At 35.5% G+C, this 72,089-nt stretch overlaps 2 protein-coding genes across 5 annotated transcripts; both read right to left on the bottom strand.

Moving 5' to 3' along the window:
• Positions 1-19,054: 19,054 nt before the first annotated feature.
• LOC131151452 (uncharacterized) lies at positions 19,055-22,578 on the bottom strand. Its single transcript, XM_058102698.1, has 2 exons — positions 22,010-22,578; positions 19,055-19,304 (listed from the first exon to the last, which is right to left on the bottom strand). Exons 1-2 carry the CDS (start codon positions 22,576-22,578, stop codon positions 19,055-19,057), a joined length of 819 nt encoding a protein of 272 aa, XP_057958681.1.
• Positions 22,579-42,563: 19,985 nt separating this feature from the next.
• LOC131150817 (sister chromatid cohesion protein PDS5 homolog C-like) lies at positions 42,564-71,746 on the bottom strand. 4 transcript variants are annotated; one of them, XM_058101815.1, is made up of 14 exons: positions 71,272-71,746; positions 62,344-62,547; positions 62,059-62,240; positions 59,966-60,092; positions 59,694-59,891; positions 58,525-58,572; positions 57,444-58,346; positions 57,223-57,312; positions 53,808-53,881; positions 49,703-49,754; positions 49,467-49,553; positions 49,347-49,390; positions 43,647-43,718; positions 42,564-43,567 (listed from the first exon to the last, which is right to left on the bottom strand). In XM_058101815.1, exons 1-14 carry the CDS (start codon positions 71,374-71,376, stop codon positions 43,066-43,068), a joined length of 2,688 nt encoding a protein of 895 aa, XP_057957798.1. In that variant the 5' UTR covers positions 71,377-71,746; the 3' UTR covers positions 42,564-43,065. The 4 variants fall into 4 exon arrangements, with proteins under 4 accessions (XP_057957798.1, XP_057957799.1, XP_057957796.1 ...); XM_058101816.1 differs by having other exon boundaries at positions 49,347-49,384; positions 71,272-71,684; XM_058101813.1 differs by having other exon boundaries at positions 57,444-58,361; positions 71,272-71,633.
• Between the last annotated feature and the right edge of the window lie 343 nt (positions 71,747-72,089).

Raw genomic sequence — 72,089 nt, 5'->3', positions numbered from 1 at the left:
GATGGGAAATAAATGCTTCATGGTGAATGACGAAGAGGTAAATTCCTACTACTCCTCAACAGAATCTTACAATAAGTGTTGTGATGAGTCTTGCGATAGCATGCCCTCCTATAAGGAATTACAAGCTGAGTTGTTTTCTTTACATAAAAGATTCATAAAAATTTTCAAAAGAAACATAACATTGAGAGAACAAAATAAAGAATTAATAAAACAACTTGAATCCTCCAAAACCATTGAAAAAGAAAAAGATTCTTGTATTAAAAAATTAGAAGAGGAAATAAAAGAAATAACTCAAGAGAAAGGAAAAACTCAAGTAGATGATTTAAATAAAAAGGATTTAGAGATAATTGAACTTAAGAAATCAATAGAGGATAAAGAGAAAACAATTTATAACTTCACCAAAGGAAAAGATAATTTTGAAAAAATGATTGGACAACAAAGATTATATGGAAATAGAAAAGGGATAGGTTATAATGGAAAAACAAATAAAAGGAGTAAAAAATTATACATGGGATATTTTGTCAAAGAAGCCAAGCACTATGCTAGTACTTCTTCAAACAAAAAACATGAACACACCACTTGCTACATGTGTAAGACTAAAGGTCATGTGATGTTCAATTGCCCACTAAAAAGAAAATATGTTAAAGTTCAAGGATAATGGAAAGTAAATAATGGAACTAAAAGCAATTCAAAGAAAGTTAAGAGAATTTGGGTTCCAAAGACTGACACTGTGAATCCCTCATTGTAGGTGTGCTTTAGGACAACACCATCAACGGATAAATAGTACTTGGACAGCAGGTGTTCAAGGCATATGACTGGTGATAGGACCAAGTTCACCACATTAAAACAAAAGAATGGGGGATATGTCACCTTCAGCAACAATGCCAAAGGTAAAATTGTTGGCGTTGGAAAAATAGGTAAAGAATCTTCTCTTACTATTGATAATGTGCTATTGGTAGAAGGATTAAAACACAAACTTTTAAGCATTAGCCAATTAAGTGACAAAGGATTTGAAATAACTTTTAAGAAAGAAAAATGTGTTATTCAAAACCCTAAGAATAATAAAACCTTGTTTATAGCCCATAGGATAAATAATGTATATTGTATAAACCTTGAGAACTTAGTAAATCAAAATGTAACTTGTTTAGCTGCAATGAAGGAAATGAGTTGGCTTTGGCATAGGAAACTAGGAAATGCTAGTATGGATATATTATCCAAACTATCCAAGAAAAATCTTGCAAAAAAATTACCAAAAATAAAATTTTGTGATGCATACCAAAAAGAAAAACAAGTCAAAACAAGTTTCAAAAATAAAAAGTATATATCAACTGGTAGACCCCTAGAACTCTTGCACCTAGACTTATTTGGTCCAACTAGAACCTTAAGCTTAGGAGGCAAACAATATGCTTTTGTAATTGTAGATGACTATTTAAGATTTACTTGGGTATTATTCTTAGCAAATAAAGACGAAGCTTGTGACATGCTAATCATCTTATGCAAGAAATTACAAAATGAAAAAGGCTATAATGTAACTAATTTTAGAAGTGATCAAGGTAGGGAGTTTAAAAACAAAGATGTTGATAAATTCTGTATTGAACTTGGAATAAACCATCATATTTCAGCACCTAGGACTCCACAACAAAATGGAGTTGTAGAAAGAAAAAATAGAACTCTCCAAGAAATGGCAAAAACCACCATGATAAACGAAAATAATCTACCTAAATACTTTTGGGCAGAAGTTGTGAATACAGCTTGTTATATTATAAATAGTGTAACGTCCCTCTATTTCTTAACATAAAATATCACATAATAAATAAAATGGTCAACCCGAACCCATGGGTAGCCAGGACACCTGTCAAACACAGCGGAAAACCTAGCAGCAGTAAACATAAAATCTCAAACATCCAATCATAAAACATAATACCAGAGCTTTCTATAACATCAAAATATTGTTATGATATACAACCTCCAAAAGTCAAAATAACACTAGGATTAAATAACAAAAACTTCCGATCCTAGTTCAATGCTTACCCTTCTAGTAGGGAAGCTCCAATCACTCAATGGCAGCTCTAGCCCGCCGGTCTCACTGGATTTCCTGAAAATCAGTTAATGTTCGGGGGTGAGACACTTCTCAGTAAGGGAAAATAAACTAAATACAGCTGTGTGGCAACATGAATATTTAATGCATTTATACGTATATAGTACATTTCATAATTCTATAAACATCATCATATCGTACTGAGTAAACATATATTTTCACATCTGTTAATTAATCATAACATACATAAAATCATATGTTATAACTGTAGTACTGAAAACAAACCTAGGATGAATAGCTAGCTGGTGTCATGTATTACCTCCCATGACGGGTTGTGCAGCCCGAAGGCGGGACCCGACAATGGCTGACCGACCACTGCCGAATCAAATATGTCTGTAAGTACGATGAGCCCGCCACACCCTGGTCCAGACTGCCAAGTGGACGTCCACACTCTACTGAAAGCCACATCGACTATCCATCTCCCATCCCCTCGTGGGATGGTTAGCACTAATCTGATGTAGATATCTGATCTACACATATAGCTACGGTACCGAGCCCCTGAACTGAACTGAACTAACATCCTGGTGGTGATAACATATAATACATGATCATACATATAACATCATTACGGCCTCGTGCCGAAAATATAGTAATTATGGCCTCGTACAGAAAACATAAATACGTGGCCTCGTGCCAATAACATAAATACGGCCTCGTGCCGATAACATAAATACATGGCCTCGCGCCAATAACATAAATACATGGCCTCGCACCAATAACATAAATACGACCTCGTGCCGATAACATAAATATATGGCCTCGCGCCAAAATTGTTTCAGGTATATATATTCTGAAAATACATCATTTATCACATAATCGTCAAAACCATCACAACATAACTCATATTTTCATAATACCTGAAATCATGCTTTGTTCATAAAATCTTTCACATCATCATAGCAGTATTTTCCCAATCGTACATTTCATTCGTAATACATAATATAACATATACTTTTCTAAAAATAAATTTACTCATAATCAATAATAATTTGTATGGAAAATTACTGCTTTAATTTATTCCCTTACCTGCCTACTGAGAAATTCGTTAGGAACTAAAATTTCACGCCCTTGGCGCCCGAAATTTAACTCTTGGAATTTACATTTTTCCCCAGATTAATTAATATATTTCTCTAAAATAATACTCATCTAGCCTTCCTTAAGCTCCATATATTTCAAATTAACATTTAAACTATTATTTAACATCCCCACTTAATTTTCCAAATTTTGCCTACGGGTCCCAAAATTACACCCGCGGCGCTCACCCGGACCCTAAATTTCAGAAATCCTACTTCAGTTCCAAATGCTTAATATTTTAACATTTCTAAATTAATGCTAATTAATTAAAAATAAGTCCCTTAATAATCGCCGCACCCCAAATTTGGGGTTTTGGCCCGACACCCCCATGAGAATTTCGTCCCACTAGACTTGTAGAGAATCATCCCTAGATTCTCATGGTGGTGTCTGTTCATCAATTGGGCTTATATTTTGCAAGAAATTAAAGAAAAATGAGAAAATGGCTTACCCTAGGGAATACGCTTATGCCGCTCCTACCACCGATCCGCTCTGATAGAAATGACGGTGATGGCGAATGGAGTCCAGTGGTATCTTCGGATTTTCGATCGGGCGAAAATCCGTCACGAAATCGAGGAGAGAGGGAGAGAGAACGTGAGGAGAGAGAAAGTGAGTTCAGTGCTGTACAAGAAAGTGAAAGAAAAGAAAAGAAAAGAAAAGAAGATAAAGAAGAAGAAGAAAGGTGGGGGGGGGGGCGTGAAATCAAATTTCAGAATCCACTAACATATATATATATATATATAATAATAATAATAATAATAATAATAATAATAATAATAATAATAATAATAAATTTAATTAATATTAATAATAATATATTTTATAAATAGAATAAAAATAAATTTTAATTAATTAATTTTTTTTTTCTTTTTAAATTCGTTTAATTAATTAATTAATTAATATTTTTTTAATTAATTTTTTTTAAAATTTTTATTATTTTTTTATTATTTTTTATTATTATTATTTTTTTTTTTTTTTGGAATCATTCTATTAATCTTTTATATCTCTTTTTGGGGTTTTTACAAATAGGGTATCTATAAGATCAAGTATAGACAAAACACCGTATGAACTATGGAAAGGTAGAAAACCCAACATTTCCTACTTTCATGTATTTGGGTGCAAATGCTTTATTCTTAATACTAAAGATGATTTACGTAAGTTTGATGTAAAATCTGATGAAGGTATCTGCAACGACCTACTTAATAAACTGGGGTTTTATATATATATATATATATACTATGATAATCTACATGCTCTGATACCATACTGGAGGTAAACCCAATCATTAACCTAAGCAGCGAGAAGCAGAAATCACATAGACATAACCATATGTATATATATATATATATATACAATACCATAGTACTAACATGTTTCCCAAAATATACACATATATTTGTTCCCCAAAATACCCTCAACTATGCTGGGATAAACAAAAATCCTCCACAATACTCACTTCACTGACAGGACACTACTAAAGTCCCTCTATCTGCGAGCCTATTCTGCTCACCTACCTGGATCACCTGAAAAATGATTCAATACTAGGATGAGTCAACTCTCAGTAAGACGAAATATGCTATAACTAGTGTGTGGCAAGTGAGTTACAATATTATGAAAATATGTTTTCTTATAATCATGTATAACTGGATACGTAAGTACAGTATAAGTAATAAAATTCACCACCCTTTCCATGTTGCTTAACATAACAGTATTGTGGGTTACTATTCAAAATACTTCTAGTGTACATAAGTATGTTCTCTGTTTCTGTAAATCTGTACATACGTAATAGTAACTAAAAATGTTCCCTGTGGATAATTGTGTGTCATGATTTAACCCCTCATGACAAGGTTGTGCGCCCCGTAGGCGGGATCTACACTAGCTGGCCGACCAAGGTAAATCACTATACTCCATCGGTCTGATCTGCCCACCTCAACCCATATCTGATGGGGAGCCTGTCCACGTCAAAGGCCTAAGTGATCGACCTACTACCACATATTATCTAAATAGGTGGTTGCACTCATAACATAACATAATATCTGTAGCAACGGTACCGTGCTCTGTAACTGCATAGTCCAACAGGGTCTGATACTATATAATATATCTCTATATGCAACTATCTGATTAACCATGATTCCGAAATAATCGTAATAACCATGATGCTGCATAAACTGTAACCGTAATTCATACGTTATAATACTGAGAACTATATAATCATAACACTGATAACTACATAATCATAATACTGAAATTCGTATAATCATTGTACTGAAATTCGTATAATCATGGTACTAGAATTCGTATAATCATGGTACTGAAATTCATAAAATCATGATATTAAAATTCATAAAACATATCTCCATACTATATTCATATTCTCAAGTCACACCATACTTTAATACATAATTTTCATAATTTAATAAACTGTATAATATTTTAAAAATACCTAACATAGCATATTTCTCTTACCTGACTACTGGAAAACCCCTATGGTTTATTAGTCTAACACTCGCAGGGCCTCCTACATAACACCCTGAAAACAACATTTTTCATAACAAAATATTAGTATTTCTTCGCCTACATCATTTCCTATAATTGTCAGAAGACCAAAAATAGACTAAAAGGCCTTACCCTGAATTTGGGATGAAATCCAACTTTGTTTCATCAACGATCTGCTCCGGCAGACTTGCAGAGAACTTCACCAGGAGCATCGTGGTGGCTTCGAATCGTCGATCCGGTGACTGGTGGGGCCGAAATCAAAGAGAGAAGGGAGAGAGTCCATAAAAGAGAGAGAGAGAGAGAGAGAGAGAGAGAGAGAGAGAGAGAGAGAGAGAGAGAGAGAGAGAAAAAGAGAGAGATAGAGAGAGAGAGAGAGCGAGAGAGAGAGGCGCTGAAATGTGATAAAAATCCGATTTTTTACTACTTATAGGGCCAAATTCGTCGACGAGACACGTCACCTCATCGACGAGTCCTTCAATAAATTCTTCGACGAACCTTACCCTTTATCGACGAAATTCAAAGCAGCCCAAACCTTCACTCGATATTTTCTCATCGACAAAATGGGATCTCGTCGACGAGATTATGAAGACCTTCGTTGACGAAATCCTGTATTCATCGACAAAGCCTAATAGTTTCCTAAAATTTTATTTCTCCAAAATGCAATGTTGTCAACGAAGTCTACAACCTCCTTCTGTTTCTATTTCCATTTCTCTCCCTCATTATTATTTAAAATACTATTATTCTTCGGGTCACTACAGTATCTTCTTAGGTTATTCTACAAATAGTAAAGCTTATAAGGTTTATAATAAAAGGACTCTTACTATTATTGAATCAATACACATTACGTTTGATGAATCAAATAATTATGACAATAAAGTTAAGATTGATGAAAAAAAAGATATCTCACAAAAATAAGAAGATCTTGAAATAAAAGAAAAAAACAATAATGAAGCTTCAAATGAAAATATCATAGAAAATCTAGAACTACCTAAAGAATGGAGATATGCTAAAAGTCACCTAAAAGATCAAATTCTTGGTGAACCATCAAAAGAAATAACCACTAGAGCCTCATTAAAAAATATTTGTAACCATTATGCTTTTTTTTCTCAAGATGAACCCAAGAATATTGAAGAAGCCTTAAAAGATGATTCTTAGATTATAGCAATGCAGGAAGAACTAAATCAATTTGAAAGAAGTCAAGTATAGGAACTTATACCTAAACCCAAAGATAAATCAATCATAGGAACCAAATGGGTGTTTAGAAATAAAAAGGATGAAAATGGGTTAGTCGTAAGAAATAAAGCTAGGCTAGTAATACAAGGCTATAATCAAGAAGAATGTATCAATTGCGAAGAAACCTTTGCTCCTGTAGCAAGAATGGAAGCTATAAGGATGCTTTTTGCCTATGCAGCACATAAGCATTTTAAATTATACCAAATGGATGTAAAAGTGCATTCTTAAATGGATATATAAATGAAGAAATTTATGTTAAACAACCTCCAGGATTTGAAGACTTTAAAAATCCAAATCATGTATTCAAGTTAAAAAAAGCTTTATATGGTTTGAAACAAGCTCCTAGAGCTTGGTATGAAAGGCTAAGCAAGTTTTTTACTTAAAAATATTTTTTTAAGAGGAAAAATAGATAGCACTCTATTCATAAAAACCAAAAATAACGATATGCTTATAGTACAAATTTATGATGATGATATCATATTTGGAGCAACTCATGAAGATTTATGTAACGAATTTGCTACAACTATGCAAAGAGAATTTGAAATGAGCATGATGGGAGAGTTAAATTACTTCCTAGGGTTACAAATTAAACAAGCTAAAAATGGAACATTCATAAATCAAACTAAATATATAAAAGATGATAATTATGGTGCAACCCCAAGAGGGGGGGTGAATTGGGTATTTAAAAATTTGTTGCCTAGGTCTACTAATTTTAACAACAATGTAATATAGCCTAGGGTTAGTCTATGCAATCGTCAAACACACATACACGTGCAGTAAATGTAAATTGCAGAAATGTAAAGAACACGCACGATATATTGTCGAGGTTAGGCCAACTGTGCCTACGTCCCCGCCTTGGCCACACCGGCATAAGGATTACCATATATAATGCTCTCTTAAATGGGTGGAGTGGCACCTATACAACCAGGTCAATTCAAAGGGGCTGACCTCAACCGACACGCCTTAACAGGATGGCGCACCTAGCTTTCCTAACCGGGTCTTAACCAATCTAGGACTATTCCACAGGGCTAGTCTCCCTCTTCAGGTCCGTGCCTAGAATACAATCAATGTGTACAAAAATTTTTGTACACAAAAATGAGCTTCAACACAAGAAGATATGTGCACCAATATAGTTCAGTCAATAATGTAAGCACGAATGATATGTAGATATGCTCGGTGCTCTAATGTGTGTTAACCACTCAATCAAGTATGATAATCAATCACGATCTAGAGTGTGTATCTAAACAAGATTTGAACCACAATATTTGAATGTCACAATATCATATCAGGGTTTCAAATATGCTAAGCAAGACAAATCAAACAAACTCAATAGGATATTTCAATGTATAAAGCACAATGGAATTGTTTGAAAGACTGGCTTTTTATACACACAAAATCTAGGTTTAGGTAACTTGCAACAATAATGCAAGAACCAAAACCCTTAAAGTCTTTCCACACTAGATTTATCAAATGAAATTGGTGGAAGAACTTTAGGTTATACTCTCAAGTAAAATCAATCAATCAATATACCAAGAGAGAATATTAACTAGAGAAATTTAAGCACAATAGCCTTATAGAAATACTCACAATGCTTAGAGAAAGAGAATGAGGAGTATGTGAGTGTTTTCAAGAAGTATTTGGCTAATATAGAGTTTTTAGGGTTTTGAGAATTGAGAGAATTTTTGCCCTAATCAAGTTTGCTAATCCTTGCTAATTAAGACAAATGAACTGGTATATATAGGCAAGGAGGATTTTTTTACCATTGGGGACATAATGGACATAGTTAGAATTGTTTCAAAAGCCATTAAGAAAATTAACCTAATTTACCCCATTTAAAAAATCAATAAAAATTGTTTTAACCCACAAGGTTCGGTCGCCCGGCCAGAGGTTCGGGTGCCCGAACAGACAAAGTCAAAAAATAAACTCTAATATGTTCGGGTTCCCTAATTGAGGACCAGTTGGCTGAACCAAAGTCAGTAGCCAAATTTTCGAGGTTCGGGTGCCCGAAGATGAGTTCAGCCCAAGCCCATTTTGAACGTAAAAGATCGGTTGCCCGAGTAGCTGAAAAAGGTGCTCTGACCTGTATTCGGGTGCCCGAGGAAGATATGTTCAAAATGAGTTCGGGTGCCCGAACACAGATTCAACAAGTTGACCAGTTCGGTCGCCCAAGCCGTTTTACACGGCCTAGGTTCGGTCGCCCGAACCCTTTCAACCTTTTCAATTTAAGTCCATATTTAGCCACTTTTAATTCTCCTGATATGAAGATGATAATGGGGACTTATTAGTGCATTTTTTTAGAGGCCTAAGGACTTTCTATCCTACCAGAAAAAATCTGGCGTCGGTCGACCCCCTAAGGTCTGTGTAGGTACCTAAAGTCCAACTATGGTCGTTTTGAGCATACCTACCTACCATGCATGATGCAAATTATTACAAGTCATACACGCGCATAGTTCATAATAAAATTACATCCCAGAATGAAGAAGTAAACAAATAAATACAAAATATAGCACATAGATCTTCATTCAGCATGAACACCGCACGCCATCATGATATGTCTTTCAGTCCTAAAGCGCGCACAAGGTGACCCTGCATGCAATTCTCAGTACAACCATCAGTACCTAGAGTATTTGTCATAATCAAAACTGGGCGTGACCAATGAGATCAACAAAATACATGCAAAAAAAGTTTGATATGGAAGAAAGCATACCCATAGGAACTCCCATGAGCACCTCAACGAGTCTTGACAAGGATGAAAAAGGAAAACAAGTAGATACCAAACATTATCGAGGAATGATAGGAAGCTCACTATATCTGACAGCAAGTAGACTAGATATCATGTTTAGTGTATGTATGTGTGCTAAGTTTCAATCGGCTCCTAAGGAATCACATCAAATCGCAATTAAGTGAATACTTAGATATTTTCTAGGCACATTTGATCTAGGTTTATGGTATCCAAAGGGAACTAATTTCGAACTGATAAGTTATTCAGATGTGGATTATGCAGGATGCAAAATAGATAGAATGAGCACTAGTGGGACTTGTCACTTTCTAGGACACTCACTAGTTTCTTGGTTTTCAAAGAAACAAAATTCCGTAGCATTATCTACAGCTGAAGCAGAATACATAGTAGTTGGGAGTTGTTGTGCTCAAACGTTATATATGAAACAACAATTAAGGGACTTCAAAATTCAATATCAAACAATTCCTATAAAATGTGACAATACAAGTGCTATAAATATTTCAAAAAATCTAGTATCACACTCAAGAACCAAACATATTGATATACATCATCACTTCTTAGGAGATAATGTAGATAAGAAAGAAATAGTTCTTGAATTTGTTAACACATACTATCAATTAGCTGATATATTTACAAAACCACTAGCAGAAGATCAATTTGTATTTATCCGATGGGAATTGGGAATGTTACATATACGAGAAGTAAACTAAGAGAGAAAAGAATTTTCCTACAGGGCGGACGACTGCCAGAGATCAGGCAGGCGCCTGAAAGGCTACTATCTATTTGGAAAGATAGTTGACAGCCAACTGTCACCTTGATGAAAGACGACTATCTCACAATGGTTTATGCTTACTTAACAAAGAAAAAAAATTCTTTTTAAAGCCCCAGACGCCTATCCACTCGTCTACCCTTCACTAAACCAGCCTCTCTTCATCTCTCCTCTAAAAATTCAATTCTCCAAACCTCTTCCCAACTTTACTTCATCAAACCCTAAATCCTTCACTCCTAGGGTTCCTCAAATTTCTGCTACATCAATATGCCAAGAACCAAAATAGTCGGGAAAAAGGAAAAAGCATCTTCTTCTTCAAGGCCTGTTAGCAACAACAAAATTGAAAAATGGTTAGTCTCATCTCACGCAAAAACCTTGTACCAAAATCACATCTCCACTATCGATCCAATATTTGGTAAGGTACTCAATGTTTCTTTCTTTGAAGAAAATTTCCCTGAGATCCTTGAGTTATTCAAAAATATAAGATGGGATAAGTTTATTCTTCACCAAGTTAAAGGATATTACCCTGATCAGATCAAACTTTTTACTCAAACTTGGTAAAGAAAAATGTTGGTTTTGCCACCGAAGTATTTGGCCAAAAGATTACACTTACTCCACACTCACTAAGGAAAATACTTCACATAAAGCATAGTGATTTTGAGTGCAATCCCATTGAAAAACAATGGACAATGGAGCAGGGTTTTTCCCCACAAGAATTTCTGCCTCTTGTGATGAACGATCAACCCATCTATTTTGGAAATCCTCCGCAATACAAGTAGCTAAATTTGCAAGCACAAATTCTTCACAAAATCGTTGCTTATAATATAATTCCTGGAGCAAGATCCTTTGATCATATTTCCTTTTTTGATTGCTTCATCATGTGGTGCATACTAAAAGGAACGAAATTGGATTTAGCTTGCCTCATACTCAAATGGATGATCATGAAGCTAGAATCTCCTAGAATTGGACTTCCATATGGTGGCATTCTTTCTTTAGTTTTTGCTCACTTTCAAGTCCTCAATCCATCTTCCAAAATAGTGAAGCGAACCCATTATAACATATTCTCCTCCACTACTCCAAAAAGGATGGGTTACAAGAAGTACACCAAGGGATGGATGTTTATGGGAAATAGGCCTTCACGACCAGCACCAAAAGAACCTAATCCAATTCCTAAAGAAGTTGATATGCTTGCATGGTTTCTTCCATTCTATCAACATTATTCCAGCTTCAGTTCTGACATGAGGGCTGGCTTTACCTCTCTTCAAGATAAGATCTAAATATTGATGATAAGTACTCTTTATTGGATCAACGTCTTAAAAAAATAGAACAATGTGTCACTAGTTCAGCACAACATGATTCTGATTCTAATAAAGATAATGCTGGCTCACAATCATATCAAGGTTCATAGGATCACAGCAATCTAAAAGGAAAGCAATTTCTGCAGAGAGTGATACAGCTTCGGATGCTTGACTAAAGACTTTTTATGATGCTTGAACATTTTTTTTTTTTTTTGTATGCTACATATGCTCAGTTTATGGATGTATTATGCCTTTTTGTTGATGTCAAAAGGGGGAGTATGTGTGTGCGCAAAGTTTATGTTTCAAGTTTGTTGAACTATGTTTATATGTATTTTTATGCTTCTATGTTAAATATGAAATTGAGTTTTAATGTAATAATATTTTCTGAAATTATGCTTATTGAAAGAGGGAGTATTTTCAAATCTATGCTTATTGACAGGGGAAGTATTATTTTTGTATCTTTGCTCCTTCTTTTTCATCATAAAAAATGGGGAGATTGTTGGCCTAACTAGGCTTTTAAATCTTGATTTTGATGATAACAAAGTAAGGTTATCTAATTTGTTTCCAAGTGATACTATTTCAAACAAAGATGATTTCAATGAAAAAAAAAAGGAAAATTCTGAAAGCTCAAACTTCAAATGCCATATCTTGAAAGCTCACAAAGATCAAGGAACATGGAAAGCCTTACATAAATGCAAGTGATCCATAATGAAAGCTCAAGATGTTTTGAAAGATCAAAAATCAGCGACAAAAAGAACTCAAAGCAAAGAAGAGTCAAATTTGTTTTTAGAATAAGCTTTGTAAGTACTTCAAGTTGATTCAAGTATGAATTTTCATTTTAAAGCTCATTAGGCAAAGACATACTTAGAGACCTTAAGTTTTAAAGTCTTGGAACATATTTTTCAAAGAAAAACAAATTGAGATTCTAAGTCTAAATTAACAAAGAAGAGAGAAATCAAAAATATCTTGAAATGAGGAACAGATTAAAGGATTTTAATCAAATAGACAGAAGCATGACAGACGACTATCAAGTACTTGACAAACGACTGGCAGTGCAAAATGAGACGACTGCGACCCTTCTAGTTATTTATAAAAAACTTGGTTGTTTAGTGACAAGCGACTGCCACCCTGATGACAGGCAACTACCACCTTACTGTTTGTGAAATATATACTTGAAATGCATGGACAGACGACTGCCTGAAAACACAAAGTCATCTGGCTCACGGCGGATTTTAAAATACCCAACAGATATATTTTCGAAATTTTAATTACTTAAGGCCCAAATTAATATAAAACTTGGACCCTACTCTAAGTAAACTTGGGGAATAAGTTGGATATCTTTCTACATCTATAAATACCCTCAAGTTACATTGATTTGTACACCAAAAATTCAATTCAGCAATCAAATTCTGTCTCAAGCATTTTGAATTTCTAAAAGCTCTTTGTTGCTCACAACTTCCACGAAGTTACTAAAGTCTTGCTTGTTGACTCTATGAGTCCAATCCGGTTTTTGATAATGACAAATCACTTGATATTTGATCTGTGCATTGAGTTTGTGAACAGGACTTACACTGAGCATGCACAGAAAGATAACGAGTCATGGATGCCATAAAGTAAAGATTATATATTTTAGAAAGCACCATGGAACTCAAAGAGTATGAGAATCAAGATGCAAGCGGCAAAGATCAAGAATGTTTTGGGAATGGGTATTTAGAACTCATGTACTTACATTTTCGTATGATTTATCTTGAGGCTCAATACAACTTAGAATGATTTTAGGATTCATGCATTTCATGTAGATCATTAGAGTACATACATGGGCTTAAAAATGTTTTTAAAATCATGGAAAACTTGTTTTATAAAAGACCCAAGAAAAGAATCAAAGTAGAATTTTAAACTGGAAATGAATATGTGTGAAAAAGGGGACTTCGGTAGCCTGAAGTTATCCTCAGGCGCCTGAAGAATTTCTGTGGTAGCCTAAAGATTAAGTTCGGTAGCCTGAAGAATTAAAGGGGAAAGATAGAACCTGGCAGAGGTACCTCGGTCGCCTAACCTTGGAACCTCAGGCGCTTGAAATTGCCACTTCAGGATCCTGAAGTCGAGTTCGGTTGCCTGAACTCGCGGGAAAGCCTAAAAATCAGTTCTTTATTAAAATGACACGTGAGGTATCTTATTGATCCAATGGCTAAGATCAATTCTAAGTGTAATATACTATATATTATGAATATCTAAACCCTAGAACATAAGTTAGACACACAAGAAAGAGGAGAACACACCTTGTTGCAAGATTGTTGATTATCTACTCTTAGTGTTATTCGATTGCATATACATCAATCTCAAATCTTCAAACTTGGGCAAATCAAATCAGTTTTTCAAAGGGAACTTGTTTATTCTACTGTACTTCAATCTAGTATTGAGGTTTGATCTTTTAAGTTATTAGTCTTGTGAACTTTACATCTCATTCATTGCTTGTTCTTGACTAGTATTGAAAAGTATTGATCTTGAGTGTGCCTATTCGTACAAAAATTAATTTTCTAAGAGATCATTACTTAAGAAAGTTTATCTAACTTGTTAGATTAAATTTTGATTCAAGAGAATATAAATATACATATATTTTCTCAAAGAGCTTATTATTGAAAAACCTAGTTTTGATTAAAAAGGTGATCTTGAAAGTACCCATACATATACAAAGCTATTTTAAACAAGATCATTATTTGATTTATGGTGTGTGATTATTGAAAGGTTTGATTCAAGTGTGTGGTTTCTAAAAGGATCTATCTTTAGATACATTAGAGCTTGATTTAATATCCTTGGTACGTAGAACTATAATTTTAATTGAGGGATATTTTCTGCAAATTAATATACTCAGTTTTGTGATTGAATACATGAAATAAAACTTTGTGATTTTGATTGAGTGTATATTCAAGACAAAGTTTTTTCTAACTAGTTCGCTTCAATTATATAAGTGTGCATTTTTGCAAAGTGAACCAAGAACCCTAGCTTATTCCAAAACAGTTTGAATTTATCTTTACTTGAAAGTTTTGGTTAAAAAGGGATTTGTGTGTTGAAGCATATCATACATACAATGATTTTATCGTTTTCATTCATTCACGAGCTTCAAGTTATATCATATATCAATGTTTTAGGAATTGTACTCACCAGCTTTTGTTAGAAGCATTGTTTTTTAGTGTATTTTTCAGATTCTATTGTATACACAGTTCAGTAAGTGAACCGGTGTGAGAGGAGAGAATTGTATCTCTTGTAAGCAGCGGAGTAGGAGAAAGTTGTGCCTCTTGTAAGCATCGGATTGTAAGGGAAGCTCCGTCCCACTTTAAGGAGTAGGGTTTTAGTGAATCCTTGAGTGGTTGCTCAAGGTGAGGACGGGGCCAAGTAGGCTGAACCTCGTAAAACTGTGTTTGCCTTCTCTCTTCCCTTCACTATTTATTTTCAGCATCGCATTTAATTTCCTGCTTGCTTGTGTATGTTGAATAACTTAATACGCACTTAATTGAGTAAAAAGGAATTCATTGATAAAATAACTTTAATTCAAACATAAGTTCCTATCATTAATTAGTTAAACTTAGAAATAGGGATTGATTGGTAAATAGGTTTCAAAGAATTTTTAAAATACGCAATTCACCCCCCCCCCCCTCTCTTGGGATTAAACCTTAATCAACATTGCTGATTTCTCACTGAGATTGTGCTTCAAATACTAAATTCTTTCATCTATTGAAACAATTATAAGGTGAAAATTTTCTAGAGCTTCAATCTAAATTTCGTATTGTGCATTTTATTAAAGTATATAGTTTTTTATCTGTACTAATCAGCTCTTTGAGGACAAAATTCTTGTACATCTTGTTTTAAATCTTTGTAGATGATTAATAGACGGTTTAAGTGTTGAATCGTTGGACCAAACAAGGGAATATTGTTTGGAGAAGACGAGCTCTAGCCTTAACCAAGGAGTGTTGTAATCGGTCTTGTTCTGTCTGGTAAAGGAACGGTGATAGTGAATCCTTTGGTAGTTTTGCGAAGGGTGAGGACGTAGGCTGTGTTGAAGCCAAAACTCATAAAACCTTGTGTTCTTATCTCTCTTCCCTACTCTTTACTTTTCAGCAAAGATTATAAATTGCGTGGATGTTTTATCAAACTCTAAATTCTAAGTGTTTTCTTGTTAAATAGACCAGATGGTAATTTGTTTTGGTTTGATCAGCATTGATTGCGGAAACCAAAAGGGACTACGTTGGTTGATCATCCTTAACTTATTAAACTAAAAATTTATTTAAAAGCTGAACATTGGGAAGAAGTGTGTTTGTAAATTTTGACACAGGACTTATACACATTTAGCAAGCTTTACATATTGATACAGGGCTATTGTTACAAGAATTAAGTGGTTGATTATTTTGTTTTTGTTGTGATTACTCTGAATCAATTTTGTGATTGAGTTTGAGCATTAATTATTGATATAACACAAAAGTATTAAAAAGGGGGAATAAAATTTTTAAATCCCAATTCACCCCCCCCCTTCTTGGGAAAGTTATTCCAATTTCATTAGTTAGTTATAGTATTTAGTTAATTATTGAATTCAAAACTCCATAATTGCATTTTTATTTAATCATTTTATAAATTTTTATGATTGAAAACACGAGAGGATTGTCTAGATGAGGGATGCATACGTTCCTAAGGGTAGTCAGCCACCCCACAGATGATGTGATATGTGATCAGGTGCTTGGGCATCAACCAGGGGGTTACATGAATGGTCTTGGGAGTGGATACATAGCCCCAACAACATCATCTAGTCATAATGCGACTTATCATGATGAAATGGAGCAAACGCATCAAGATGTCGAGGCTCGGGCGTCCTCTATGGCTGAAAAGCTAGAGATGCTTTGTAACACCCCCAAAATATATTCCATAATAACTATAAAAATGACATCATCATACACTACCTCTGATACCATACATGCAACATACACGAACCCAGTGGGGTCTAGGGTAATACCATCCCATAATTTAATTAAACAACCAAACTCTTCTAATATCATACATACCAGGGTAATAACCCTCCACCTTTATATCAATATTTCCCAAAACATAGTACAACTCAGAGTGTCCAAAAACCTTTTGATATAAACAAATTAGTGTTCTACAAGCACTCACTCTTAACTAGTTTGTCTAGATCTCGCCTGGACCTCCTACACTCGATTTCCTATAGGCCTTGAAAAATTGATATATTTATTGGGGTGAGACACTTCTCAGTAAGACGGATTAGGTTATTAACAGTGTGTAGCTAACATGAGTTTTATTGTAGCAAATATATCAATCAAATTATATTTAAATGCAAAGCATTGTAAACCGTACTCACACCTATATATATTTACAAAATACATATATTTTCCTTTTAGATCACAACCCATCCCAGCATTAGCCCCATTATATAAATCTACAATTATGTAAATAAGAACTTCCCTGATTGGACTATCATAATCACATCATGTTATAACCCCATATGATCGGTTTGTGCGGTCCGAAGATAGGACTTAACTCTGGCTAGCCTACCACCAGACTAAGTCAAACATAACGCGTATATAGTCTACTTTGCCTACAGCAGCTTGGTACGGACTCTAGGGGTGGTCCATAACTCTTTGCAGGCCAAATCGACATCCACTACCAACACTCTCAACATAGTGTGGTTGCACTCACATATATATATATATATATATATATATATATATATATATATATATATATATATATATCTCGTCTATAGCTACAGTACTGAGCATCCACTGTCTATCAAGGTTCTTAAAACATACATTACAATTTACATAATACAATAGATAATATGTTCATATTTCTCAACACATATTTCATATTCATATTCTCAACACATATATCATGAGCATTCCACCCCATCGTTTCAACGATAATTTTTCAATAACCATGTGATCAGTATATCACCGTCGACTCACAATTTCTACATTATTCGCAACATTTCCAAGATCAAAGCTCATTATAACCAGATCTTAGTATAAAACCCACATTTCGTATATTATACCATCATTCAATATAAAAAATCCCAATTTTTCCATGCAATACCATATCAATTAATCCACAGGTCAATTATGCATTTAAATAATCATACTCATGCCACACTATTTGAATATTAAATTGTAATATAATAAACTGCCCCGAAAAAATATATTTTGTTGAAAATAAGAGTATGATCTTCCATAAAATTTAGTTCAACTCAAAATACATATTTTACTAGTAAAATGAAGATGATCACCCCACTCAGTTTAGTTTTTCCCAAATCCAGGTATAATAACCAAAACAACATTTTCATCCACCTGATTAAATCTGAAAATCATATATAACATTCTCGTACCATATACTACAATTTAATCAGTTCTCATTTCAAAAAAAAAAAAATAACTGGCATAATCTAATCCCCTTGCCTGTTCCTGAAAATCTGCCTACCACGTTCCATGGAACAAAACCTAGCTTTTTCTTAAACTCGCCGAGGAAAGAGAAACCAACAAGTCGAGAGGAAGGAGAGAGGATTAGAGAGCATGAGGGAGACCCGGGAGAGCTTTAGAGAGAGAGAACTCCAAAACCCTAGGGGAGAGAGAGAGAGAGAGAGAGAGAGAGAGAGAGAGAAATTATTTTTCTAAAAAAATAAGCTTACACCTATTTATAGGTAAGCTAGCCCAGAGGAAACCGTTGACGGTTTTTGGCCACTTACCAAACCAAAATCTTCCTCAAAACCTCTCGGTAGTTGAAACCATCAACGATTTTCCTGAGATTGTTAAAATCGTCGATGGTTTGGTCTCCAACCAAACCTTTTAACTAAAATTGTCGACAATTTTCCTGAGTCCTACAAAATCGTCGATAGTTTCATGCTGTACCAAACCATTTACTTTCTTTTCTTTTTATTTCTATTTTATTTTATATTTATTTTCTTGATTCGAGTTCCTACATCCTCCCCTCATAACAATTTTGTCCTCAAAATTTGTTAACTCATACTTATTATATCTTTTGGAATTACCGAATTGATCATCTGACTCTAGGAAGAGCCGGCGGCCACCCACTTAGCAACCCAGTCCCAAATTTATTAATAACCCTCACTTATGGTAGAAGAATATTGTGGTTTCATAATACATTTATGGGAGATTACAAATAGTTAAACAAACTTCTCCCAAAACCACTCAAAACACACAGCCTGAAACCTATTAATTTACAATTCTGGAACCTAACTGGACAACTTGCACCAAAAAAAAAAATATATTCCCAATCAAATTCTTACCTGATCAGCTTCACCTACCTTCCTAGCATTGGGTATCATTGAATAGCTACAGATACCTCTGACGTATGTCCTCCTCTAATTCCCATGAAACTTCCTCTACTGCGTGGTTACGCCAGAGCACTTTCACTAACGAAATCTTTTTAGTACGAAGTTCTTGTTCCTTCCAATCTAATGTCTGAACTGGAACTTCATCATAAGATAAGGTATCTCTAACTTCCAAGATATCATAGCTTATCACATGCAAAGAATCTGGAACGTACTTTCTCAACATTGACACGTGAAAGACGTTGTGAATCCTAGACAATGTCGGGGGTAATGCTATCCTGTAAGCAACCAAACCAATCTTCTCATGTATCTCAAATGGTCCAATATACCTAGGGCTTAGCTTACCTTTCTTTACAAACCTCATTACTCCTTTCATCGAAGCAATCCTCAAAAATAATTATCCCCTACTTCAAACGCTAGCTCTCGTCGGCGTGTATTAGTATAACTCTTCTACCGACTCTGAGTTGTTTTAATTCTATCCCGAATAAGCTTGATTTTCTTCAAAGTCTACTAAATAATTTTCAGCCCCAAAATCAACTGTTCGCCAACCTCGTCCCAATACAATGGTGATCTGCACCTCCGACCATATAGTGCTTCATATGATGTCATCTCAATACCAGCCTGATAGTTGTTATTGTAGGCGAACTCCACCAGTGGCAAGAATTGAATCCATCTACCTCCAAAATCCAGGACACACGCCCACAGCATATCTTCTAATATTTGAATCGTTTTGTCTAATTACCCATCAGTCTGCGAGTGAAATGTTGTACTGAAAGTCAATTAGAATCCCAAGGCTTTCTGTAAGTTTTTTTAAATTTGGGAGGTGACTGTGGATCTCAATCTGAAACAATGGACACAGGCACGTCGTGAAGTCGAACTATCTCATGCACATAAAGTTCAGCCATTCATGGAGTAACTGACTTTGATTGGAACAAAATGCATAGCCTGTGTCAAAAGATCCACAATTACTCAGATGGTGTATTTTCCATGCAGTGCCGACAGTAACCCCATGATGAAGTCCATGGAGATGTGCTCCCACTTCCACTCAGGAACGTGAAGTGGTTGCAATGGTCCCACTAGTCTCTGATGCTTTACTTTCACTTACTAACATATCAAACACTGCTCCACGAATTAATAAATCTCCCTCTTCATGTTGTTCCACCAAAAGGATTCTCGTAGATCCCAATACATCTTTGTGCTCCCTGGATGTACGGTATAAAGAGAGCGATGAGCCTCCTCTAGAATTGTCCTTTTAATCTCTGTGTCGTTAGGTACACATAGTCTGGTGTGAAATCTTAGAACTCCTTCATCCAAAATATGAAAATCTGTCTGTAGCCTACTCCATACTTTCTCCACAATTTTCACCAACTATACATCTTTCATCTTAGCAGCCTTAATCCTTTCCTATAAGGTCGATTGGATTACCAGACTAGCAATGAACACCTAGTGATTTTTTCTACACCAATTCCACACCAAATCTTTCTAGATCTATCCTGATTTGATGTTGAACTACCACTGCCGAGACTAACGCATTCACTGACTTTCGACTCAAAGCATCAACTACCACATTTGCTTTCCCTAGGTGATAATTGATGGTGCAGTCATAATACTATATTAGCTCTAGCCATCTCCTCTATCTCATATTCAACTCCTTCTGCGTGAAAATGTACTTAAGGCTTTTACGATCTATAAAAATCGCACACCTTTCACCATACAAATACTGCCTCTAGATTTTTAATGCAAAAACCACCGCTGCTAACTCTAATTCAAGCGCAGGATAATTCTTCCCATACTCCTTGAGCTACCGAGAAGCATATGCAATAACTTTTCCCCATTAGATCAGCACGCACTCGAGCCCTTTATGAGACGCATCACTGTAGATTACAAAACTTCCTTCCCCTGAAGGGATTGATAGTACCAGTGCAACAATAAGTCGCTACTTTAACTTCTAGAAGCTCTGTTCATATTCGTTTGTCCATTTACACCTTACATTTTTCCTGGTTAACTTTGTCAGCAGGCTTGATAACTTGGAGAAACCTTCTATGAATCAGCAGTAGTATCCTACCAATCCTAAGAAACTCCTGAGCTCATGGACCTTTTTTTGTCTTGCCTAGTTCACTACAGCCTCTATCTTGCTCAGATCCACCGAAATACCACTCCTAGATATCACGTGCCCATGGAATGCAATATGTTCCAACCAGAACTCACACTTTTTAAATTTAGCGTAAAGTCTCCTTTCCCTAAACACCTGAAGCACTATCCTTAAATGATCCTTGTGCTCCTCGGGACTCTTTGAATAAACCAATATGTCATCAATAAACACTACCACGAACTGATCCAAGTAGTGATGGAAGACCCTATTAATCATATCCATGAATGCAATAGGAGCATTCGTCAGTCCAAAAGGCGTGACCAAGAATTCATAATGGTCATATCGAGTTTAGAAAGCCATCTTCGGTACATCCTATGATTTAACTTTGACCTGATGATACCCAGATCAAAGATCGATCTTAGAGAAGACATGCATTCCCTGAAGCTGGTCAAACAGATCATTGATATGTGGTAAAGGCTACTTGTTCTTTACCGTTACTTTATTTATCTCTCGGCAGTTGATGCACATCGTCATCGACCCGCCTTTTTTTTCACAAATAACACAGGTGCTCCCCGCTGAGATACATTGGGTCAGATGAACCCCTTGTCCAACAACTCCTGTAACTCTTCCTTTAATTCTTTCAACTCTACTGGAGCCATTTTGTATGGAGATTTAGAGATCGATGTTGTTCCTAGAGATAGGTCGATAGCAAACTCCACCTCACGCTCGAGAGGTAACCCCGAAAAATCCTCTAGAAACACGTCAGGAAAATCCCTTACTATTGAGATATCCTCTAGCTTTAATTCTTTCATTGGTGCTTCTTTCACACAAGCTAGGTAACCCTAACATCCTTCCAAGAGTAACCTTCTAACCTGCATGGTTGATAGAATCGGTGGGGAGGCGCGCACGCACAACCCCAAAAATCTGTACTCCTGCTCCCTAGGAGGTCTGAACACCACCTCCTTCTTGTAGCAATCAATACTGGCATAGCCGAAAGTTAGCCAGTCCATTCCTAGAATCACCTCAAATCTATGCATGATGAGGACCCTTAGATTAGCAGGCAATGTCCTTCCCTGAATACTGATCGAAAAATCCTTAAGTACCCTCCTACACACCACTACTGTTCCTGTCGGTGTAGCCACTGATAAATCTACGGTCAATGGCTGAGCTTCTATTCCACATAATTTAACAAACTCCCGAGCTACGAATGAATGTGTCACCCCTAAATCAAACAACACAATAGCTCTATGTGACAAAATTGAAATAGTACCTGTCACCATGTTGTCGGTATCCTCTACATCCCCCAACGTAAGTGAATACACCTGCACTTGGGCGGTGTTCCTCTGGTATCCCTCTTGGGGTGCCCAATTGTGTCCCCGGAATTGATTAGGTGTGGGTGCATCACTAGGTGGAGCATGACAGTCTTGTGCCATGTGGTCGGATCTACCACATCGATAGCAGACCACAGCTCTAACCCGGCATTCCCCCTAATGCCCCTTATGACACCTAGGACAAAAAGGGAGTGATGGATTTCCCTATGGAGCTCGATGTTCCACTTCTTGTCACTGGCCCGCATTGTTACCAGGAATTATCCATGTACCTTGACTCATACCTACTTGAAAACCAGGAGGCAAAGGCCTCTTCCTCTGACTCTATACCCCTGTGCCCCTCTGCCGACTCGTCTCTACCATGGTGGCTTTGTCCACCAACTTTGAGAAATACTACACCTGTAAAACTGTCACCTGCTCATATATCTCCTGTCTCAAACTGTAACACCCCGACCCTCTACGTAGGCCCGGAGTGCTACTAATCCATTCATTTACCTAATAATTCACATTCTAATATCATGTACACAACGGAAAATATAATTATAATCTCCACAAATATAATACCAGAGTTTACTATTTCTATCTATACACCATGATAACCATGCATCCACCTGTATCCACATATATACATATCTCCAAAACATAACCTACACTTCCAGTATTCACAACCATCCATTTCTCAGAAGACTTAAAACATAAAACATAAAGCATAAAATATATACATCCCAAAATATTATCAAAATTATACCCTTTTTTCTATAACTCAAAAATATTATATCCAACTTGAGCTCTCTAAGCTCAATTTTGTGGAGGTCCTAAAAAAGATAAGTTCATATACAGGTAAGACACATCTCAGTAAGGGAATAAATAATATATTAAAATAATGTGTGGCCAACATGAGGTTTGTATATAACATAAGTATACATTTTCATCACTTGCAAATCATTAGCATAATTTCTAAAATTATTTTCTGTTCCTAATCAAACATATGTAAGACATTTTACCCACGAGATTACCCAAGGATAGGGGTGATTACCAGCCCATACAAGTAACACCCCTCTTCTTTGATACTCTAGGTAACCCAAAGGTCACAATTGAAGCATACCGAAGCACGCACCTTACTCAGTAAGCCCCTAGGTAGTGATGTAATCTCATACTCACACAATTCATACAAAGGTTTACCAGTGAAGGCCCCGAGAATTAGGAAATCTACCCGCTCATACAAATAGTTTCCCTCTGCCATAATACATTATTCTGCCTGTCGTGATCCTGTAATTTTTAACTGTTCATGTTCTTAGCTTAACCATTTCATAGCATTTCACTTTACGTGACTCATTCCATTTCACATTATTCACATTTCATATTTCCTTATTATTCTCATTGTCTTTTAATTACAACAGCTCCCTTTTTGCTGTTGTTTCTACAGCTCCCTTTTGGCTATCATTAACATGATCTACAGCTCCCTTTTGGCTGTCATGAGCATAATCCACAGCACCCTTTTGGCTATCATAAACATGATTCATAACTCCCTTTTGGCTGTCATAAACGTAATCCACAACTCCCTTTTGGCTATCGTAAACATGATTTATATTAACAAACACATGGAGCATATTCCATAAAAAATTTCATTTTAGGGCATTTCCTACATAACATGCATCTCATACATATAACATAGTCTCATACAAGGTTCAATTTACTCATGCCACACTATTTAGACGAACATTCATATATATATATTCACCATAAAATAAGCCAACCTGCATTTAACATTCATATACTCAAAATATACCTTTCTTATCTTACATAATTATCTTGAAAATATCTTTCACTTTCATTAGTTCATTTTCGCATATATGTATCTAATAAACAAGCCTAAGCTCGGAAAACATAATTTAAATAGTTGGCATTTTAAACTCATATCGAAACATATACACGTATATATAACACAATTCATTTTCCATTAAATTCATAAAAATTATGGTTTAATATATTTTTTTTTCCCTTACCTGATTTCTTGAACTACGCCAACAAGGACCCCGAAAAGTTACCTGCAACGCTCACCCGAGCCCTGAATAAAAAATACTAGTTCCATTAAATCAACCCTAAATAAAATACTATTTTAATATTTCTTAGGCCCATAAATTTTAAATAAATAATTATACTCTCAAATATAACCAATTTACTTAATTCCCTAAATTCCACTCTCACTTTAGAGTGAGGCTTAGGAAACCCAAATTGAAAATTTACTTCGACCAAAATGACGAGGATCGCAACTACAACCCTATGGTCATGCCCGATCATCGATTTAGTGGTAGATTTAAAGAAAAATTGAGAAAATAGGGGAAGGTTGCCTTACCCTAGGAATGGTGCCTACGCCGCTCCCACGACAAATCCGCTTTAATAGAAATGTCGGTGACAGAGTTAGGAACCCAACGGTACCTTCCGTTTCCCAATCAGCCAAATATTCGTCGAGAAATGAGGAGAGAGAGAGAGAGAGAGAGAGACGGAGACAGAGGAGTGAGAGAGTTACAAAGAGACGAATTCTCTCTGAAATCCATTAATTTCCTTAGGAAGATAACTTTTACTTTTAAATATATTATATTAATATTATATATATATTTATATATATCTACCTTACTTTATTCATATATATATATATATATATATCCATTATTTATTTAATAAATTCAATTTAGTAATGTTTAATTAATAATTTATTTATTTATTTTAGTTAATTTATTTATTTTTTATATTTTTTATTTATTTTCTTTTTAGGATCATTCCACTAATCTTGTATAACTATTTTTGGGGTCATTACACAAACCCCTCTCGAACCTCTGCACCTTTCTAGACTCATCTGAGATCATGTATGGGGAAAAGCAAGACAGTTCCACGAACTTGGCGGCATACTGTTGCACTGTCATGTGGCCCTGGGTCAAGCTCAGAAACTCCTCCACCTTAGCATCCCTAACAGTGGTGGGGAAGTACCGATCAAAGAATATTTCCCTAAACTGACCACAGGTCAATGCTATGGGTACTGGTCTTTGATCATCCAATAGTTTCACCGCTGACCACCATCGCTCGGCCTCACCCGTCAACTTGAATGTGGCATAAAGAACTTTTTTTGCTTCAGTGCAGAGCAGTACTACGAGAATCTTCTCCATCTCTTATACCCAATTCTCTGCAATAATTGGGTCGACACTTCCTGGAAAAGCTAGGAGATTCATCGAGGTGAACTACTCTATGGTGCAGCCTTGGTCAATTGGTGGGCAACCCTATTCCCTGGAATTCCATACTATTTCCGCCATCACCTGTTGAGGAACGCTACGCAGCACTTGATCTGAATCACTGCCACCCATACTGAAAGCCCCTTCATGGCTACTACCTCCAGCATTTACATTGTTATCCCAAGAGTCCATCCAGAAAATAGGATGGAAAACAATCTTAGAACCCCTATATCATAATACGATCAGTATTATCATTTAACTAAGAAACTATAAAATATACTATATCCTCGTATTAAGGTACTCGATCTACCTTAAGAACTTTCCTCACATAAACATAACAATTTAACATCCATGTTCCCTATTTACGGTTTAATCTTACCGCTCAAAAATAAAAATCGACTATAGTTTGCCATGAATTTCCTAAAATCATCATTTTAGGAGAAACATGGAAACCGTTATGGAATTCCTGCCCCTAGGTTGCAAGATAAAACCCCAAATTCCAATCTTAACTTCCAATAGTGCTTCACTAAAATCTTAATCTATCCTTTTTCCTACCATCATCAAAATCCATTCCTATACTCTGGTATTATTATCTGCTAAAGTCTACAGAACCTAACAACCTAGGCTCTGATACCACATCTATAACGGCCCCAAAATATATTCCATAATAACTATAAAAATGACATCATCATACACTACCTCTGATACCATACATGCAATATACACAGACCCAGCAGGGTCTAGGGTAATACCATCCCATGATTTAATTAAACAACCAAACAAACAATGGAAGCAAAATATTCTTCTAATATCATACATACCAGAGTACTAACCCTCAACCTTTATATCAATATTTCCCAAAACATATTACAACCCAGAGTGTCCAAAAACCTTTAGATATAAACAAAATAGTGTTCTACAAACACTCACTCTCATCTAGTTTGTCGAGATCCCACCCTAAAGCTCCTAAACTTGATTTCATGTAGGCCCTGAAAAATTGATATATTTATTGGGGTAAGAAACTTTTCAGTAAGATGGATTAGATTATTACCAATGTGTGGCTAACATGAGTTTTAGTGTAGCAAATACATCCATCAAATTATATTTAAATGCAAAGCATTGTAAACCATACTCACACCTATATATATTTACAAAATACATATATTTTCTTTCTAGAACACAACCCAACCCATCAGTAACCCCATTATATAAATCTACAATTATATAAATAAAAACCTCCCTAATTGGACTATCATAATCACATCATGTAATAACCCCACATGATCGGGTTGTGCAGTCTGAAGACTGGACTTAGCTCTGGATGGCCTACCACCAGATTAAGTCAAATATAACACATCTGTAGTCTAATTTTCCTACCGCAGCCTGGTTCGGACTCCAGGGACGGTCCACAACTCTTTGCAGGCCAAATCGACATCCACTACCAACGCTCTCATCATAGTGTGGTTGCACTGACATATATATCGTCTATAGTTATGGTACCGAGCATCCACTGTCCATCAAGGTTCTTAAAACATACATTGCAATTTACATAATACAATGAATAATCTGTTCAAATTTCTCAACACATATTTCATATTCATAATTCTCAGCACATATATCATGAGCATTCCACCCCATCGTCTCAACAATAATTTTTCAATAACCACGTGATCAATATATCACCGTGGACTCACAAATTCTGCATTATTCACAACATTTCCAAGCTCAAAGCTCATTATAATCAGATCTCAGTATAAAAACCATATTCCATATAATATACCATCATTCTAATAAAATAAAATCCAAATTTTGCCATGCAATACCATATCAATTAATCCACCGGTCAATTATGCATTTAAATAATCATACTCATGTCACACTATATAAAAATTAAATCGTAATATAATAATTTGCCCGGGGAAAAATATATTTTGTTGAAAATAAGGGTAGGATCATCCATAAAATTTAGTTCAACTCAAAATACATATTTTACTGATAAAACAATGATGATCACCCCACTCACTTTAGTTTTTCCCAAATCCAGGTATAATAACCAAAACAGCATTTTCATCTGCCTGATTAGATTAGGAAATCATATATAACATTCCCATACCATATACTATAGTTTAATCAGTTCACATTTCAAAAAAAAAATAAATGGCATAATCTAATCCCCTTACCTGTTCCTGAAAATCTGCCTAGTACGTTCCCTGGAACGAAACCTAGCTTTTCCTTAAACTCACCAAGGAAAGAGAAACTTACAAGCTGAGAGGAAGGAGAGAGGATCGGAGAGCACGAGAGAGACCTGGGAGAGCTTTAGAGAGAGAGAACTCCAAAACCCTAGGAGAGAGAGAGAGAGAGAGAGAGAGAGAGAGAGAGAGAGAGAGAGAAATTATTTTTCTAAAAAAAAATGAGCGTACACCTATTTATAGGTAAGCTGGCCCAGAGGAAACCGTTGACAGTAAGAAATGAAACTGTTGATGGTTTGACCACTTACCAAACCAAAATCTTCCTCAAAACCTCTCAGTAGTTGAAACCGTTGACATTTTTCCTGAGATTGCTACAACTGTCGATGGTTTGGTTCTTCCTAAAATCGTCGATGATTTTCCTAAGTCCTACAAAACCATCGACGGTTTGGTGTTGTACCAAACCATTTACTTTATTTTATTTTTCTTTCTCTTTTCTCTTTTCTCTTTTCTTTTATTTTTCTTTTCTTGGTTCGGGTTCCTACTCACTTAGTGTGAGGAATGAGTTATTGGAAGCACAAATGCAAGAAATGATGCGCTAGAAAGCACAGGTGAAAGAAACGTGGCACCAACATCATGGAGATGCTATGGGTGGCTCCTCCTCTCATTAGTATCCATGTAAGTGTGTGTATGTGTATGAATATATATGTGTTTAAATATGTATGCATGTACTTGGATTGGTAAAAATATGAATATTCATTTCTGTGTGTGTGTGTGTGTGTTTGGGAGGGGAAACTAGTAGTCCCAGTTCCCCTAAAGCTCTCCCTACTCGATCCCCTGAGTCCACTCCCACTACTAGAGGAACCCCCATTGCCCTTCTCTTCTTCTTCCTCCTCCTCCTCCTCTATTTTCTTCTTCTTCCTCCTTAAGATTGTTTAGGAAGAAGAAGAACATGGAAGAGGAGGTGGAGGATAGGGGTGAGCAAACGGTCGGTTCGGTTAAATTCGAGTAATTAACCGAATTAACCGAAAAATTTGGTTAATATAAACCATTAACCGAACCGACCGAATTGGCGAAGGACACCGAACCAACCCCGACCGAACTGCCCATTCGGGTAATTCGGTTAACCGATTTTAACCGAAATTATTTAAAATTAATTATTAAAAATATAATACAATTATAAATTTTTTTTAAAATCAAATCCAACTTAATTAAATACCTTATTTATTAATTTTACTAATGAAAATAATATTTTACCATAGAACAAAGAATCCAAATAGGTTAATTAAACTCTTTAATGCACTTACATAAGCAAAATTTATAGTCATAAATTATATTTAAAATCTAATTAATTAGTAATTCGGTTAACCGAAATTTTTTTTACCCTTAACCGAACCGAAACCGATTAACCGAAATTTTGTAGAATTATAACCGAACCGACCGAACCGGGATTTTTACCCGAACCGAACCGACCAATCTCGGCCGGTTAATTCGGTTTTCACCGAATTTTGCTCACCCCTAGTGGAGGAAGAAGAAGAGGAGGGCAATGGGGGTTTCTCTGGTATTGGGAGTGGACTTGGGGGATCGAGTGGAGAGAGCTTTAGGGGAAGTGGGGCTAGTTCCCCCTCCCAAACACACACACACACACACACACATAGACATATAGAAATGAGTATTCATATGTTTACCAACCCAAGTACATGCACATATATTTAAACACATGTATATTCATACACATACACATACGCCAACATGCATACTAATGCTGCTAGTAGTTCCTCCTCTCATTAGTATGCATGTAAATGTGAATACTCATTTCTATGTGCCTATACTGTACTCATTGGAGTATGCAAATGTTTGCAATACTAGTAATTTTCAAAGTCTCAACTTTTGAACCATGTAACCATGAAAGCATAAAGATGCACAAGCACTCCTCTTTTCCATTTATGAAAGCATGTTTCTTAATGGGTATGCATGTCTTGCTAGCATGCATGGGGACTTATATGTATGCATGTACTTGGGTTGGTATAAATATGAATGATCATTTATATATATATCTGTGTGTGTGTGTGTGTGTGTGTGTGTGTGTGTTTCGGAGGGGGAACTAGTCATGCTTCAAACAAGCAAACTTAGTTGATTTTAAGGACTCGGGTGTCTAAGTCAAGTATACGAGGTCCAAACGGAATGGGGTTAGTCCCAACACATCCGTGACATTGAGATGGATGTGCTAGAGCTTACGGTGCCAAAAAACTCTTCCCCAGGAGCTTTTTACGCACTTAGAAGCCAAGTTAGAATACAAACAAACTTAGCAAACATAGTGGTTTTAAGCACTCAGGTTTCCAAGTCGAGCATACGAGGTTCAAACCAAGTGGGGTTAGTCCCAACACGTCTGTGACATTGAACTAGACGTGTCAGAGTTGAAGGTACCTACAAAATCCTCCCTGATTGAAAATTATGCATTTAGAAGCAAACTTAGTAAACTTAGTTAATTTTAAGCACTCAGGTGTCCAAGTCGAGCATACGAGGTCCAAACCAACTAGGGTCAGTACCGACACATCCATGACATTGAGACGTGTCAGGGCTGACAGTACCCAAAAACTCCTCCACAGGAACTTTTTACACACTTAGAAGTAAAGTTAGAATACAAACAAACTTAGCAAACTTAGTGGATTTAAGCACTCAGGTGTCCAAGTCAAGCATACGAGGTCCAAACCAAGTAGGATCAGTCCTGACACATCCATGACATTGATCTAGACGTGCCGGAGCTGATGGTGCCCAAAAACTCCTCCTCGAGAGCTTTTTACGCACTTAGAAGTAAAGTTAGAATAGAAACAAATTTTGAAAAATTAGTGGATTTAAGCACTCAGGCATCCAAGTCAGGCATACGAGGTTCAAACCGAGTGGGGTCAGTCCCGACACGTCCATGACAATGAGCTAGATGGGTCAGAGCTGACGGTACCTAAATACTCCTCCCCTTGAGCTTTTTACGCACTTATAAGTAAAGTTAAAATACAAAAAAACTTAGCAAACTTAGTGGATTTTACCACTCAGGTGTCCAAGTTGGGCATACGAGATCCAAACCAAGTGAGGTCAGTCCTGACATGTCCGTGACATTGAATTGGATGTGTCGGAGCTGAGGTACCCAAAAAATCCTCCCCAATTGAAAATTATGCATTTGGAAGCAAACTTAGTAAACCTAGTTGATTTGAAGCACTCAGGTGTCCAAGTCGCGCATACGAGGTCCAAACTGAGTGGGGTTAGTCCCGACACGTCCCTGACATTGAGTTGGACATGTCGAAGCTGAGGGTACACAAAAACTCCTCCCTGGGAGCTTTTTACGCACTTAAAAGTAAAGTTAGTATACAAATAAATTTAACAAACTTAGTGGATTTAAGTACTCATTCTTGCTATCAAATCATTTTTACTTATAGTACGTACATATTAAAAAATAGTACGTATCATTTTTACTACAGTTGGATGCAACTTTTTTTTTTTTTGTTCTTTTTTGTTATCTGAACAAATCATGTATATATGATGTTTCTGAACAATTTGTTATATATATGAAGTTTTATGAACAATTTATGAATTTTTCATTAATTAATTTTGGATTAATATTATGTGTCCAGAAATTTAATTACACGTTTCAACAGGGATTAAAGGGTGATTTTTAAAAAAAATATATTTATTTTAAACTTTTAGTGACGGTTTCATTTCGTCACTAATGTTCCATTATTAGTAATGGTTTTTAAAACTATCACTAATAGTTAGTTGTTACCGCCGTTTTAGTTATCAATCAGAGACCGTCACTAAGCCGTCACTAATAAGTATTAGTGACGGTTTGAATAAAAAATATTTTTTGTAGTGTAATTAGTTTGTGGAATGAAATAGAGTGAGAATAAAATTGAATAAAAAAATATTAAAATTTAAATGATAATTACATTTTATTCTATTCCATTCTTCCATTTTATCGTATGTCCTATAAAACCTACCATTAATATAAAAAATATTAGAGAGAGAGAGAGAGAAAGAGAGAGAGCATCCGGACCATTGTCCTTACAAATGTATTAATAAATTGGAATAGAGTGGGAAGATTAGGGTTTATGGGAACAAGAGACCACGCCCATAAAGCCGTAGAGGGACAATTAGGGGCACCATCCTCTCTCTCTCTCTCTTTCTCCCCCACTCCCCCTACGCTACCCCTACCCCTACCCCTACGCATATAATCTATACCTCCTCCTCTTCCATTAAAATACTTCCCAACAAGAATCATCAAATACTGAAATGAGGTGAGGGCAAGGAGCAAGGACCACTCCCCTCCCCTCCCCCTGCCCTGCATAATCCCAATACCACCCTACACATGCATTAATTTATCAAGACTATTGTTCAGAATTCAGATCTTGAAACCCCTACCTAAAATAAACAAATATGAATTTCTTTACACTTAAATTCCTCCTTCCTTCTTAATTTTAATCATGTTTATTCTTTTAAGTGCTTTATTTTTTTTCTCGGAATAAATATTCAATTGTCATGCGTCAAGTATTCAAATGTATGATCAGTCTGTTCACAAGACTTAAATACTACTCTCACATATAAAATAATTCAGACCAGTAAGTTATAGATCAAGGGACAATCGAGGACAAGTGCCACTCTAACCAATCTTTATAATTTTTTCTATACTAAGGAGTCACCAAAGTTACAAATCGTCCTTACCACTTGAGCTGACCCGACTGGGCTTAAATGATGTATGATGTGGTGTATAAAAGAATATATCATTTATTCAATTACTTAACTATACCAAAAGAGTTTTGCCTATCTTGTATATTTTTTTTATTAGCAATAACATTTTAGATGACAAAGAGAGTCCCTTGTTCTGTTCTACGTATACTAGGAAACCTAAATTTTAGTTCTAAAATATTAAAAACAAGTGTGCAAAAATAAACATTCCTCGAGTTTTTGAAATAAATTATTACATTTGTTTAACCAAGCATATTTGGGATACCCATTTTGTTTTATTATCATATTTCTTCCTCTTAGGGTAAGTTTTTTCAACAGGGCTTGACTAATTTTGGCTGGGCAGAAGGGCTGTGGAGGATTATATTTGTGCATTAAGATAATGGGTAGGGGTTTGTAGAAATGAAAATTGGTATATATATTATAAAATATCTGTACAAAAAAGTTTATTGTAGCAGAAAGCAGCATGAGCAAGTCCATTAGAGTCTTGCATGGTGTAATTTCTTTGGTGTCCCCAGATCCCATGATTGTAGTCTTGGAATCTTGCCAAGTTGGGGTGTGCAGCCCCATGTGACAAGTGTCAGCAAAGTGCAATTTGCATGCAGCAATGGGACATGTCTCATTATAATATTCTAAAGCTATAGCATGGATTTATATTCCCATTTGAATAGAAGGCCCTAGCTTAAAGATAAAGAGGCTTTTGGCATTTTCCTCGTCTACTTGGGGATGTGGGCACACAGTAACCCCCATTTCCATGTGGTTTCATATCCATCATATCAAAACCCCATTCACCACAATTTCATTTTCAGTTTGTAATTCATAATTCTTCTTTTTAAGTTTAATTTTTAGGGACTTGATATTCATCGTAGAAGCTTTAATTTGCGCTGCTCGTAATCGTATTCATGTGATTTGCAGTTAATTATTAATTATTTTATATTTGTATTTTTGTATCAGAATCGGACCTCTAGTGTATTTGATTGAAATTAATCACAGAATGCACAACAAGATCCCTGAGTTTGAGATTTAATAACTTAAAAATTTTTAATTTATTGAGTATAAATTAGAATTCATTTAGGGAGATTCATTCCCCCCGAGCCACTCAAGCATGTCAACATCTCATTTGTCACTTATGTCTCCCCTTACTTCCTTGACTCTAGCTATATTTCTCTATCTAATTGGCCTACAACTGTTTCTTTTCCTATTGGACACACTCTCACATAGCATCCATCTATTAAAAAGTAACACTACAATATATCTTAACCCTACAAATATAATCTTATTTCATTTAAATTTTTTTAGGGTTTTCTACACCTCTCTCGCTCTCTCTCTCTCTCTCCAACAACCATAACCCCCTCATTATGCTTAGGGGTCCTACGATTTGCCTAGTTTTTCCCTAAGTCCCTCTCTATTATTTAACTCCATTAATCCCATTGATTATTAATTACAATTATCTCTTCTTCTTGGTTAGTGAATTCGTAATATGTTTTAACAACTCCATTAGGGAGATAATCCAGCACAATTATATTAAGGGACGGTGCTCAAGATATAGCAAGAGGGTCTGAAGGGTTCCCATGCCCTCTGTACGCAAAACCTCTCTAATAAGAATGATTCAATGGAGCATCAGGAGGCGTCCTAGCTTGTACCATGAGATAATATTTTGAATCGTGTTGCAGTGTCATATGTTGTCATATAAGGGCATATATATATTTTTTGGAAATCTTCATATATATTTATATACAAGTAGAAACCCTAATTCAATCTTTGATACGGTGAAAATTTCGCAAACACTATGAACATTGACATAAGAAAACCACATGAATGGGATGTACAAGAAGTGTACATTCGATCGATTAAATAAAAATTTGAGTTTGCATATCGATGTTTGAGCAAAACTTATAAAACTCACTCCAATTGCAGGAGTTAATAGCTCGGGCTTGAGCGACTACAAAGGAAAAGGTCGTCGAATACAAATCTAAGTGTTGCTTGTATTAAATAAATTTAAATTTATTTTTATAAGAAATACATGCACATAGAGATAAAGAGGCATCTTATTTTATTTATATTTTTTTGTAATGGGAATGTAATAAAATTTGGATGGGCATGTGGTGAAAGGAGAGGAGGGAAAGGGGGAGAGAGGGTGGGGATTAATTGGAGTGGTCAACTCCCTACTTATTTGGGGGTGGGGAGTGGGGACGACCTATCTTTCCCATTTTCCTATCCCCATTCATAGGCTGCAGCATAAAGCATTCATTCATCTTACCAATAACCAAAAATAGCATTAAAAAACATGCAAGGATAATATAAATTAATAATTTTGAGACAAACCAGCATTATGATTCGCTCCATTTGGTTAGACTTCATACGCTAGGTATAGGATTCCTTCATATCATTGTTTAAATTCTTAAAATTCCATGCTAATTCTTAAAATTTGAGACTTATTATAAAAGTATAGATAAAAATAAAAAATTAGTATAAGATAGGAGATGAATACATTTCGTTTTGTAACTCAAATCTATTCTAATGAGTCTGTAATGATAAGGGCGACTTATGACTTTGGTGACCATAAGGTCATGAGTTTGATTCACCCTTAAGAGTTTATCACAGTAAATTACCAAAGTTGCGTCAATGGACAGGCGGCTTTCACCCTCTCAGGTTTTATGTCATACCATAGTATCCAAAGTGGCGCGATGGTGGCTGGAGTCCCTAAATTATCAAATATAATAATAATAATAATAATAATAATAATAATAATAATAATAATAAAGGATATTAGGTTTAACTCCCAAAGAATGAGTAGGGAAAAGTACTAAGGGATAGGAGATGAGTAACCTCCCGTTGTGTGATCTAAGCACAATAAGTCTAAGAATAATAGGTCTCAAACGAATTGAACAATAATAATTGAAAAGCTAAAAGTGAAATATTGGAATCGTGTTCTTGTAATTTAGGCATTTATTCTTTTTATTCTTGAACTCACCAGCTTTAATAAATTTAAGCTCATGATGATAGCACATTTCAGTATAAGCAATGTAAACTTTTTATTGTGACCTCATTAGTTTTGGCCTTATTAAGCTAACCTCAACACCCTTTCTATATGTTGGTTAGGCGAAATTCCAATCTTGATGTCCGCCATTTAGGTCATATGAGCACGACATGGACGATCATATGAATTCAATGTCATTTCCTTAGTGAGTGCAAATAGATGACTCAAACAAGCACCAATTATTATCAATATAATACAAATAAATGCTCACTTAGTTGTAAAATTATTTCTGATAAATTTAAAAGTTAGATAAGAATAATTATGTAAAATATAATTCTACCTAAATCTTGATGCTAATTTAAATTCTTAAAATTCCATGCTAATTCTTAAAATTTGAGACTTATTTTAAAAGTATAGATAAAAATAAAAAATTAGTATAAGATAGGAGATTGAATAGATTTCGTTTTGTAATTCAAATCTATTCTAATGAGTCTGTAATGATAAGGGCGACTTGTAACTTTGGTGACCATAAGGTCACAAGTTCAATTCCCCCTTGAGAGTTTATCCTAGTGAATTACCAGGGTTGCGTCAATGGGCAGGCGGCTTTTACCCTCCTAGGTTTGGTGTCATACCATAGTGCTCAAAGTGGCGCAATGGTGGCTGGAGTCTCCGGATTATCAATAATAATAATAATAATAATAATAATAATAATAATAATAATAATAATAATAATAATAATAATAAGGGATATTAGGTTTAACTCCCAAAGAATGAGTAGGGAAAAGTACTAAGGGATAGGAGATGAGTAACCTCCTATTGTGTGATCTAGGCAAAATAAGTCTCTAAGAACAATAGGTCTCAAATGAATTGAACAATAATAATCAAGAAGCTAAAAGTGAAATATTGGGAATCGTGTTCTTCTAATTGAACTCACCAACTTTAATAAATTTAAGCTCATGATGAATGCACATTTTAATATGAGCAATGTAAAATTTTTATTGTGACCTCATTAGTTTTGACCTTATTAAACTGGGCCTGACACCCTTTCTATATGTTGGTTAGGCGAAATTCCAATCTTGATGTCTGCCATTTAGTTCATATGAGCACCACATGGACGATCGTATGAATTCAATGTCATTTCCTTAGTGAGTGCAAATAGATGACTTAAACAAGCACCAATTATTATCAATATAATACAAATAAATGCTCACTTTGTTGTAAAATTATTTCTGATAAATTTAAAAGTTAGATACGAATAATTATGTAAAATCTAATTCTACCTAAATCTTGATACTAAATTAAAATCTTTACCTCCATCCCTTTTATTCAAGACTTTACCCTCTACAATTGACGACTTATAAAAGGTAATATGATTTTCATGATCATCCTTTTCTAAAAAATTAGATTTGCACTTCTTTTATTATTACTATCTTTTAAAATTCAATGTTTAATTTCAATTGTGTCAATTGAGTAGTTTTGACTATTTGAGTTTATAAAATTTATTTATTATTTGCTTAATTGATATTACTTAAGATTCTATGTTTCATAATAAAAAATTGAACCGCAACATCAAACCAAACCAAATTGAAAAATTGGTTAACCATTTCTTTGGTTCAATTTTAGTCACAAAATTTTAAATTTTTTCATTTATCAGTTTGGTTTCGATTTGGCCCATTCAATAATCACAATTAACCAAACCAAACCGATATACTATAAATATATATATATATATATATATATATAATGCATATTATGTATAATATCATGTAAATTTTTAATAATTTAAATTAAAAAAAGTATATTGATCTAATATTCATGCTTCAAATTTTATCTTGAATATTTTAAATTTACATATTGATTATTATCAAAGAAAAAATACTGTTTGTAGTGTCTTTAAATTTTCAAATTATACTTAACAGTTCGGTTCAGTTAACCATGGGCATTAATTTAAAAATCTATCAACCGAATTTCAATTAGCTATTTTAAGCGAACTGATTTCAATGCGCATTTTTTAGAGAATCAAAACATCGGTTCGGTTAACGGTTCGAGGGTAATGGTTCAATTAACCAAACTATGCCCAACCCTAACCTATGATTTGTTATGCAGTCTAACCTAACTTAAGGGAGTAAGTTAATCATTTGTAGATACTACTTTTTATTTTCAAGGAGATCAAAATTTTTCAAATCGAAAAAGAAATTTGACGTCTTGTCGGCTATAAAAATATAGAATTCTATATGACTTTATGATTTTCATTTCTTCTTAATTAAATCCAGACATGTCATTGGTCTCTTCTAATTCTCTTTTGTTATAATAAAGCAACTCATGGGGCTCTATTTTCTTTGTTCCCCTAATATAGAATTTTGGGGCATGCATATAAGTTGAAGGACTTAATTTAATTATATATAGGACTTAATTTAATTTTATATATATATATAAAGAACTTAATTTAATTATATAATATAAATATAAAATGTTAATTAATTTTTATAAAATATTAAATAAATATTTGTTACACATGCATGAATTGAAGGCTTGCTTACAAAAAAGTTTGAAAGATCATGAAATCAGGAAAAAAGATAGGAAGAATTAGAAAGGATATTAATATTTTTTGAAAGAAAATCATATCAACCTTCTTAAAATAGATCTTTTCTAGATTTTTTTGGCTGACAAAATGATGAGCCTATACATAGTCTATGCAAATGGCTCAGCAAACTATACAGCCAGTGTGGTGTCCTTTTGAGAACAAAGGCACTAAGCACAACATCTCATATGAATTGAGCAACCCAAATCCTATAAACCATTAGCAGGGTCCTATGTATTTTACGTTGACAAAAATCCTACCTCAATTTTATAACTAAATTATAATTTATATTAAAATATGTTTCTTTCTCTCTCTCTCTCTCTCTCTCTCTCTCTCTCTCTCTCTCTCTCTCTCTCTCTCTCTCTCTCTCTCTCTATATATATATATATATATATATATAAAGTTTTTGTCTGCTAGGAGAATATAAACATGACAAGTTATGTTTAGCTCAGAAAATATTTATTAAAATAGAATAGTCATAGTACAAGGACTTGACGACTCACAGAAGAAGATGAATTTTAATTATAAAATAAATAGTAATGTAAATTTTTTTTATAAACTCATAATATAGATTACTTAATGAGTGACTATTCTCAGATTTACAATGTTTCTATTCCTATTCTTATTGGATGGAATTGCAAAAACTTTTTTCTTTTTTTTCTTTTTTTTGATAACTCAAGAACTTCAACCACAATCGCGCCGCTTTGGATATTATGGTGCGGCACCAAACCCGAGAGAGTGAAAGTCACCCTCCTATTGACGCAACCCTGATAATTCTCAAGGTAAACTCTCAAGGAGGAATCGAACTCGTGACCTTGGAGTCATTAAAGTCACAAGTTATTTTTACCACTTTTTTCTTGTTATTATACCTCTTATATAATTTTTTTTTGTTGATCTAGAATTTCAACTTGGATGAAATACCCTTAAGCCACATCAAATCAAGGGAAGACGAAACTGGTCATACAGCTCCCTCCTAACAACTCAAGGACGGCTAACCTTCATGTAGAATCGAACTCAAGACCTCCTATTATCAAGAACTTTTGCAAGCTCACTTGAACCAACCCTTGAGAGCCCGTTTACAAGTTTTGACTAGGCTCAACTCCTATCTTATTCTAGTTTACAGAACTATGTGTGTGGTGGTGGAAAAGATTATGAGATGGGAAATGGACTGGCCATCTCCTATTGTGTAACTAAACCCAACAACAACTCACTCTAATATACCCCAAAAAAAATACCAATAAAACTAACATAATTTTATTAGACATTAAAATCATGAATGTTTCTAAGAAAAATATGAAGGATAAAAAAACAACATGATATTGGCTTAATTTATCAGTGGGGCTGTGATATAATAATAATAATAATAATAATAATAATAATAAAACCATATATATATATATATATATATATATTACATATGGGTATTATTTTTTTAAAAAAAATAAAAAGAAGGAAGAAAAAGTAAATGGGTAGGGCACGTGGCTATTCCTTGGGAGCAAAGGACAAACAGGATTCTAACATGATCTGCGCTCATGTAGGGGAAGAAATTAATCTCAAATCTCAAGTCTTGAGGCCCAAAAGTTTCAGTAATTTCCGACCATATTTTGTAAAAGCAAGAACGCAAAGGGATGCATGCATGCATGCAGTTGCAATCAAATAAAGTCAATGGAAAATGTTGTGAAAGTAAAATTAAAGGGCAATCGGAATTAGCGTTTCTAACTATAGCTGCTAGGGGCAGAAAAACAGAAAGCCGAGGAAAAGAAAAACAAGGCCACTGTCCGAGCTCATGCTATATAATAACTATAGGAAAATGTTATTGATGAATGATTGCGGCGACAGTCACGACAGTAACAAATGAGTTGGTACACTAAATAATATTATTTTGCAAAGCAAGTTTGTCATGCTTCCAAACGAAACTTCATTTGTCGCATTATGCATTATATATATAGGGCATGGAAGAGGAGCATCCGCCTTGAATGGCTGCAAATCAATGGACTCTATGGCTCCTATCGACTTCTATATATATATATATATATATTAGAGGTATTAATTAATAGAAGGAGTGGAAGAGAAGAAGGCATGCAGAAAAGATAAGAGGATGGAGGATCAGCTGTGGGGGACTCAGAATTTTCTTCAACGGGACAACATGAGTATATCCTCGCACAAAAGGGGGGAATGTAGCAAGCAAAAAAATTCAAATTAAAATTTTTTAAATTTGAACTTGATACCTTTAACGTATAAATTATAAATATCGAGTCTATGAGGTGTCTCTTTGAAGAATATTTCGAATGATTTTTTACATTTGCTAATTTAACAAATAATCTTTTTATATAATTTTTGGATTGGTATTGTTAGTATTAATCCTATTATTTTATAATTTTAGAGGAGCTAGGCATAATCATATCTCTAATCTAATATTTAATATATAATGAATTGTTTCATAAAATTTCAATGGCCATAACCTAAGTTCACCACAGGGAAAATGAATTATTTTGGCCCCCACTAGCCATAATTAACCTAGGTCGACTACAAGGTGGATGAGTTATTTTTTGTTGTGTAACTCAAATTTAGTGAGCTTAGTGGACTCAAGAAAAAAAAATAGAAACAAAAAAGCTTTGAATCCCACTATGAAAAATCAAATTTGTATCATGGTCGTAACCGCCGCTAAAGTATAGTAAAACCACTACTAAAAGTTATAGTATTGGTTCTTAAAACCGCTGCTAAAAGTCTCTTGGTTGTTGCTGCAAGTCCCACTACTAAGGAAATGTACCAGCAGTTTCTCTGATCGCTATGACAGGTACTCTTTATAGCAATTCTCAAAACCGCTAGTAGTGAGTGACCTAGCAAACGCTGGTAAAGGTTTTGGCATTATAAAGAGTTATATTTATAAAGATTTGTTATTGGGTGCAGATTTATAAAACCCTACAAAAGTCCTAATAAAAGTGCTAGTAAACCTATTTCTGCTAATTAGACACTAACAATTATTGGAAACCTGTTTACTTATATTTGCACATCAAATATCAAAATGAAGTATACAAAGCAAATATGTAGACAAAACATGAAATTATATTAATGAAATATGTGTGAAATATTTGCCTTGAGTGATGCTATGCATCATAGGCTCGTGACCCTCACTTGCCCGAATGGCAAGCAAATCTCCTCCTCACTCTGCTTGCCACGTAAGCAGGTGATGGTCAGAAGCTCACCGTATTTAATCTCTTTCGATTGTTTCATATTGGAAAAAAATAAAGAAAATGTGTTTATAAATGTGTCCTCCATGCCTTGTAATTTAAAGGGGTATTTCTTTGACGATGCTAAAAGTAAGATTGCATGAACAATTTTAATCAATCTCAGGTACAGCAAAAGTAGGGGATATTATACATTCAGGGATCCTTGGGACCATTCACAAGGGTTAGAGCTAACCATCACTGCATCCCCCAAAAATATTGGCCATCACAAAAGCATAAAAATCAAAAAGAAGAAAAAGTTCACACTTGTACAGTCTCATATCATTTTGCCAAGCTACGAAAAAATGCACTCATTGAACCTGAATTTTAGAGTTTAAGGTTTAAGGTTAAGAGAGAGGCGGACTGAGGGAAGGGGTTATGCTGTGCTGTCCCAATCCATACACTTCTTCATGGGCCTCAATGTATAAACGCAGCAAGGCACAAATAGTGTAGGAATAGGGCTTTAGTAGCTAGAACAATGTGTCAATTTAGCGGAGCACTCTGTACATTCGCATCAATGTGCAAATAGTACAAAAATGGAACTACACTTTTGCCAATCCAGTTTTTAGCCTCAATTTTATAGATTTGCCTTGTTACCACCATCAGAAGAAAATACAAATTATTTTTTTTTAACTTTGCGAGAAAGGTTGATGAGAAAATAGGTTAATCCCTATTATTTGAATAAAAATATTAAATAAAATTGTAATACAGATTAAATTGGACATCTTTGGAGAGTTGTTTTTATTAAATTGTTTGTGAAACAATTACTCTATAATATTATTTTAAGTAATTAACAAGGATGAATGAAGTAAAATAACTGCTAAATTACTTTAACATAATTCATCCAAACTTTAATTGTTTTTGTCAATCAAATTAGTGCTTCTTTTTTTTTTAAATGTTGTGCACTGACATTTCCAAAATAAAAATATTTTTGGGCCCACAAATAGCGATTGAAATAACGAAGTTCTTTCACCCTAAGAAGAATCATGAAACACAACAAATCAGGTGTTGGTGCAGATTTCTAGGAGAGACTCCTAGATCCTTGATCAAAATTATTTTAAGATAAGTAGTCACGTTCTGTGTGGGCCTTTTTATGTCGAGGAGGGCTGAGCCAACCTTCAGCTTAATAAAATTAAAACCATATTAGAATGTATCCGATTAAGTCAAAAGCATTAAATAACAAATTATAAATACACGAAGTTGGTAAATTTTTGGTTGATGGCATCGAATAACAGTTAGCGCTTCCCCCCAAATGCAGTATAAGATTAGAAAGGCCATCATGACAATAACAGTAGATGCCATCTCAGACAAGTATGTAAAATCTACCGCTAATCTAAGACGACTTTTTAAGAAATAAAATAAAGAAAATAAAAAACAAAACTAACCCCTCCAAAATAACATAAATTTCATCTAAAAACAAGAAATATAGAGACACTAGCTTACCCTACCAACTGTGCATATGAAATGCTGGCCAACATCTCCAAATGTATTGTCAGATTATGGCAAGTACCATAAACATAGCTTACCATGAACCCTGCAGCGCCAAGATTGAGTTTGATCTGTACTATGGATGAATAATGGAAGTGTTGCATCGATGGCCCGGACAAAATCAGCTCCACTTCAAAAGAAAAGGAGCACATACAGAGTTCGTCAATATTTTTCAATTCCTTCGCCTCTTCTTTCCAGACTTGGACTCACCATCTTGTGCCTTGGATGAATCTGGTGACTTCCCTTTTGTACCACTCAATGCCTTCCCGGAATCAGGGGATTTCTCCTTTGTATCCTCGTCTTCTTTCACCTTTGAAGAGCCTGATTTCATCTTGCCAGTACCATTAGCATTAGACTTGTTGCCACTTTTAAGAGTTTTACCCTTGGATTTCATCACTGTTTTGGGGGTGACTTGCTTAGATTTGTTGCTGGTCTTGGGTGTGTCAGGGTCATCATCCCTTGATTTGCTGGCCGCTCTAGCAGCATCATCCGATGCTTTACTACCACTTTTTGCAGTATGACCTTTGGATTTACCACCATTGACATCCTCAGATTTTTCAGTCTTTTTCGATGCACTGTCTTGGGATTTCCCATCATTTTTGCCATCATCCTTCAATTTTCGACCAGTTTTTGCAGAAGCAACTTTAGGTTTGCCCGAGGAAGTGCCTCCAACCCTGGAAGCCAATATTTGAGTTTTCAGACATCAGTCAAGAATAATAACTCACTAGCGTTGACAAATGAAGAATTGGTTACTTTTTTGACGAAGCATCTATCTGGCCTGGCTTCGTTGGCACATCAGAATTTGTTTTTGCCTTCTTTCGCTGCCTGCTTTCAATGGCCAACCAAAACAAATTAGAATCAAATGCAAATTCCATTGCCAGTTCACACTTCAAAGTGAAATCAGCATGGTTACAATTTAATAAGTTCTCCAAAGAGAAACCTGTAATTAATAAATTCCTGGGACTGAAAGATCAATATTTCAGGTGAACGATTCTGATTTCATAAACTATAGAAAGGATTGCAGAGATAATTAGAGAGATTTATAATATTCCAACACACTGATTAATATTGGGGATAAGATGATTTGGATATATAGAAATTTAGAAAGCTTCTTTCTAAAGCTACCCTTAATTTATTTTGGAACTCAAATAATACCCAGGATTAAAATTTCTATAATACCCAGGACTAAAATTTCCAAGTATTTATGAATCAGATTATAGCAAAAGCAACTTAGATTTCGATCGTCCTTTACAACCAGCAACAACAAGGATTTAATTGGTGTTTTAAAGTACATTTTATTAGAAGCATTTGGCCAAGATTATACATCATCAATCCTAACTTGTCAATTTAACGGGATCGTAACTGATTGGCTTGAATGCGTTCATAGGACTATGGATCTATTATGAGCATGCATGAAAAATGTTTTCTACAGATTGCAGCACAATAACGAAAGATGATTAAAGGAATTAGGCCGGCCATTCCAATCAAAATGTTAATGGACCAACAATTCCCCAAGAGTAAAACAGACATGCTCGTGGTATAAAGAAGGATTGCAGCAGTTTAGGTTGAAACCACCTTAAATCGCCTTGTCATATTAACACTTTGATGAACCGGTATTGACAAAGAAGCTCGAAGACTAATTATTAATGGTTAGAATGGCAAGTCAGTGGATCAAGAGCAACTAAAACGAGGCACTAACAGGTGAACATGTATATTGACAATGGAGTCGATTCCAAGATAACAGTGGAAGCTGTCAAAGGAAAGATGATGGGTCTTTGTATGGTTGAGAAAACTACTCAAGGCATCTAAGCTTTCACAGTGGTTTTCAATCGAGTAGAAAAAAATCTTGTATTGCCAACTTCAACTTATTTCCTGATGGAAACCACTGCCTATTTAATATGGTTCCACAAAATTAGAAGTTCTGCATGCCTAGATTCAGATACAGTATTGTATAACCAAGAACATTTGCAGTAAGTGTACTACTTTTCCAAAACACCTCCCCACCCAAAAATAAAAGGCAAGTAACCAGAGAAACCTATATTTTGAGTAGTCCAACACTGAATTTGAAGGGAGGAGAGAAGCTTGCCAGCTAAAATGATTTTGATGCTAACATTAGCATTAAAAAAAATTACTTTTTCCCAACTTGGTAGGTTATGCTGGGCGAGTTCTCAACAGTGGACCATCTTACTAGTAGAATTTAGTTTTCTCAAATTTTTTTGCTAAAGCACAAGGGGTGACAGATGATGTCTGCCACAATAGCTGGATGACTTCGCCTTGAGGGGGCAAGAGGAAACCTGGGGAGCAGCAGCACTGTAGTAGAAGAAGGGAATGTTCTCTCATTCTCGCAATTGTTTAAAGATAATCAGGGACGAATCCCATACACTTCTAAATCTCTGATTTCAATCCAAAGCCGCTTGTAACCCAGTAATGCAGATTTCATAATCTGGAAGTCATGTTATTTGTGCATGGGAAAGTCAAGTTGACAGCAACGGGATATTGCATTCCTTTCAGAGAGACCAGAATAGCTCCAATACCATAACCTAGTGCATTAGCTGCCCCATCAAAATACATATGCCAGTTTGAAGACTAGCAGCTCCTCTTCCTCTGATCAAAATAATGCCTTAACATCCTCATCTAGGTCTGGATTTGCTGGGCTTCACAAAGACGAATACTTGTCAGGGAGTCATATATCCACTCTAAAAGTACAGCAAATTAAAGGCAGTATGTCAGAACAACATTTACTACAGAAACAAGGGGCGTAATGGTGCACAATCACCCTCGGACGGGACAAGTAGGAGTCCCATACCCCAGCCAAAGGGCCGCATCACAGATGTCCACCCAATGATTGAATGATACAGCTGAAGCAGCTCAACCAATATCAGGAGGTTCAGCTTGTGAAACCTCACTACAACCACCAATCCAAGGCCTCTAAACCATCCACAATGCACAAGGTTGCTCTGGTCCATATCTACATCATAAACAGTTTAGCACTCCTTACACCCACTAAGAATTGTCTTGTGACACCACGTTTGAGAAATGATTTATTATTATGGGGAAGATTGCAGTCAGTTTAAGACTTGCAGTGGGCAATACATGCCTTTATTGAAGTACTTGGAATAAAGGGGATAGCAAACTAACTACTATAAGGAACCTTTACTCAGTCCTGGAATCTTTTTCATCGTAATTGATTCCCTTCCACTGCTTAATACTCTGTACAGTGTAGACTGATTTACTATTTTCCATTTAACCATGTATTCATCAAAAAATTTAAAAACCTACAGCAATGAAACAGCTTATTTTTTTCGGGGGGCGGGGGGGGGGGGGGGGGGGGGGTGGGTGCTGGGGCTGCAATGCTTCAAGACCACAATGTTGAAAGCTGAAATGATAGTTGGAAATGTTACAAAACTAAATCTAAGTAATAGTGCACAGAACTAATTACATAACACAAACAAAGCTTGTTTCAAGAAACAATAAATAAAACAAATAAACAGTTCAATCAGTTAGTTATAAGACTAACTCTACAGGTTCTGACATGAACATAATAAAATAAAAAATATGAATTGAAATCATCATCGAAACACTTAAGTCTACAATAGGTTTTAATAATCAAATCAGAAGTCATAATCTACAGTATTGAAGTCCACAAACACACCATCCATCTTGCAGTTAATTCAAGAGCAACCTAATGCAAGTATGTGTGAAAATCAATAAAATACACTGCAAAAACATAACACAACCATCAGAAAAACAGAGAAAAATAAAGCACTTTATTCAGAAATTACACAAATAATCCATGTGCAAAACTGGATGCTTAGGAGTAGGGGCATAAGAAACACAAAACCTCAATACTGAAACTAATTCCTGACTTAACTGCAGGGCTTTTTTTTTATTGAAAAACTGTATCAATTTCACAAAGAAATGGAAAAATTTTAAATAAAAAATTCAAATTCAGTCCAAGGGCCACTTGTTATCCATGAATTCAATGCCCCTTCATCCCCAATTCATCCATATGGAACTTCCAGGGGCGTACTTTCTGTTTCCCTGTTTTTCCCCTACAAAAAGACTCCCGATGGTGGCTTCTCATACATCACCAAAGCTTTCCTCGCCACAAACCAAATCTAAATCAATATGCTCTCTCGGCAATCCCAAGCACCACCATAATGGGACTACACAGGAAACTCTCAGTATTTCGTCATCCACGAATCTGGACATGCTATACAAATACAAGCTTTCCTTACTGAACCAGGGTTAGACCCTAAAATAGAAGCGAAGAAAAAGAAACCATCTAAATGGGTTATTTAGGAGAGTGGTCCAGGAGAGAGGGGGGGGGGGTGAGATCTAGAAGAAAGCAGAGTGAAAGAACAGATGAGGAGGGTGTACATTGAATGAACCAAACAGTAGAGAACAGATAAAAATGAGGAAAAACCGAACGGCAATTCATTATTATTTCCAAATGATGAGGCATTTTTTGTGGGTGAGTCATCTTAAGAGACCATTTAAAGAGATTGTAACCAGAACTCCTTTGGCCTCAATACTTATGGCAGCAACTTAGAACAGAACGTCCTAATGTAGACATAGGAGGCAACATACAACTCTATGTTCAGCTAAAAATTATTTCAGAAGTTCCAATGAGTTATGATCCCGGTCATTAAAATCCCAATCAGGATCGCCTACGATCCAAACTTGCCTAATCGATCCAGATCATATGAAGAAAAATAAAGCAGGATCACAGATTCACAGTAGGATCCTATCAGAATCGTAGTCGCAATCCTAATTGGACCCTACTGATCCTACTTGTGCAACAAAATATGGGGATTCTGCTCGCGACTAAGAGAAAAGTCCAATCTATATTTTTATTGGCCCAACACTTTATTTTGACAATAGACAGAATTTGGTCCAGTTGGCCTAAATACATCAAAATTAGGGCAAAATAAGTAGAATCTCCTTCGGTCCGTTCATTCCAAGCCAAGAAAGCAGCTGAGCATCTCCTGAAAGCTCTCTTCCTTCAAAACCAAAAGCTCTCTGTGAGCTAGGAGAGCTCATTATTTGAAGACTCTGAGTTGTCAACCAGCTGAGAGCTTTGAGATCAGCAGATATCTTCAACAACCATGGAGCTTACAGTCTGCAGAGACATTATCTTTGTAGTATTTTACTTTCTTCCCCTTCTTTTGTCCTATTATCGACAAGCCAAAGGCCTTTTTTTTTTTACCCAAAGCAGAGAGCATATACTTCTCTTTTCAACTAACAAAAAGCTCTTCTTCCTTCAACAAAAAGCTTTTCTTTTTCTTCATTTCTTCCTCTTCCTCCTGTCTTTCTATCTTCTTTTTCCTCTCCTTCTTCTTATGGCCTGATGACAGAGCCAGAGACACAGAAGTTTACAGCAGTATTGAATTAAGATTAGATTAGCAAATTCTACTTTTTTTTCTTCATTCTTTTTTCTTTTCTTTTTAATTAGGGTTATTGAATAAAGAAGCTAGCAATAGTCTGCCCTCTGCATTGCACTTGCAATTCAGACCATTCAGAGTCTCAAAATTGTAGGACAAACCTGCCATCTAGCAAGCTAGCTACAGTCTTGAAATTTGTTTTAATTTCTTAAACTAACATGTTTTTAGGCTTGTTTTATTGAGGGTTGTCATAAAATGAATATATATATATATATATATATAGATAATTTTCAAATTTATTTTATATTGAAAGTAGAATTTTACAATCTTCTATCTGATCATGCGATCCAATTCAGACGCTAACAATCCAATGTAGGATCCAAGTTCGAACAACCTTGGTTATGAATTAATCTTAACATACATGTATAAAAACAAAGAGGTAGCAACATATCTTGCTGGTTTCACCATCACGGTATACAGGGCCAGGGTGACGCAACCAATCTCAACATTCACAAAAGGAGGGTTCCCTTTGGTTAGCATCAACTTGGATAGATCTTTGAGCACAAACCTTGAACAGTTTCTTCCCTTGAATAAATTTAACCCCAACCAAGTCATAGACTGGTCTCCCACCTAATCCCTTCAAGGCTGTCTGTCAAAAGTAAATCCAGATAATTCTTATCTGCTAATCAATACCATGAAGCCAGAGCTCCCAATCAGTTACTATTTTTAACTAGAAATACAAGAGAAGGCAGCAGTAGAAACATGAACTCCTAGTCATATTATACATTTTACCATCTGGCTCAAACATGCACTGACAACAAACATCCTTCACAGGATCACTGATTTGCAAACAAATACAGCAAGCAACACAAACTTTTATCAAGGAAAAAAATTACATACAAAATTAACAATCGTTTAAGTAACACACAAATTTGGGAGTTAAAGGCGCAACGACTACGAGAGATCCATTGAATCAACATATCACAATTATGCCACCAAAAATTTACAGAGGATCACCCAAGACTGCCACAGTTAAATATTGTATATACCAACAAAAAACAGCACATACATTTCAGGTGAAGCATCAGGGCTTGGATGATCAGCTGCCTGCTCCTGTTAACAAAATGCTTTAGCATAATCTTGAGAACATAAAGTATAAGAAGAATATAAAACCAAAAAGGTAACCCACCTCATCTGGCACAGACTCGCCTTCAATAATCTCCCACTTCTCCTTTCTAAGAAATAATTTCTCTTCATCACCATCAGTGTATACAACCTATAATAATAATGACAACCACTAAAATTTGAAGGGAAAAATAATCATGTATGCCAAAAATGAGACCAACAGACCACGCTTAGGACTCAAGGAACTCAAAAACAGGTATGCACAACGATGACATCTATAATCAGCAAGAATTGTCTCACCCTATGTTTCTTTTTAGCAGGATCAAAAGATTCAATACGGCCCTCGTAAAACCTGCAAAAGAAATAATAATAATAATAATAATAAGAAGAAGAAGAAGAAGAAAACATGAACATAATATTCCTACTTGTTCTTTTCTAGAAATATTACTCTTCGAAATATATTATTCAGTGATTAATAGCACCGGCCCCGCAGAGGAGGTGGAAATGGTGGTGAACAAATTCAAAACAAAACAAAAAATCTACCATTCAATTAAAATTCCATGTGAAGGCCAAGCTTACATGCCAATTACTAAATTCATTGTTAAATTGGTTACCAATAGTAATTTAATGATAAAGAAAGCGAAGGTGGTTACAAATGATTCAATATTGTTGGAACTAATATTTCATGATAACGAATGGCTTTCGAAACGTCTCTGGTGCTCACAAATGTAGGATGGAATGGTTAGTTGTTGGCGGACTCTGTTGAGGGCGAGCCTCGACGAGTGCCGCACGGCTCTTTAATTGAGTTTAAATTGAGGGTCCATGACAATGGGTATCAGAGCATAGTGATTCAGAGCACCATGAGTTGTAAAATGAGAATTTAAAATTTTGTAAAGACAAACAATGTTGAAGCATGTGAGGCAAGGGATGAAAAATGAGAAAAGCAAGTCAATAGAGTTTGCGGCCACCAAAGAGAAAATTGTTTTGAAAAACAGAATGGTGGGACTTGAATAATACGCTCCATGTATAAAAATCCCTGGTATTGGGTAGTTGAAAGCCTCGAGAATAGGTTGGAATGCATTGAGGGCATGATGCCATCTCGTCCATCCCATTGAGGAAAAAGAAAAATAGAGCTTGAGGTATTCGAAAGGAGGATTGAGCAGTTGGAAACTCATTGAGGGCATGATGCCATCTATTATCCCAAGGGGTAGTGCCAATAGAGCTTGAGGCCTCCCTACAGGAAGTAGAACAATAGAGCTTGAGGTTTGAAAGAGTATTGAGCTACTGGAAGCCTTGAGTAGGTTGAAACACATTGCGGGCGTCATGCCATCAATAATCCCAAGGGGTAGTGCCAATAGAGCTTGAGACCTCCCTATGGGAAGCAGACCAATAGAGCTTGAGGTCTACCAAAGAATATTGAGCTATTGGAAGCCTTGAGCAAGCTGAAACACATCGACGGTGTGATTCCAACCAGAATCCCAAGGGGTAGAGCTAATAGAGCTTGAGGCCTCCCTACGAGAAACAAACGAATAGAGCTTGACATTTTTCAAAGAATATTGAGCCGTCAGAAGCCTTAAACAGGCTAAAACACATCGTGGGCGTGATGCCTTCCATAATCCCAAGGGATAAAACCAATAGAACTTGAGGCCTCCCTACGGGAATTACGGAGATCATTGCTTATGTTTGTGCGTGCAGAGATCATAAAAGAATCAATGACAATTTGATGGGTAAAAGTGGACAGAGGACTTCCAGTAAGACTTCAAAGAGATGGTAATGGTTCCCGCCAAGAACTCAAGAAAGTAAACAGAGTATCATGCCAAGTGCTAAAGGGGTTGGCTGAGTGAAGGCTGCACACTCTAGTAAGTCAACATGGCAAAGAAAGGGTAATGGTTCATGCCAAGCACCCATGAAAGTAGGTAGGGTGCCACACCAAACGCTAAAGGGTTGATAGGGTGAACGATGCATGCTTCAGTTAGCATGGCAGGGGAAGAAAGGAGTGCTGATGATATTGTTTTGATTGATGAAAGAAAGGAGTGCTAAGTTAGAACCAAGGAGAACAGCTTTAGAGTCTAGAGGTTTTAGGCTAAATAAAAATGAGTGGCATAAAATTAAAGGATAAATTAAATAAATAACATATTAGAAATAAATTAGTTGTAGCACTGATAGAAGAGGCAGGGGTAGAGTTAAATTAGCCTAGAATGAGGTATATTTAGTTGAGGAAAACACTCTTGATCGTGTGAATTGGCAAAAAAGGATTCATATTAAGGCCGGTTGTTGTTGCTGTTGCTATTGTAATACTACAAATAATGAATAAAAAAGAAATAGGAGCCACAAAACACGCAAAGACAGAAAATGTAAGGCAAAGCAAACAAAACAAGCAAACTTCCCCCAAGTCAAAAGTCCTTTCACAAGTGAATCCCACAGCCATAATCACTACCATTCCCCACATTACATTTGGTGCAACGAAATAAAAATTAACTTCATACAAAATAAATCTTCGTAAGCGTCCACAAGAAACTCTAGTTGCAACATTAGCAACCTATCCATTCTATTGCAAAACGAATTTTCTTTTAATTATCCTACGCCAAAGGTAATCAATTAATTCCCAAAGGAAAATGCAAAAACCACTTACCACCAAAGAAAATTTTTTATACACCAAATTACCAAGACCCAAGCCCCCATCTTCATTTGGCCTGCAAACAACCTCCAAACTCACAAGATCACCCCTCCCACTCAGCCACCCCTGGTCAAAGAAAATCTCACTCAAACCTATCAAGTCCACAGAAAACCCCCCATCCAGAATCCTAAGAAGGGATAAAATACAGAGGAATTAAAGAAAGACAAGCCTGGGCTAGAATAATGCAACCTTCTCAAGAGAAGCGCACCTTCGACCTATCAAAATGTATAAACATTTTAGCAATCACCAGATCCCAAAAATCTTCGGAAGAGTATTTCAACCAAACAGAACTCTTAAATATGTTAAAAAGGCCACTGCAAAATCCCAGAAGCTACAAAAGCAGCATGTCTAAATGTCATTTCCATGCCTAAATAATAGCAACTAGATCACACTAGCCTAAATTAATTTTAAACCCTAAAACTAGATCAAAAGCTGGTAAAATAGTAAGAATGTTGCAAAAACATGGTCAAACACTAGACAAGAAGATAATAATATCATTGTAGAACTGCACATATGACAGACAATTGCATATACTGTACAGAACCCCTACCGATATCCCTCTCAACCATCCTACTCAAAACATCAGCAACCAAAATAAGAAGGGGGAGAGATTCCCACTGCCTCACACCCAAGTTGTTGAAAATTGACAATCTAGTTCTCAATCAATGATCATACAAAAGGAACAGAAGAAAGGCAACCGAATCCATCCTCACCACTTACCCTTCCTATCCAAGAACCAATTCAAAAAATAGCAAACTATCATATGCCTTCTTAAAATATAGCTTAAAGACTAAGCTCAGCTGCTTCTTCCTCCAGACCCTGATCCTCCCCAGTCTTCTTAACCACAAGGACAACATCTAGGCCATATCTAACCCCACAAAGGCCATTTGAAAGTTTGAAATTGTACTCCTTATTCCCCTTTAAATCTATTGCCAAGAACCTTAGCAATAATCTTATAAACAAGTTATAATCAAAACTAATAGGATGAAAGTCACTAACACTAACAATGTGGTCTTTTTCCCAGGAACTACACTGATGGAAGCCAATTTCATGCCAATGGGGTAATAAAGAATAATGTTATTTTCCTAAGCTTTATCCATAATCCCATTTAATGCCCAACTCATTTTTGGGAATTGCTTAAATTCTTTATATGCTAGACTGATGTTTACTTCTTTAAATTTAAATGTTGAATTTCTAGTTCATATAGTCTACTGATCCCATAATTCAACCCCAAAAAATTTCTAATAATTCAAGGTAGTATTCCAACATTAACAACATTGAGTGCAACAGTCACATAAAAATTTTGAATTTTTAGTTTGTAGTGTCTACCAAACCCATAAATCAACCCCAAAAAATTTCTAACAATTCAAGGTAGTATCCCGATATCAACAACATCAAGTGCAACACTGACATATGCATAATGCATGCATGCAAAACCCACGAAAAGAACACAAGCATGTATTTATTGGTGCATCCTTGTTAAAAATTAAAAATGAATTAAGAATGCATGGTTGATGATTCTTCAAAGACGTACTAATCTACATGTTACAACAACATGATATTACGATTGTCATAAAACTGAAGAACAAAAAGAAAAGCAGGAAAAGTTTTGCAATGCATTAGGTAATAAAGCACATAAAAGCAAGCACAAAGCCAATTTAAAATAGAGCATAATACACTTTAAAAACTTACTAAGAGTACGACTTAGAGCATACAATGGATACTTACATCTCATCTTTTGGCCACCAAACTTTAACCATCAAGCCAACCAGGTTCTCGCCAAACCCTCTCACATCAGGTGTCTGACATAAAACATTAATTTCTTATTCAAATGCAAAAAGAATATAATTAAGGAAAGAAAGAAAGATGTACAAAGCAGAGAAGATAACATTTTGAAAACGGAAACTGAATAAAAAGAAATGAAAGAACAAGATCAAGTTTATGATGATTTCCAATGTTTTAGAAGGATTAATTGAGGCTCACCTCAAGGCAGGGCATGCCTAGAACACATTGGCACTCGATCTAAAATATCAAATCTTGAAAAGGCTAATGCATTACACAATTGAGGTTTATGCATTTGTACAAAAAACAAGCCTTTTGCACCTTTTAAATTGATGCCTACACATTTTGGGCATGTGGTTCTCATGTTAGATTTGTCAGGAATATTTAACAGCATGTTTTATATCGAAGGGATGTCATAATATGACGTGCCTTCTAAAACTCTTGAACCTCCCTGTCCTAAATAAGTGAGTATCTTAGATCTAGAAAATAATTTAAACTTTGATGTTGTTAACTATATCTTGTCATAATTAATCTAATCAATTCAAGTTAGCAATTTTTGAATGTCCAACAAGCAATTTGCAACTTATATTTGATTTTTTTTTTGCATTATGTTTGTGATTATATTCATTAGCATTTACTTTTAAAATATATGCAATTCATTTACACATTTTTATCTAAAAATAAAATTCTCAAAAGGCTTATGCTCCAATGCCTCAAGGGTTGCTTTAACTTACACCTTGCTTCTTAAGAGTTAAAACACCCCTCCTTATGCCTTTTAAAATATTGACGATTTCCCAATCATGCTAAGTAACAGAGATGCAAATACCATTCAAACAATGGTGCAACACCATAAGGAAGCTATAAAAACCAGTGTTTTAAAAAGCGTTTTTGAGGCGCACCACTTGATGCGTTTTGGGCCAAAAACGCCCTAAGGCATTAGTAGAAATGCGCCACTCCTAAAAGGTGTACGCCTCAGGTGCAAAGTTTCGCCTTGTTACGCCTCAAATACCAAGTGTACGCCTTACGAGATTCTTGGTTTATAACATAAATTAAACAGGGCAAAACCCAGAATGCATCGAAAGCCCTATCCTACGTCTCTCGCACGAAGCTTCCTCTGTTCTGCTCCCTCGACGAAGCCTCCAGCGAGTCTTCTCCTCGACAATAGCCTCTGCTCTCTCTCTCTCCGACAATTCCTCCAGCACCTCCTCTCTCTCCAACGACTCGACGGCTGCTTCCAACGATTCCTCCAAGCCTCTCGTCTCTCTCTGATGAGTCGACGTTCCCTTCCTAACTCTGATCTGCCTCTGACAACTCCTTCTGACGTAAGTTTTCCCTTCGACAAACCCTTCGGAGCTGCCGTTTCTCTGCAGCGACCCTCTCACCCCTCTCATACTCTCTGCCACTGTGTTGGCTGCAGCTGGCTTTGAAATTAGAATCATGAGACATTTTTAATTTGGCTTTTACTTATGGCTCATGCTTCTTTTTTTAATATATATTATCTGTGTTTGTTAGTTAAAACTTAAAATTGACCTATATGTTATTTAAAAATGATGTTTTTCTATTTTTTCTATTATTTTAAAATTTTCCATATTTTTTTATTTATTAATTATTTAAAAAAATACAGTAGCAAAATGCTTACGCCTTGCCTCACCTCGCCTTGCGGAAGGTAAAACGCCTCGCCTTACGCCTTCGCCTTTTAAAACACTGATAAAAACAATTCTCTCCCACAGTACTAACATGGCAAGAGTCTCCTTTAGAAAATCCAAGCATTCATTTACAACCAAACCAAAGCACACCCCAGCAACACAAATTATTATTAGCTACCACCTTTCTCCCAGCACCTCAATACATATAAGCAAGAATAGCACCAAATTACCTACATGCACCAAATCTTTGTCAAAAATACCAAAAAATGATTTTGGATGCTTCATGCTATCAAATAGCACAATGACATTTCAGTGCCTCAATGCTAGATGATACATCACACATCCAAAGATCTTCTCTGAAAGGGAGCCTTCTTACCCACAGATCTTCCCCAAAATGAAAATTAAACATCTCTACTCAAATCTGACTGAAGAAAATAATAAATGGAAACCAACAAAATGAACATTTCATGACCAGCACGAGTAACATTAACAAAGAGCCTAAGTCCATACTAGCTCTTGATCACACTACGGCAAATGAAATCTCACTCTGGACAACATAGCCACTTCCCAACTATAGTGACATTTTGGAGACCAAATTACCAAAATCCCAGCACATAGCCTTAGTTTAGGCCTATACACCATCTCTCAACTAACAAACCCTTATATCCCCATATCCAGTATGGCTGCCAACCCCACAGCAACCCTAGACAAGGACAAGAAACAAAGGAGAGAATTGGTTCAAAACTACAAAAAAAATTTGACTAACATGAAAGCAACATTTTAAATTCCGACTCTTAATTCTTGACTAGAATTTTCAGGTTTCAGTGTTGATGTCAACTTACGATTTCCATTCTTGAACTATAATAAACATTAGATCTAAAGCATGGAATTTTTAATGAAAATTAAAGAATCTGACATAAACATTATAATGCAAGATTTAGAATTATATAGTATTATAAATAAAAGACGTAAATATTTGTGTCATGCAATTGGTAAATACTACTTTTGAGAGAGAAGTCGGAATAAACTAATGTAGCCAATATTTAAAGTCGATTTTTTACATAAATTTCAAAGAAAAAAGTATGAAAATAATCATTTCTATCCTTCAAACATAAATTTCAATTTTAAAGAAATTTTTTTAATAGTCACTTTTAAAAAAAAAAAATAAGGCTGAAATATCAATATTTCAATAATTTAAATGATTAATGGAAATTTCAACAAAATTTTCTAAAACAGAAATTAAATGACGTTCCAATTTAAGGCAGTGGGAACAATGGACATTTCGACAATTTAAAGAGACTTAAGACCATGCACAGATGAATGATTTGACCACAAGTAATTAAGCAAATTTGCAAAATATTACGCAATATGTGTTACCAAAATAAAAGTTCACAATACTTGTAGCACACAAATTATAAGTATCCATATCATAATACAATAACAAAAAAAATCAATGAATGTATTTTAAGCATGAATAAACAAAACAAATCAATTAGTGCATTAAAGCATGACTAAGGAAATTGACTAAAGAAATGGGTGATGGAAACAAAGCTGTTCTATATTTGGCCATCAAGACCAGAAGCACAAAACAAGTTCACAAGAATATTGCAAAGTTACACCAAGATGATAATGTAACATGCAACAATTTGCTGAAAGCATATAGCATTCTTGGTTAAAGAAACATAATATAACATAATAAGATTATGGATGCATACTTTTTCCTTGCCAGGGGTGCGCTTTCGCTTGGAGTTCACCTTAGAAATTTCCTCCATTTTAAATTCACCTTTAGTAGATTTTGTGGCCGACTTTAGAGATGACAACGTTACATGTTCATAATCAAAACAACTCTTAGCTACATAGAATTTAGCATACAAAAAGAAAAACAACAACATAAGGAATTGCAAATGCTCTTTTAAGGCTGAATAAAGTAAGGTACCTTGTCTTCATCTCCAGCCAAAGATTTTCTTCCATCTTTCTCCAAAATAGCTTTTCCTCGTACCCGCCGTTTCCCATCTTCTTGCTGCTTTATAGAAGGCCCATCCTCATTGTTATTACTTAATTCCACCTTTTTCCAAGATGACTTTGGTTGTTTTCCCTCTGACTCACCAGCAGTCTTACTTCTTTTCTTTATAGTATCAACTGAAACAGGAGTTCTGTCCTCATCAGCAATCTCAGTAGGCACTTTCTTCCCTGCACGCCTATGAGGTTTCACTTCAGAATCACTTACTCCTTCAGATGCCTTCTTAGCAATATCAGCTGTTGGTTTAGCTTCTTGAGTCGAGCCTTCTTTCTTTTTTGGCCGCCCACCCTTTCTAGAACGACTCTCATCAGGAAGGCCCTTGTTTGGGGTTGAGGAAGCCACATTCACAGCCTCTCTCTCCGAAGCCTTTGGTGAGGAAACCCAAACACCTGCATCTTTCTCATTTTCTAGTTGTGCAGCTGCCTCAGCAGATGAACCCTCACGAGGTGAATTATGCACTTGCATGCTACGACTTTTTTGACGGTTGGGCAGTTTCTCGGCTTCTTTATCACCATCAATATGAGAAAAATCAGAGGGTTCTGCTGAATTCATTACAGAATTTTGCTTTTTACCCCTTCTCTTTGAAGACTGTTCTGTCTTCGTTTCATAATCCACTAGCCTATCACCTGATTCACTCTTGCTTCGTGCATTAATACTTTGGGACTGATTATTAAGCTTTTTTGAAGAGTTAGAATCCAACAAAGAATCATCACGTGGGGCCTCTGAGACACCATTGCTCATAACAAATTTCTGAGATCTGTCCACAGCAGGATCAACTTCTTTGGGACAGACAGCTTCTTTTGAAATCTTATCAGCTACCTGAGAAATGAACAACTGATTTCAAATGAATCATTTTAATTTTTAAGTTGCTATCATTAAACAATTAAACAGATCACAAAAAAAAAAATAAACAAACAAATAAATAAATAAATAAAATGAAGCATATAGGTTTTAAAATTTAAAAAAAAAAAAAAAAGGAAAATAAGAAAAAGCATGCCTGAGCTGCCTCATCTGAAGAAGCCCTCACCATCCTACCTTCATCAGCCTGTACATTATCAAATTACTCTTGAGAATCAAATCATGACCAGCATTCACATACTCCCACAAAAAAAATCATGGTAGTCTAATATTAGTATCAGAGTTAGCATCCATATCTCAATAGATATAAATAAATAAATAAATAAAAATAAAATTTCACATGTAAGAACATGTGCCTTCATACCAAGTGCCCAGAGACCAAAACCAGTGCTGTCCAACATAATATTAGAAAAGCTTCTGCATCTCATACCCACTGAAGTTGATGCCAAAATTGTATAACTAAGAGACAAGCAGATGGGACAGGGAGTGTGTGCCAGTACGAAACATGCTCCAAAGATTTTACAACAGAAAGCATCCAATAAGAACGAAATGAAACTCCCAAAAAATATATTTTTAAAAAATGAATAAAGAACAAGGAGATGTTCAGATTTCTGATAACAAAATCAGAGGTAAAGTAAAGACAGTCCCGACCTAATGTTATTTCATGCCACCCATGATACAGAAACCAGTTAAGAACGCAATGGCAACTCTCATCACTTATAATGCAGCAATTGAAACATGCAATGTAAGTCAAGGAGAGGAAAGAAAGTGGTGGGGGATGAGTAGCAGTACAAAGGACAAAAAATATTGATGTGCCAATTCCCCATGAGCAGATTGGTAATTCAGTCGAGCGTGAGTCCATGAATTTGAAAAGTGGAGATGATACCATACAAGTGGGTACAAACATTTGAGAAAGAAATTTGAAGTAAAATATAAACTGAAACATAAGGCTCCATAATGAAGTGCTTTTTTTTCAGCAAAAAAGCCCGGGATACTATGATTCGCTCATCAAAATTAAATAATAAATATAGATAAGGCAACAAGATAGCAATGCTCAAATTCCAGAAGGGAACAAAGAGGAGAGAAATGCATGCGAAGTGGATGAGCAAAAAAAACCACAAATCACAACAACCAGAAGATGAGGATCAATTCTCAATCCAGCCAAAAAAAGGGGGAGATCAATTATCAACTCTATACAGGTCAGTCAACAAAAAAACATGATAACGCAGAAATCCACAACCACCAACTAGAATCACTACTCACAAACTAGAATAATATCCTGAAAAGTAAAAACAAAGATGGGCATACCTGATTTTCACCAGAAACATTGACATCACCCTCCTCAACAGCACCAGATTTCTCTAGGCATATAGAAGCAACTACTTTACTATAATCCTCTAAAAATATCCCTAAGGATTTTACTGCTTGTATCAAGTAAGGCTTAAGCTTATCAGCACAATTTTTAAGTACTTTCTTCCCCAGCTTCCGGGCGATAGGGAGAATTTCCTGTAGAAAGAACAAATTAGTCAGTGAAGGCATAGAACCTACAGAATGTAAAAATGAACAAGACATTTGCTGACCTCATTGTCATTTTTTACACTAGCTAATATGGGGATAAGTAACTCCACCGAAATATCCTCGCTTTCTTCCAAGACAAGGGTCATAATTGTCTCCATGGATGTAAAAACAGCTTCAGGATGATGGTCCCTAAATGTTTTGGGGGGGAATAGAGTACTCAAATGGCTATCAGGGGGGAAAAATGCAAGTATATAAAGCAACCATGTTGTAGTAATTTCAAATCACTAAAAGAAAGCCACAAGAATAAACACAAAAACAGAAATACACAATTATTTAAAGCAAGTTATCCACAAAATCTAGAACAGAAGGGCAGGACAGGGTGCATGCCACAAGAAAACTTTTTTAAAAAATTGCACTTTCCCCGAAATTAGCATCTACCGTACTACCAGTGTTTAAAATCTTGCTTGTGAATTTCAATAAATCTATATGTAACAATAGTTATAACTAGTCATATCAATTATCAGCTAACAAGTCATTTTTTTATTATCAGTTTATAGGCATGTTGCCCAAATACATGCAGGATCACTTCCCAAATAGGAAAGCTAAATTTTTTTTCAAAGTGAACTTATGATAGTCCTTTTCTTTGGATAAGAAAAAGAAATTATTAAGAACTGAAATGATGTACAAAGGATGAGGACAAGATGTCCTCTAGGTAAAATGATCTACAACCTGAAAGATTACAATTGAGTTGCCTTTGAATCCCTTTGACGGTCGGACAGCAGTAAATCCCAGAAAAAGAAAAACAAGAACAAAAAACAAAAGAATGAGTCCCAAAAGAAGCCAAGAAGACCACTCTATCCCATAAGAAGCAAGTACATCTTAAGTGGCCCTTAGAGATTCTTGCCTTCCTCTCAAATCCAAAGAGATCATAAGATAGCAAAAAACTGCACCACTCAATAGGACACAGCCTTTTCTACTTGAGCCGATATCCCAATGCCTCACCGCCCTTAAAAGATACTCCCCTTTATGTGCTACATGTCTCAATATATAGAATTTTTCAGCCAAAAACAATAACAACAATAATCATATGTTCATGCAATCACATGCATCAAATAACACCTTTCTATGATCACATGCATCAAAATAAGATATATTTTCCTCGAGATGTATCAAGGTAAGTAGTCAATAACTCCACATCAAAATTAACTATAGCTAAATATATAAAAGGAAATGCCAAAAAAAATTTATAACAAAAAACAGCACTAAAAAATTCACCAAAAGGAAAATTTTTAAAAATAGTGAAAGACAAGGTAAATTAATTAAATATTAAAAATATATTCCGAACTAAAATTTAAGCCCAGCTTCCTTTCATAAAACATTTCAAGTTCCTTTCCAAACACTCAAACAATGTATAATTAGCTTACTAATACAATTTTTTGTCCTAACTAATCTAAATTTTTATTAAAAAAACTACACAAAAATCTTACTTCTATTTCCTTCGACTTAGGTCACATTAATCTTGACTTTAGCACACATCATATCTTATTTCACTAAATCCAACCTCCATCAGAATTAAAGCCCCAAGGGACTAGCATAAGAAGATGGATTTGTGACACGTATTGAAAACCATGAATTTTTTTCTCATATCCGAGCATCAATGCTACAACAATACAATTTCCCATTTGGATAGGTCACCATATTTAAAATCATGAATTTGTTCTCATATCTATCAACTTCTAATCGCCTTAAATACAGCATATTTTTTGTGGCACGTATGCATCATACAGCAAAGGACTAGCATAAGAATGGATTCATGTTTATTTAAAATATGTGTCATGTATCACTTATTGTATAACCAAATACAGATAACAATTAGAAGAAAGGAAAACATAAATAGGACAAACATACATATTTGGAAACAAAAATAGAACTTGCCCCACCTCCCACCCAGAAGAAAAATTCTTAAAGGCTACAAGAAGGAGGGTACCAAATACATAATTATAGTTTATATGGAGAGAACAAAAGAATTCAAATTGTACGTGATCCATTTTAAAATGCACTAAATACTTTTGACAGTATAATAGCTTGACTTATCCGTAAAAAGGAAAAAAAAATTACAATATAGCAGCATCACATGGTGTTGCTTCCATCATACCTTATAGATTTAAAGAACTGCTGGAACATCTCAACAATCAGGGCATCACATTCAAGATCCAACATCACCACACATGATCTAACTTTTGCAACAGTTTCAAGAATTGAGGTCCTCTTATTATATGATCTGCTGGACTTGTCAGATAAATTTTCGAATGATGATACAATCAGCTGGAAAACCTCCTGCATGCCCATTAAGAAGTTACAGAAAAGAAAATGAAAAGAACAATCACATAACAATGACAACAGAAATTTTCCTTGTGCCAAATCGAATGATTCTTAGTACCTTCATTTGATCATCATCATAAGGGGCATCTGGTGCTGTAATTCTCGTTATTTCACTAATGCATGCAGCAACTGCAACCTTCACATCAACATCCGAATGCCTCAAAAGTTCATCAGAAATCAATGCCTTCAGGGATGGAGACAGTGCATTCTGCATCGATTTGGGCGGCGACTGTTCCACCCTTGTAAGACAATTCTCAACTTGCTAAAAGCAGAACAAAAAGAACAGAATTATGCCAAATGCATTAAACACTTAAACAATAGACAGAACAAAATCAATCCATATCAACCCACCTTGATGCCAATTATTAATTATGACCAATATTATCAATCAGGTCTAACCAAACATTTTGTCTACAATCAATTAAGAATGCCCATATTGGATGAGTATATGCAACAGTAGATTTTGTGAGTCACCATGCGAATCTTGCAACATTAAAAAGGGGCTATGAATGAAAAACTATTTTTCCCAGAACTATTTCCAGATGATGGGACAAAGGAAATCAACTTAATGGCGCGCCTGTGCCCACACCCACCTGCCCTCCCACACGCACACTAGTCAGTTGCAAGTGACAGGCGTAACTCATTGAATGGTTCATACACTTCACATGTGCATGCGTGGTATGAGCCCTGCATACATGAAGCACACTAACATTTGCATGCAAAATTGTCATTCTTCCAACTGCCACACTCTCTATTCACCCCACTGTACTGCCAAGACAATATTGACAATCAAATTCAAGCATTTGAGAAATATAAAGCTTGATCTAAACCCATGTCAACAACACCCCATGGTCCCACATTTTGACCAGCTAGATCTTCCAACATTTTTCTATAAGTGCTTATAATGCCTTGCAATAACAAGTTAATAACCAAGTCATAAGTCTCACTAGGCATGCTCAGCTACGAGAGCCTTCTCCCCTGATTTCACACATTCTAGGCAATATCTTCAGGAAGTTGAAATATTCAAAATGCACTGATGACCATAAAAAAAGGAGGTTGGAAACAAATTAGCACTAATACAAATTTTAAAACACCAAAATATTCAATAATAGAACATGAATTAATACTATATTACAATTTTTCAGTAATATGCAACGTTCGTGCCATAAATTCCACAAAATAGATGCAAAGATAAGAAGCCAGAAACCCAAAAACAAAAATAAATAAATAAATAATAAATAATAAAATAAAAAGAATCTGCAGAGCAGCTCCGTCAAAGAAATTTCAGAAAACAGCATCCAGTGTTCTTGCCAGAAATTTTGAATAACAGACATGGAAATTCCAAGAGGGAATACTCCCATGGGAAAAACAGTAGAATTTCCAAATAAAACAGCAAAAAAGAAAGAAAAAGAAAAGGATAAAAAAAAGGCTCTAAGCAGTTCTGAAAAAGAGCAGCAGAGCAGTAAAGAAGAAAAGAAGAGTAAGGTTACATTTGGTACAAAAAATTATATTGTTACTTCAAAGCAATTAACAATGTGAAACATTTTATGAGTTCATAAAATAGACTAGGAATAACTACTCCCAAATTTGATCATGGGGGTATATATTCGTTTCTTATTTCATGTTGAGGAATAACTATTCTCTTAATTTGCAAAATTTAAAATATATTCCACCTTATTCCAAAGAATAGCTATTCCACCGAATCAAACAAGCGGAAAGAGCAGTAGAGCATAAATTTCAGGAAAAGGTAACAGCAATTCTCCTTAAAAAAAGAGCAAAAGAAAAATCAAAAAGAGGGATCACAAATCTGACTGAGAGCAGCACAGCTGAAAAAAGAAGAGGAAGGAAAGAAAAAAGAGAATAAAGAGAAGCAGAGCATAAATTTCAGGAAAAAAAAAGTAGCACAAGTTCCAAAAATTAAATTTAAAAAAAAAAAAAGGGAGTCACAGCAGCTCTAACTAAAGAGCAGCAGAACCACTGGCTTCATCAATCAAGAAGGAAGAAGAAAAAAGTGGAAAGAAAGACCTGGTTGATCAAGAAGAATAAAAGAATGAGAGTTGGCCTTCAATCAAAGTTTGAGATTGGCCACCCTTGATAACAGCTTTGCTTGTCTTCTGGGAAACTCTTTTTTTCAAGAGAATGCTGACTTGCTGGGAGTTGAGAGACATTAGACGCCACATGGAATAAGATACTTGTGCTTTTTGCATATTTTTAATGATCATGCGCACAAATACAATGGCTAAAATTAAGATGGGAGGAAAAAAGCAAAGCATGAAGAAAACATGCATGAGCACGCCACCGCGTATTGAAGGTTGCCTCACCTAGACCTCTATTAGAGGCACAAGCCTCATCACTCCAGAGCTCCTCACACTTTTCACTACATGCCCAAGGCAGTTCAGTCTCTTTTTCCCTGGGATACCATTAGTGTCCCCCCCCCCCAAAAAAAAATAATAATAATAATAATAAACCACCTTTATAATTAACGTATTAACGCTCAAATTTAAATAATCAAAAAAAAGTACACGAGGAATTTTAAAATAATTTTTAAGAAAAAAACATCAACTGCTTAGAACCACCCACTTACATTGGCAGCCACTTAAAACTACTCATAACTAAAGAGATTTTCAAAAAAAAAAGAAAATTTAGATCAAATAATACGCAATTGTGTGTGCTCAATCGCTAGTAATCTTTTAAAAAAATATACTGTCCCTAAACAATAATAACTGTGTCATTCGCTGTTCTTAAAATATCTACACATCCATAATCTCTTACAAAATTACATAGCATTCTACATCTCCACCTAATATATAATAAATACAAACATATATATACAAAGTTAAAGAACTAGGCAAGGCCAGGCTGGGAGAACCTATAAGTATGTGATTAATAAGAGTTGGCCTTAAGCCAAGCCAATCCCCAATCTAACCATCAGACCCCCGTGCAGACACACCTAGGAAAATTGTTGCGAGTTTCCAAGCACACCTGTGGAGTTAAATAAATACACACTTAAGATTTCCCATTATCCTGCATCAATGGGTTGTGAGAATGTAAAGAGGTCGGAGGGAACAAATCCTACAAATGACACATTCTTGACCCATTTTTTTTCATCCTAGTGGCATATGATGGCATGGTTCAAACTAGTTCAAATGCTTTCTTATACATTACATGTATCTCAGCATTCAATATAAGATAAAGTTTACTTAGACCTAGGACAGGACAGTTGGATTTCCTATCCATGCTACAGTCCAGCATAAACGTCCAACAAGTATCCTCCTCAAAAATCTGCTCCTGTATTTTTTATGCATCCTCCCCCCCTTCTCCTTCCACAGGCGTGTCACCCACACATTTTTGTAAGAACTGAGGCCTTGAATAAGTAGACAACGCATAACAATGATATAAGACAAATTAAAATAAAAAAAACAAGTATTTACATCCATCTATAGAACTTTTTATGACGCTTTGCCTCCCCCACACATCCCCCAACAACCCCCCCCCCCCCCAAAAAAAAATCTCCTCTCTCACACAACAAAAAAAGGGTAAACATAAGTTAGGGATTTATGCTCCTCATTTGTTGAGTTATAGCAATAACAGTAAACAGACAGACGGTGCCATTACATCAAATGGTCAACAATTTCACATTTTTCACTAATTCATTGGTATTATTGCCCATTTTTTAAATCTGACCAACTAAGTTTCAGATATCATGCCTCTCCACAAGTCAATCTATTATCCTTCTGCCTCCTCATTCACCACCGAAACCTTTAATTTGAGTAAAAAACCACGCTTGAATAACAGCAGAGTCACAATCAGGGTTGCAAAAAAAAAAATCAATACATCTTAAACAATTTTCAACATCACCACCTCAACTGGGGGCTCCACATTCAATCTCTCCAGATATAGTAATTTTATTTTTTTTCCCTTGTGCCAAGATTTATCCATCTTAACATTCTAGCATCAACATTTATTTTTGCTTACCATATCGCCTGTAAATTATACCTATAATTATGTATCATAATTTCATATGATATAAATGGCTTTATAGATATATCCCGTATCTACTAGTTTCAGTTCATGAGAAAACTTCACCTATGCAAAGGAAGGAGTAGCGGGGATTAACTTGGATCCTGAGGGTAAGAAAATATTATTTCTATTTTTCAACTGCAATTCAAAAAGCATTAAAAAAAAAAATTCCTTGTTGCATAGACCATTTTCATCAAGTATTTCTCCTGTTTCATATCACAGTTTTTGTAATTGATATTTGGATTATTGAATAACAATCTCTGAATAAAAATTTCTGCTCGATCCATAACCTTCATCTGCTTTATTAATTTTCTTTCTCTATTCCACAAACACTAGATCAATCCCTTTAATATAACATTAAAATGCATATTATATAAAAATTAAAAAAACTAGTCACTGCTCAATTTTGTACACATCTAATACACAATGACAGGCTTCTTAGGGATGGATAACAAAATTTTATTAACAGGAGAAAGAAAGACAAATTTATATGCAGGAAGTAAGAACACACGAGAGACCAAAAAAGCGTAATACATAGAAGATAAATCATAAAGATTTTAAAAAAGAAGCCTACGTCATTTCTCAACCAAAACTGTTACCATGCTTGCTACATTATTCAATTGTCTTGTACAAATTTACATCTTCAACTGTTCAAGGGTCTTTCTCTACCATTTGTCCCAAAAATATTGCTTGATGGAACACTCCAAACATCCCTTGTTCCTTTCCCATCAAGAAAAACTGACCCAGCATACAAATCATAAAATTCAAGCATTGCATTAGCATATTTTGTTACATGTTCGAAAAAGGCTCAAACCACCCTTTATATTAACCTTAAATTCCTAGAGACTTTTTTGGCAGCTAATTTATTTTCTTCTTCCTACAGAAAGCGTCTTCCTCCTCAATTCTTCTCGTTTATTTTTCTCAAGCAACTGCTGTGGCCAGTGAAGCCAGAACATTAACATTCAAGTTGGGCAACATGGAAGTTAGGCATCATGCCATCACCCGCCTCTTTAGCGAAAAGAAGATCTCTCTCCCTCTCTCTTACACACAGAAAGTTCTATAGGCCCAGAACATCAAATTAGAGTCACTGACCCTCATTTTAACACTAGTTTTTGGTTATCATATTGTAACACTAGCCCCACCATCAAAGACAAACCTAAAAGCCCCGTCCCAAATTTCTCCTCCATCAAGAAAGAAGCGTATTTTCACATGCCAAACTGAAATTTTCCCAGATGCCACCCCTTCAGTTCCCTCTCCCTCCTCTATTTCCTCCTTCCCCCTTCCCTCTTCTTCTTCCTCCTCTTGTTTTTCTCTTCCTAAATTCTCTCCTTAAGTTTCGGTTGCTCATCAGCCCTGAGTCAATTTGCTATCAAGCCACTTTGATTCCATTCCACAATCTTCAACTGCTGAAATTTCCTGCACCATTCTCCAAAGCAAGCACGCAGAGCCCTTTTCCCCTTCAGTCCAATTGTCTTCTACTATTGCAATTGTTGCCATAGATCATAGAACTTCCACATAGCCAGACGAAGGATGCACAGACAATTGCGCTCACACTGTTCAACTTCCAGAATCACGAGAAATTAGTTAGTACTGCTATTATGGATGTCTCACGATTTTGACTTCACTCGTGATTTTTAGACCTATACTGCAGGATTTTGAATTGTGAATACAAATTTCGGTGTTTGGGAGGATGAATTAAGTTCGTCAACATTCATATTGGACCCAGCTGTGACATTTTGTCATTCACTGTGATAAATTTTCCTTCACAAGATTTTTAAAATGGTCCAAATAAATTCAAGAGTGTTTGATTTATGCTTTTGGAGTAAACTTTAGAACAGCCAGCACCCAAATTCAGCATTAATTGTGAAAAAGTTTACAAAAATAATCGCAAGAAACACAGTATTATCGCTGACAAATAGAAAAAAAATGAAGCAGGAAGCAAGTTTGTTTTTTAATACTTGGCAAGATATGAATTTGGAAAATGTTACATGGGGTCCCACACCTTGTCTTCCAGGTATTCCCTGTTTCAGTGTTAATTCCAAGAGAGAATTCATAGATTGCCCATTTTATCTTGGTCCATATTTCGGATGTGATGGGAAACCAGAAATAAGGGCAAGTTTTGCATCTTAAAATCTTGCGGGCTATGCACTTAAGTGGTGGGATGGAATACAATTTTACAAAAGGCAACAAGGTAAAACTCAAACATTCTTCTGGTTTAGAATGAAAAATTTAATATCAGAATTTTTTTCAACTGTTACAACAAGATCTTCCATCTCAATAGAGAGGAGTTCAAAAACATACGCTTCCAATAAAACAGCATATCAAAGATGAATTAGAAATTGTAGTTTTCATGGACAACACATATTATCGCATAAAAGAGAGAATTTTATTTGAACCAGAAATTATTGTTCTTGTGAATTAAAAAGGTGAATATGAAAGCTACATTGACTCGGATGGATAAAAAATCCCACAATATAATTTTTGAAGGGCAAGCAAATGCAATGAAACAAAGTGTAGTTCAAGTTCTAGCCTCCTAAGAGAGTTTGAGAAGCAGGCAGCAGAGTTCAATACCAAAATTAGAATTCAATTCAAATTAAGAGCTTATTGAATAATGAAATTGTTGAATCTGGTTATAAGTTTGCAATGCATAGGCCCCAAGCAATGATTTATATTCCATAACGTGATGATTTTCCACCTATCGACTTAATTGGGATTGGGGATCTTGAGGATAATTTTGGTTTGTTATAGATATTTTAATGTCAGTTGAAAATGGGCATTATAAATTACAAGTTGAATGGCTCACAGATAAGTATATTCCCCCCACTCATGTTGCATCATTGTAAAACTCGAGGTCAAGTTTTCTCTAACAAGGGGAGTCTAATGGAGGATTGCTTGCTGAAAAATTGTAGGCTACCATACGACGTTTGAAGATTTAACAATTAGTCATTTTGATCTAAACTAGTAAGAGTTTTTAATTAGTTTATGGGAGTTTTGGGTGTTTTAAGTTATTTGGATCATTTTATAATTATTTTATCCAATTGTAATACGAGTGCACAAGAGCTTCTTTGTATATCATGCAAGACCTTTGTCACATTTATATTTCAGACTGATCTTCCTGTTCCCTTCCCCACCTCTCAAACCTCACTCATGCTGCCCTCTCCCTCCTCCTGTCCCTCCTCGCCTTGTTCCTCCTCTTCTTCCAACTCTCTCTCCCCCTAAAATTCTCTCTGTTCTGTTTCTGTAGTTATGTTCTACATCAGATCCCTCTCCTTCTTCTTCTTCCTTCTTTCTCCTTCTCTCTCTCCCATTATTGTCTCTCTGTTTCTGTGGCTGTTCTGTCATGCTCCTCTCTTCTCCCCCATTTTCTCCCCAAACAACTATAGTAGCTTGTGATGCCTGAACAGGAAAAGTAAAGCATCATGCTATCACTTGCCTCTTTAACCTTAAATATATTCTCCCTCACTCTTTCTAAACCTTGTGTGATTGCAGAATACTGCTGAAATTATAAGGAGGTTTTACATGACAGCTACATTCTGGATTAGAATGTTATGCAACTATGAAATAACATACCGAAAAAGTAAATGTTGCAAAAATAATGCTAATATGGATAAATAATAACTCCAAAAGATAAATTAAGGAATGAACACATGTGATAATATGGATTCAATGACAATTGAATGAAAAGGTAGCTTCGTCCCTAACAACATAGGCCAACAACACACCAAAGAAAAGGGATGTTAATTGGGGAGGGATAGATCTAGAATAACTTGGACCAAGAGAGCAAGTTAAGGATTAGATGATACATCAACTTCCAGAGGGTACAGTCCTCAATTGTGTAGAATGGCAAAAAAAAAAAATTCATGTAGTCAGCACCACTTGGCACTTGGCAGTTGTTTTAGTTTAGGTGACCAGTAAAATGTGTGGTGGTTTTTTTTTTTTTGGAGGGGGGAGTTTGAGAGGCACTTGCCCATTAAGGGAACCCCTTTGGTATCTGAGAACATGAAGATTCCTCAATATCATCTCACACAAAACATATGTTGTGCAATGGCAACACTTTTTTCAATTTTTTAATTTCACTATAAAATGAATTTTCTCTGCTGAGAATTATAATGCTGCAGGACGATACACAGAGCCCATTGAGCCTAAAGATGCCATGAAATCTCACTGGGAATGGTAAGACCATGACAGAGCTCAGGAGGCAAGAAGCAACCTCAAGATGGAAACAAATAATCGACAAACTATCAACCTATTTTCTATGTCAATATGTACATAAACATATTCAGTTACTTTAACTTTAATATTTAAAATTTTCCAAACTTTTCTTTATTATGCACTTGAACATACTTTTAAAAACAGAATTTAAATTAGATGACCAATGTACCAGTATAATCCACCTGTATCCAGATACAAGTTCATGCAAGTGTCGAAACTAAAAATATAACCCAGTTAGGTTGAGAACACATGCATTCACAAAGGTAAATGCCTATACACGGGGAAATATAATGATTGTTTTAAACCTTCGGTGTTTTGCTATCAGTGTTGTCAAACCCAAGCGCTCAGCAGCCGTCTAAATGTTACAAAAGTCCAGGCCCCTTTAAAACAAAACATAGCACCTACAGTCTAGACGTCGCTCATTCATCCAGCATTTCACTATTTGACAAGAACAGCATCTAAATATATGATTAGTTATTTGTCGCACACTACCAGATGTACAATGAGCAACATAACAGAATGTTAATACAGATCAATAGAAGTACAAAAATACTCATTACCCACATCACAAGCTTGACAAAAAGAATTGCGAACTTTAACAAACCCATTTCCAGAGAGGTAACAACAAAAAACACACAAATCACAAATCAAGGAATACAGAAACCGCACTACACATTAAACTAATCAATTAAAATGACAAATAAAATCAACAAGGGAAGCAGAACAAAGAAAAAAAAAATGAATTAGGGCTTACGTCGAGAATAGGAAGGAGTTCATAGACAGACGACAGGGGCTGAAGAAGGCGATTCCCAGCGTCAAGAAGCTGCTCCTCGAGCTCTCTATCTGAAGACGACACCATTGCTTCGCTCTCTCGGGATCTAGGAGAAACCGATAAGGCCGACGCCCAATTTCACACCATTGAAGCTCAAGAAACCCCACCTGAAACACGCGATCCAAAACAGCAAACGACGAAAGAACACGAGATACAGGAAAAGAGGGGGAGAAAGAGAGAGGAGGTGTAGAGAGAGAAAACTAGGGTTTTTAGAGAGAGAAGGGTGGAGAAGGGAGGGAAGAGGAAAGAAGTGTCGAGACTCGAGAGTCGTAAGTGAAAATTTTATTGTGAAAAATATATATTTATATTTTTTATTTATTTAATTTTAAAGATTATTGTTGATTTATTATGTTGGTGGAAGGGAAAAGGTTGCAGAACAAAAACAGGAGAGAGAGAGTGCGGAGCTGAAGTCGGATTCCGCGGGGTTTTATAAAATGAATTTGAATGTGGAGCGTTGAAGTCCGCCAGGCGTTTCGGTATACGTGGACATGCCCGCACGCTCTGATTCCCTGTACTATGTGAATTTACGCTTTCACCCTTTAGGGGAAGTGTTTGGTTTCGGACTCGGGGTATCCTATCGTGGATTAGCAAGGAATTTCTCACTGCAGTTTAGCCTTTTCTATTTTTTGGTTGTTTTTCCTTTTCTGGAAAACGCAGATTAGGAAAAATTAAAGCTACATTTGGATCAAGTAAAAAATAAAATAATAATAACAAATAATCTTTCATCATACTTCTCTATA

The sequence above is a fragment of the Malania oleifera genome, chromosome 3 (genome assembly GCF_029873635.1).
Source record: "Malania oleifera isolate guangnan ecotype guangnan chromosome 3, ASM2987363v1, whole genome shotgun sequence".
Taxonomy (NCBI): Eukaryota; Viridiplantae; Streptophyta; class Magnoliopsida; order Santalales; family Ximeniaceae; genus Malania; species Malania oleifera.
This window is presented reverse-complemented; position numbering and strand designations above follow the sequence as displayed.

Coding starts and splice junctions, on each gene's coding strand:
- LOC131151452 (XM_058102698.1), bottom strand. CDS start 22,578: ATGGCACAAGACTGTCATGCTCCACCTAGTGATGCACCCACACCTAAT. Junction 19,305..22,009: donor TCAACCATGCAGGTTAGAAG/GTTACTCTTGGA, acceptor GACATTGTCTAG/GATTCACAACGTCTTTCACG.
- LOC131150817 (XM_058101813.1), bottom strand. CDS start 71,376: ATGGTGTCGTCTTCAGATAGAGAGCTCGAGGAGCAGCTTCTTGACGCT. Junction 60,093..62,058: donor CAGTTCTTTAAATCTATAAG/GTATGATGGAAG, acceptor CAAAACATTTAG/GGACCATCATCCTGAAGCTG. Junction 43,568..43,646: donor ATAGATGCTTCGTCAAAAAA/GTAACCAATTCT, acceptor ATTGGCTTCCAG/GGTTGGAGGCACTTCCTCGG.